Consider the following 72,089-nt stretch of genomic DNA (forward strand, 5'->3'; position numbering starts at 1 on the left):
CTGCTGAATTTCTCCAGAAACTACTAGTGGAACCTTAATATATCAAGCAGCATTTGTCGAGGCAAAGTGTAATTAACTGTTTGGGTCATGACACTGAAATAAACTAGTCTGTATCTAGAGGATAAGATTAGTCTTTGGTAATGGGGATGGGGATTAATGGGACATCAGGAGCTACTTTAGGCTGGGGGTAGGAGGTGGTCAGAAGGAAATTCACAGATATGAATGGAAAAGTGAGTAGTACAAGTTACAATTAAAATATTAAAGGAGACTTTTGTGAATGGGGATGAATCTCCATGTTGACAGAAGAGGTAAGTCAACTCATTTTCAATTTGTGATAAGGTACATGAATGTGTAAAATAATTTAAGCAAGTGAAATCCAAATATCTGTTGAACTTCAAGATATTTGATCATTGAGATTCTGAAGTCAGGATATTTACAAACACTGATGCAACTTTTAGCAACAACAATGATTTTAATGGTAGTACAGATTCAAAGGACCAAATGGGCTTCTCATAATCCAGATTTTGTTTTTCTGAATTATACTGAAGAGCAGCATGAAATTCAAATCTAAATTCCCAACTATGGACAGACAATTTTATGTAAATGGGTGGTTGATAACTCTAAAAGACATATTGGCTTTTGGAGACCACAGCATTGTTTGGTCAGTAGGTGTGGTATGTCTTTCTAATGCAATAGATAATTAATTGCATGCACTCACCTTGTGTCCTTGCAACTTACATCGGCTGTGATATTCAATTAAATTACACAGACTTTGAAAAGCCACATTCCAGGCTAGAAAATGTTGCTGATGTATTTTATAATAGTGTATTTTTTTTCTATTAATTTCAAGACTAGGTATGATATTTGCTTTCTGAATGGTTGTCATAAAATTGCTATGAGATGTCATGCAATGCAACATATGAGATGTGCACTGGGCTCTTCTTGTATGAAAAACTAAAAATCATTTGGAAGTGGAGCAAGTTTAGACAGGTTTCTCCCTTTAGCACAATATTCTCAATTGTTGCATTCCTTTAGTGCTATACAAAATGTCTTTGAGGGTGGCATAACAGCACACTGCACAAAAATGCAGTCTCACGGTTCCCGAAATCGGGATTCGATCCTGATCTATGTTGACGCACGTGTGGAATGGTATGCTCTCCCTATGGCTGCTTAAAGATCTTCAAAGTGAGATGTGAGTGCAAACAAATAAATCATAGTAATGGCTGAACATTAGATGTATAACATGTATTTGCTGGAACTGAAGGATGTCTACGTTAAAGTCCATTTTTTATTTCTGCTTTTTTACATAAGTGCGAATGGTCTTATTGATCTCTCTATTTGTTTTGGCTGGTTTCTGTAAACTCGTTGTAATGATCAGGACTGGTCACCTACTTGGAGTTTCATAACTGATGTTTAGTTTCAAAAATAATTGGCTATCATACATATAACTTAACACTGCATGCATTTGTTCAAAAGCATCCTGGTATCTTTTCTCAGAGCTGAAAAACTCACTGCAACTTCTTCAACAATACTTTGTTGGGGTCACGATATTTTTTTGCCATTGATGACTTTGAACTCTTAAGGATAATTTTAAACATTAAGTCACTGGGAAATATATATTATGAGCAGTCAGTCTGATACTATCCGGTACACTATTGCCAGAAAGTAAAATGTATCTACCCATTTTCCTTTTCAACCCTATTCCAATCTCTAGCTTTCAAATGTATTCCAATGGAACTAAAAGATATATTCATCAATGGAACTTTGACAAAACGTACAGCATTGTTGACATAATATTGATGATTTACTGATTCTGTATCTATTCTTCTTTGAGATATATTGAAGAGTGAAGAACACCACTGAAGAATACACATTTTCAAAAGTTCAAGGGTACCTTTTATTGTCCCATAATAATACATTAAAAATGTGTCCTTCAACCTTTGTCTGCCGTAAGGCAGAGTCTCCATCAGCATTGTCCAGTGCACTAATAATAGGAGAATGAGAAGCAAAAGTGACTCCATTCAGAAGTTCGAGAATTTACCGCAGCCTCTGCAGCCGCACAGGCTCCTGATAAAAGTACCAGCAACCCAATCTCCGAATCCAAACCTGATATGATCAGGAAGCCTTCAATGTCCAATTACTTTTCAGAGCCCCCTTGCCCTCAGCATCCTCTCGAATCTCCAGCAGCCCACAGCCTGTGTGTGAGTCCTTTAGCTGCTGAATCCCTCGCTGCTCTGCTTCCATGGTCATCGACCTGTAGGATCATCTCTTCTGCTTCTCTTTCTCAATGGGGGATGTTCTTCCCATTTGTGGTGCCCTGCACTGGTCTGCTGTTCCACCGGGGTTGCAACCCCTTGAAGTATGCTGTGCAACATATGGTGCAGCCATATTGGGCTCAGACCATGTGATTGTAGGATTAAAATAAAACACATTCAGCTCCTTCAACAGGCTAATGCTCTTGTTGCCTTGCATCTCACTGCAATAAGGTTAGCCTTTCACAATTAAATACCGTAAATGTGCTTTTTGCTGCCTTTGCAGAACTCGTCAACAAACTGAGGTAGATATTGGAAGTCAAGTTGTGCAATGTAATAGTGAATTTGGCTTATTGAACTGGATGGAAGCTCGGGGCGCCATTAGGCCTGGGTATTTGGACCCTGCGGAGCAGTGCTGGGTCCCTGCCTCCCTGCTCCGGCAGCAGCACCATTTTCTTGTTTCTTGCCAACTTCCAAAAGATCATCCAATTTGTGGATCACCCGTATCATACATATGCACCAACCATGAAAAGAAACAACTTTGGCACAATCAAGTTCCTGCTATACAAGTATCATCACCAATATCTTGGAATTCATTTTATATAAATAATTGAGAGTGATCTCAGAGTCTATATATCAGCCTTCACCATGGGCAGTGTTTACAGAAGATTTACATTGACTGCAATTTCTATAGAACCTTTGAAAATCACTTTAGTGCACAGTTCAATTACTTCTCACATTTCTGAGCTGCTAAATCTTCTAATCTTATTCTTTAGAAATACAACAACAAACACATCAATTCTGCATGCTCCATTGTAAATTGCCATTGGATTTCAGGTGACACCAGATTTCTCAGGATATGGATTGACAATGTTTTAATCAAAAATCAAAATGGCTAAGCAAAATGGTTGACTACATCCAGAATCAAATCTTTCTGGGAATGGTCACCAGTCCCATAAATTGAGTGAATAATCTTCATGTGCCATTAAAGAAGAGTTTGCAATTCATGGCCTACTAAATTTTGTCACTTACATAAAAAAATTTTCATTAGAAATTAGTTGGTTTCCTCATCAAGGTTAATGTTAGGTTTCCTTCTGACACCAGATTACAGCTTGTAACTTAAATGCTCTTCTCTTCTCATTCTGGGAGGAAATGAGTGTCCAAAAAGTAGCTAATTTTATATGAAATGAGAGAATCTGTATTTATCAAACATTTTTAGAAATAGACAACCAAGCACCATTAACACATAAATAACAATTTTAAGTGTTCTTCTTTCCATTCTCTTTTTTTTCTCCTAAATATATAACTCATTTACAATGATTACTGTAATCATTTCATGCCTCTCTTCTGGTATAGTTTCCACTTAGAAGAACACTCATTGATATTGACTTAAATGAATTGTGAAAATGAATGCAGCAAAAAAAATTGCTGATGTAGAACTCCAGCAAAGGAAACAGTTGTGGACAAAAGGTCAGGAAGTGCAATGACAACCACATAATAAAGGGAAGCAAGGGTTGGTCATTCAGCTAATCACACTTGCTCTGCCATGGTGAGTCCTTTTCCTCGGCATCATGTCTCTATATTAATCCAGGCCACCAAAAATATCTCTTCAGGATTAATAGAGATGAACATTAAACGATAATCAAGACAGAGATGTCCCTGTACCAAGAATGAAGAAAAAACATTTAACCTTTCAAATAAATGTGAAATGATCCCCATTATCTTTTGAGTACTAATATCACAACATCATCTCAAAGCAGATTTAATTTAGAAATACAACATGTAACATGCCCTTCTGGATGACGAACCTGTGCCACCCAACTATACCAATTAACCTACAAACCCTGAACAATTTTGGAGGATTGGAGGAAACCAGAGCACCCAGAGGAAATCCATATCTTGGGGAAAATGTGCAAACTCCTTATAAACAGTGCCAGATTTATTCCTGGGCCACTGGTGCTGCAATAGTGTTGCACTAACCACTACACTAATTGTGCCGTATATGCCTTCCCCCCCCCCCCCAACCCCCCCACCGCAGTTATAGGCACTAAATGTAGTAAGGGCTTTATGGACCAGTGCTGGCTTGCCTTACTCATATTTGATAGTCAATCTTATTATAGCTGCCTTTATTTAAGGCACATTCTTTTCCAGGTCTGGTTTTCATATAATCTGCCTTACCTCAACTAATAATCACTGTGTGGAGCATTATCATACTCATGCAAATTATTCCAACTAATTTCAATCATGAATTATCTTTGAGATTAGAATATCTTTAATTGATATCAAACCATCTTTTAGTTTCCCTAGTTCTCTGGCTGTTCTTTGAGTATCTGTAATGCACGTCGAAAGAACCAAAGACTTGTTGATCCAAACCAAGGTTTTTATTAACTAAAAGACTGGAGCATATCACAAGTAGGTCGACCAGTCCAGAATGACCTGGTCTGGCTAGGAGCAATCCTTTAAGACCTGCCAGTAGGTGTGGCTACACTCTCAGCCAATCACAGTCATCCTACACTACCACCTGTACATATGTACATATACACATTGGTGATAGAATCTGTACTATCACAGTATCCTAACATATTCGTTTTTAAAGTTGTTTTACCCATCTGATTTATGTCAATACTTGGCCAAGAGTACAACAAAATGTTCTTTATTTGCAGGTACCGCTGTAACCTTTACTCACAAGGGACAATCTCAGTAGAGGTGGTGACAGATAAAACATCTGAGCCACAGTACCAAGAGCTTTCAGCATCTCTCCAGTTTGACAGTAGATATAAAAGAAGACAGAAACACTTAGAGAAATGAGCTCTGAAAGTAGTTTACCTCTCAGATCCTTATTTTGCCATCATCTGCCATACATGTACATGTTCTCACAACTCTGCCTAATGGAGTTCTTGGCAACTGAATTAAACAACCATTTCTACAGAGACAGGATATTTTGTTCTCTCTCTTAAGGAAATGAGACAGACTTACATTCTTCAACACTGACACAGAATACATGCTCAATTGTAAACCAAGGTGGCGTCACTTCTGCTCTTAGAAGCTGACAATGTTAAAATAGTGGTACCGTTTAAAGATGCAGGATCATTACTGTGAATTAAATTCAATGAGGAATGTCTCCGCAAATAATTTTAGAGTCTCCAGCAAAAGTAAAATGATATGTATTATCATTCATGAAATTAATTCTAATTTTATCTCCAAAAGACTGCTCAAAATATCCAGAACAACAGCAATAAATAATTCACATTTTTCTTTGTTTTGCTTCTCAAGTGTCCTGGGTAATCCTGGGTAATTCAGCCCGTATTTACTGGAAGTTGGTTCACCAGTTATTAGAGTGCTGTGCTTTGGATATCCAGCAGTAATCAAAATTACTGTCATAGGCTGAATGAATGTGATTTAAGAGGCATTTATACAAACTGAAGTTGACCTTAATTCAAATCTCTCTATGATATTATAAAGGACATCTGCATATCAATCCATGCATAAAAGTCAAGAGCAAAGGGATGGGACAAAATGCACAGGAAAACAAACTGCATTGCTGATGGGTGCAAACATAAAAATAGACTAAAGGAGCTTTTTCAGTATGTAGGAAGGGAATGATGGTGGACACATGACATAAAAGATAAATTAACTTATAATGTAGAATACAGAAATAGCATAAGAGTACAATGCATTTGTTCTCATATAAGTAGATACAAAAAATATGCTTGTAATATTGGTGATCCAAGAGTTCCATTCAAAAGATGAATTTTTAAAAAAATGTTGATTCTTCTCACAGCACAGATGGACCTTTATCTTTAGCTTTTACTACAGTGATAGCCAGACTAGCTATTTTATTGAAATAGAAAGGAGATTCATCCACTACTCATGAATGGATGAATGATGTAATGTCCTATTTAAGTTTAGAGAAAATCAGATATAATGTTAAAGATAGAAAGTTTAAATATATGAAATTGTGTGGCCCATTCTTAGAATTTTTTTCTTGGAGTCAAAATAAGTACTATATGTTCTGGTAATTCTTTATCTGTTCCCCAGGGTCACCAGTGATTCCCCATCATTATTGATTATTTTTCTTTTCCAAAAAGGTAATCTTGATTAGAGGGAAGGGATTAGATTAGTTTAGTTTAATCTTTTAGTTTTTTTCTTTTATTTTTCTTTTATTATTTTAATATAACAATGTAGAGCTGGACACAGCCAAGAAAGACTCAGCCACCACACTGAAAGCTGTTAATGACTGTTTCTATTCAAATTCAGCACACGCCCTTTTAAAGGCAGCATGAGCTCAGTCACCTCGTGCATTGTGACATCATCATCGCTGCCCCAGGCGCGCACTGGGCAGGAGACTTGAGGCAGGGAGAAACCCTGACAGCGCCATCTTCCCATGGCTGCCCCACCACGTAGCATGACATGTGGGGCCGGTTCGCCATGAGAGAGTGCGCCGCCACACAAACCCCCCTACCAGAACCGGCTACGTGTCCCACCATTTGGGCCATCTGCACCAGCTGTGATAGGTCTAAGTGTGCTGCCTTCAAATGGTCCACAGTGAAAGGTCTTTACCCCCTAAGTCCAAAGTGAAAGTCCTTCTGAACCACTGGAGGACCTTTTATGGACCTTCTTACAGGTTTTCTAAAGGTGCCATATGTGGGCCGTGCCAAACAATACGAATTCTGTTGAGTTCATCTCTTTGGGACAATGTGTCGGCTGGACGCCATGTTGCGAGGGAGGCGGGGGGGGGGGCTTGCGAGGATAGTTTCTTACGGAGGTCTGTCAAAAGGTTCACCTGCTTAAACGTGACGTTGGGCTCCTGGCCAAAGAACTCACCAGGAAGCAAAAGTGGCGCGCCATAGACCAGTTCCACAGAAGACGCCTGTAGTTCCTCCTTTGATGCTGTTCTGATGCCGAGGAGGACCCAGGGCAGTTTGTCTGCCCAGTCTGGGCCAGTGAGGCGAGCCATGAGGGTGGATTTCATATGATGTTGAAACCTCTCCACCAAACCATTTGATTGCGGGTGGTAGGCTGTAGTGTGGTGGAAAGGTTTATCACCCAGGAGGTTCGACCCCAGGAGGTGAACTGGGCACCCCTTGTCACTGGTGATGTGCACCGGGACTCTGAACCTTCTGATCCAATGACTGACTAGGTTCCTGGCACATGTCTCTGCGGAAGCCTCTTTGATAAGAATGGCCTCCGGCCATCTCATGGTCCGATCGACTATTGTGAGAAGGTAGCGCACTTCTCTGGGCACTGGCAGGGGGCCTACGACTCCGTTCCACTGGGTCGAATTGCTGGATTGGGGCCTGCATATGCCGGTGGACCTTGGAGGCCTGGCACCTGGTGCAGTTCCTTGCCATCTCAGCCACCTTTTTGAGCCCGTGCCACACAAACCGCTCTGTCACAATTCACACCGAAGTCTTCACCAAGGGGTGGGCTAGGTCATGCACTAAGCAGAAAACCCTTGACCTCCACTGCGGTGGGACTACCGGGCATGGCGAGCCAGTGGAGGTGTCGCAGAGCAGCGTGTCCAGACTGTTGGACAACTGAATGTCCTGGAGCTTGAGGCCAGAGATCGCAGTCTGGCGAGCCTGCATCTCTGTGTTCAGCTTCTGGGCCTAGGCCAACTGTGTGTAGTCAAGGCCTGGGGCAAGAGCGTTGATCACCAGACAAGAGAGTGCATCCACCAACGTGGTCTTTGCCTGAACTGTAGCGGATATCGGTGGTGAACTCTGACACGTAGGACAGGTGGCTTTGCTGGCGAGCCAACCACAGATCTTTGACCATCGCGAGTGCCTGTGTGAGGGGCTTGTGGTCCATGAACACCGTTAAGAGCCTGCCCTCCAGAAAGTATCGAAAGTGCTGGTTGGCCAGGTAAAGAGCCAGGAGCATGTCGAAAGCACTGTACTTGAGCTCCGATGGGGGCAGCTGTTTGCTAAAGAAGGCCAGCAGGCACCACTTTCCGTTGAGCCACTGCTCAATATCCCCCCTACCGCTGTGGCTGAGATGCCCACCGAAAGCGCCGTGTGTGCCTCTGGGTGTGGGTGCACCAATAGAGTTGCCTGGTGAGGGCCTCCTATTTTGCTGCAAAAGTGGTCTCTGCCTCCTCCGACCAGGTCAGGACTTTCTCCTTAGTTGAGATCAACGCGAACAGTGGTCGCATGGTGTCGGCAGCGCCAGGGATGAACCAATGATAAAAATTCACCATCCTCATGAACACCTACAACCCTAGAGGGTGGTTGGCTTTGGGAATCGCTGGACGGCTGCGACCTTCTCTGGCGTCGGGCAGCACCTGCCGCCGAGATGGTGTGCCCCAGGAAATGCAGCGCCTGCTTGCCGAACTGGCACTTAGCTACGTTGACTGTGAGGCCAAACTCCGCCAGTCAGGCAAACAAGGTACAGAGGTGGGCCTTGTGCTCTTCGTGGTTCCGGCTGGTGATAAGCATATCGTCCAGGTAGATAAACACAAAGTCCAAGTCCCTACCCACTGTGTCCATGAGGCACTGAAATGTCTGGGGCGCATTCTTGAGGTTGAAAGGCATACGCAGGAATTCAAAGTGGCCATAGGGGGTGATGATCGCCATCTTGCCAATGTCCTCAGTGTGGATTGGGATCTGATGATACCCCTGCACCAGATCACCACTTGGAGAAGACTTGCGCATCGTGGAGATTGGCTGAGAAGTCTTGAATGTGTGAAAATGGGTACCTGTCCAGTGTAGTCGTGTCATTCAAATGCCAGTAATCACTACAGGGTCTCTAGCCCGCAGAAGATTTGGAGACCACATGGAGAGGGAATGCCCAGGCGCTGTCCGAGCGACAGACGATCCCCAACTCCTGTAGCCAGGAAAACTTCTCCTTTGCTAGCTACATCTTCTTGGGTGGATGTCATCTGGGCTTGGCATGCAGTGGGAGACCCTGCATAGAGACATGGTGGTATACCCCATGCTGGGGTAAGGTGGCGGTGAATCATGATTGAAGGATGGCAGGGAACTCATGGAGTATGTTTGAATACTCATCCCTGGAAGTGGCGATGGTAGAAATCTCAGGCTTGCAGGCATTCATGGTGTCCAGGCGCACCGAATGGAATGTGAGATCGTTGATCAGCATCTTGCCCTTCACGTCAACTAACAGTCCGTGTGCTTCAGGAAGTCGGCCCCTAACAACCCACTGAGGCTAACATGAACTTCCAGCAGAATTTCTCTTTTCCAATCTAGATCTGCGCCCTGCGGGTACAGAAGGTCTTGATGGCGGAACTGTTGGCTTCCCGCAGGGTGGGACCACGAGATCGGGTGCGTGTCTCAAGGGCGGTGGGGGGCAGGACACTCAGCTCTGCTCCTGTGTCCACCAGGAAACATTGGCCAGTGGACTTGTCGGTAACGTGAAGAAGGCTGTCCAAGTGGCAAGCTGTTGCAGCTATCAATGGTGGCTGGCCAGGTTGTTTCCCCTGGTAGTCACACAGTTGTCAGCACTTATAAACTTGTGTTCCCCAGCGCTGATGGTAGAAGCACCAGATGGAATGGTACTCCTCTGGCTTGTGCTTGGGGGAGTGTTGCGAGCGGCTGGCTCCTAGTCTCGCAACTTGACTGAGGGCTGTTTCATTCTCCTTCTTGGTGCACCAGAGGGTGTCCGCTTGGGCTGTGACTCGGCGTGAATCCATGAAGTCCTCATCCGCCAGGAGTAGTTGGATGTCCCTGGGCATCTGCTCGAGGAAGATCTAATGGAATAGGAAACAAGGTTTGTGATCCTCTGCCAGTGCCAGCATCTCATTCTTTAGGGCCGATGGTGTGCGGTCCCCAAGCCTGTCGAGGTGCAGGAGCCTGGAGGCATGCTGCTGAGGGGAGACCCTGAAAGTGCCAAGGAGCAGATTCTTGAGGGCAGGATATTTACCCTCAGCTGGTGGGTTGTGTATTAGATCATCCATCCTGGCTGCCGTTCCTTCATCCAGCACGCTCACGACATGGTAGAACATAATGGTGTCTGCTGAAATGTTCCTCAGATGAAACTGTGCTTCCGCCTGCCCAAACCACGTACATGGGCGATGGGTCCAGAGTGGGGCAGTTTGATGGCAATGGCATTGATCTCTGCCAGATCCATGTTCTTGAGACCAGAGAGGTGTCTGGACTCAACGGGGTCACCAATGCAGTGCTGGACACAGCCAAGAAAGACAGCCACCACAATCAATGCCATTAATTACTGTTTTTATTCAAATTCTGTGCTCGCCCTGAGCACGAGCTCAGTCACCTCGTGCATTGTGACATCATCATCGCTGCCCTAGGCATGCGCTGGGCAGGAGACTTTAGGCAGGGAGAAACCCTGACAGCGCCATCTTCCCATGGCTGCCCCACCACATGGCGTTACACGTGGGGCCAGTTCACCATGAGAGAGTGCGCCACCACAACAGTTTAATAAATGGGTCTGACATGGTTGCATATATTATCTTTAATACTAGATTGGGTTATTATAAGTAACTATTAATGTCATTATGCATATTTTATTATTGAACCATTATTTTTTCCCCTTTGGTATGTATTTACCTGTATACAATTGATTCATTATGTAACCAACATTTATTATATATACTTATTATGCTAAACTCAATAAAAATATATTAAAAGCTCAAAATCAATGAATGAATCTGAAATCCCAAAGACATCATGGTCTACATTCTAGAGTTTGAAAAGAGATTTCTATAAAGATGGTGGACTATTTGGTAATCAACAAAAAAAGTTCTGTGAATTCTGGAATGGTTCCGGTAGATTGGAGGATAGTGAGCCCTGTTATTTAATAAAGGAAGGAGAAACAGGGAACTACTGTTTTGTTAATCTGACATTGGGAGGTAGGAAAATGCTGAAATTTATAATAAAGAATGTGATCTTCCTCATTCCATGTCATAAGAAAAAAAGGAATTTTTAAGATTCATAAAGAATAAAAATTTGATTGCATAATATTAATATGGATTTATAAAATGTGACACCTCTATTGAGGTTGAACTAACCTATTGAGGTACCTTGAGGGAGTACCCAGTTGAGTAGATGAAAGCAACTAGAGGATGTAATATAATTGGATTTTCAGGAGGGTTTCAATAAGACTCAACAAAATGCTGGTAAAAATGTTTCATGTAATGTGGTCAATATAATGGTGTAGATTGAGAGTTGGTTAATAGTTCAGAGAAAAATTGTGCAAGTAAACAAGCCCTTCTGAGGCTCCAGTGGCTCAGTAGTTTGAGCACTGGTCTTGTCAATGAGAGGTTGTGAGTTCATTCCTTGGTGGTCCCTCATTTCTGTGAGGGGTGTTGGACAAAGTGGTGATTTTTTGTCCTCCCTATGGTAGACAACGTTAAAGAATTTCATGTATATTACAATCTAAATGTAGTAATATATGACAATAACGAAACCGTTACCTTTCCCTCAATTTGACAAGCTGTGATTTTTCAGTGTTTAAGAGATCATTGTTCAGGTCCTAACTAGTCACAATATGTGTCAAAGATTTTGCAGAAGAGACCGCATAATGAAACCTATGAAAACAGATAGTTATGTGAACAGTAATGATGATTACCAGGAAATATAGACAAGCAAAATGAGTTTACAACAATACAGCAGATGGAATAAAATCTAAAAGATATATGATTTTATCTAATTTTTTAAAAATCTATATTTTTAAAAATGTGGTAGATTGAGAAACAATGACATGGCTATCCTTTCATACCAATTAATGGAAATTAATATGCATGTTGTGGAGTCATACATAATAACTATGTTTGGACAAATGCTTATATACGCTTAATGCAGGCAAGTGGTTGACATGGATGTAATGAGCCAAAGGGCCCATTTCTGTGCAATGCAACTCTATGAATAGAGGTGCAGCATGAGGAAGGAAATTAAAATGTCCTTTTTGACAGTGGTTTTGAGTGCAAAATAAAGATGATTTGCATCAATTTTTATGGCTTTTGGAAAGTCACACCTGGAGTACTGCATACAATTTTCATCTCCTTGCCCATAATGGAATTTCTTGCTCAAGAAGAAATGTAAAGTTTCACAGGGCTGTATTTTGAGAGGGTGACCTTATCTGAGAAGAGATTGAGTAGGCTGTGACTTTATTCTTTTGGGTTTTTAAGAAGAAGATATAATATCAATTAAATACAAATATGGTATATAAAATTCTTAAAGAGCTCTACAAATAAATACAGAAAGAATAGTTTCCCTGGATAAAGTGTCTAGAACTGAGAGTTATGGACTCAAAATAAGAATACACTATTTATGACTGAAATTAGAAGAAACTTTTATACTTAAAAAATGATACAAACTGTATTTAGAATTCTATACCCTGCAAGGCTGTGAGGTTTAGTCATTAATGTATTTAAAACCAAGATTGACAGATTTTTGGAACTTAAAGGAAAAAGAAAAATGGGGTTAGTGCAGAAAAGTGAAATGGAGGTAGAAAGTCAACTATAAAACTATGATGTTAATGAATGGCAGGACAGGCTCTCGGGGTAGAATGAGTGAATGTTTCTCCCATTATTGCTTGTTCTTATCAAATAGAAGCAATTATTACAATTATTATTGACTCAAACAAGAACATTTTTCTGCAAAAATATGAAATGCTTTGGAACTGATTTTTGGGATTATTTTGCACTTGGTGATGGTCTTATGGGCATGTGTTCCCACCTCATTTTTATAATTGCAGTACAATTTCCAACAGAGCTGTCTATTTCATTAATGCACTTCCATGGAATGTAACTGTGATCCCACTTGAAGCTTGCCTGCATTGATTGAAGTCAATGGCACCAGTTTTTCAAGGACTGTTATCACTGTCTGCATTCACTGTTGGAAGTCATTCCAACAATTGGCAATGGAGGCCATTTTGGGTATGGAAAAAGGGAGGAAACCCAAGTTTAAATAGTTCTTCACAAATGGGCAAAAAGCAAATAGAGGAGTCACTCAAGATGGTGACACCAGGAAAAAAATAGCATTAAGGAGAGTTATTCTATCCCACAAGGAATTTAATGTCCTCAGTTGTGGGGATGAAGTCATTGAAAACACAAATCCCAAATGGATACAGATACGAGACCGGAGGACCCATAAACCCAGCAGCAATGGACATTCACCAAGACTAATGGTTAATTAAACAAAAGTTAATTTTAATTATCTTTAAACATGAAAACAGAATCACACTTTAACTTATCTCTATTGGCATAACTAACCTAACTTAATCCCCTTCTATTTCTAAGTGCACATGTATGTAATGTGTGTCTGAGTTCAGAAAAGTTCTTTGCTTCGCAGTCCAATCTTACTTCTCATTCCTCCAAGTTAACTGCTTGCAGGAAATTCTTACACTGCACACAGAATTTAACATGTATAAAGTTCACCAGGCTTTGGTGCACGAAAGGTAAATTGTTACCATTCAGGAAGGTTCTTGTTGGTTTTCAGAGAGAGATTTGTTGTTCCAGGACATCCACAAGTGATGTACTTCCATCAGTCACCTCAGTGTCTTGCTTTTTTTTAATATAACTTTATTTATTCATTCAACAAAGTTATTCTTTGTCTTTGGCTTGGCTTCGCGGATGAAGATTTATGGAGGGGTAATGTCCACGTCAGCTGCAGACTCGTTTATGGCTGACAAGTCCAATGCGGAACAGGCAGAGACGATTGCAGCGGTTGCAAGGGAAAATTGGTTGGTTGGGGCTGGGTGTTGGGTTTTTCCTCCTTTGTCTTTTGACAGTGAGGTGGGCTCTGTGGTCTTCTTCAAAGGATGTTGCTGCCCGCCGAAATGTGAGGCGCCAAGATGCATGGTTTGAGGTGATATCAGCCCACTGGTGGTGGTCAATGTGGCAGGCACCAAGAGCTTTCTTTAGGCAGTCCTTGTACCTCTTCTTTGGTGCACCTCTGTCTTGGTGGCCAGTGGAGAGCTCACCATATAACATGATCTTGGGAAGGCGATGGTCCTCCATTCTGGAGATGTGACCTACCCAGCGCAGTTTGATCTTCAGCAGCGTGGATTCGATGCTGTCGGCCTCTGCCATCTCGAGTACTTCGATGTTGGAGATGAAGTCGCTCCAATGAATGTTGAGGATGGAGCGGAGACAACGCTGGTGGAAGCATTCTAGGAGCCGTAGGTGATGCTGGTAGAGGACCCATGATTCGGAGCCGAACAAAGTTATTACATACAATAAAAAAGTACATATTATGAATGATAAAAAAAATTATATAAAAAAGAAGAAAGTAAAAAAAAAGAATCCCCCCTACCCAACCCCCTCTCAGCCAACTCTCTTTGGGAGAGCCAAAGAATGAAAGAAAAATATATATATTTACTAAAATCTAATCAAGGTAAATCTAAATGTAAATATTCTAAATATAAAGACAACTTATTAAAAAAAATATAATAATTATCATGTAAAACATACGTGATTTTTTCCATTACTAAACAAGATTTCATCTCATTATGCCATCTATTAATATCAATCACATTAGCATTTTTCCATGTACTTGCTATACAATTTTTGCAACAGATAATGCTAAACTTCTGATTTTCTGTCACATATCTCTGAAATTCCTTTTCTAATTCATCAATCTGTTTCTCTAATTCAAGACTCTCAGTCAAATAATTCTTTTTAACCTTAGAGTTATAATTAATTATTTGACCTCTCAAGTAAGCTTTCATAGCATCCCAAAATATAAATGTACTCTGAACATTTTCTTCCAAAAAGAGATTAAATTGTTTTTTTTTAAAATTCAATAAATTCCACTTTTTTTAACAACATCATATTGAATCTCCAACGATAAGGTGCACAAACTTTTTCAGAACTTTCATAAGTAAAATACAACAAAGAATGATCCAAAATGACCCTACTTTTATATTCTGCTTGCAGTATTTTCCCCTGTAAATGTGCCAATACTAAAAAAAATATATATTCTAGAAAAAGATTTATGTCTGAATGAATAAAAAGAAAAATCCTTCTCTGTTGGGTTGAGACGTCGCCAAATGTCCACTAAATTAAAATCTTTCATCAAAGCTCGAATTTGAATTGCCATTTTAGATTTTTTAACATTTTTGGAGATTTATCCAATAAATGTTCCAAACCACAATTAAAATATCTTCCAACCAGAACATTTTCATTAGCTTGTCCCAAAAGCAAAAATGCATCCAAAATAAATGCTTCATCATCCACTTTCAGTGCATAGATGTTAAGTAAAGTCCAAAATTCATTAAAAAATCTTACAATTCAACTTAAGAATATGTCCTGCATTCATATCCATTGATTTTAATTCAAAAGATAAATTTTATTTATCAAAATTGCTACTCCCTTTGCTTTGGAATTAAATGATGAAGAAAAAACATGTTCAACCCAATCCCTCATCAATTTCAAACTTTCTTTTTCATTCAAATCCGTCTCCTGTAAAAAAGCAATATCAATCTTCAACTTTTTAATGTAAGCTGAAACTCGCTTACGCTTGATCGGGTTGTTTAATCCCTGATCATTAAAGGTGGCAAATTTCAAATTCAACATATCTAATACAATTGCTAGATAGCAAAAGTAATCACAAAATTAATAATAACAAAGAAAAAAATATATATATAGAACACTCAAATTAAAATATATAGGCCCTCCAAATAAAAATAATATTCGTTAATAAGAGAGAAAAAAAACAACAAAAAGAACTACCTAAAAGTAGCAACTCCCTAAAAAAAATGGGTGGATTATCCACTAGTGACTGATGACTAACAAAGAAGTTAGTGCAATCCCCTCCTCCCTAGCCAGCCAGTCAAAAATATTAAGATATTACCAAAAAAAATCAGCCTTGAGATTCCAGTCCAGATGATTAACTGTTTTCAAGAGTAGGTGAACTCTTTCTATTCCTGTTCTTTCTATTTCTGCCATTTTGTCCATTTCCAAGTCCATCAGATTTTATTTTCGGAGATAATGGTGGACTCTTTCTTTGTCCTCTGATATCTGGTAACGAATTAGCAAAAACTATTGCCTCATGTTCACTCTCAAAGAATTGAGACTGATAGTTTCCATAAAACACTTTCAACACAGCAAGATAATGAAAAGCAAATTTGTAAGCTTTACACCATAAATCAGCTTTAACTGGATTAAATTCACGTCGGCGTCTGACGACATCTTGACTCAAATCAGGGTAGAAGAAAACTCTACTATTCTGAATTATCATTGGAGCTTGCCTTTGTCTTACATTTTGAACTGAAAGTCGAAGAATTGTCTCTCTATCCAAACAATTCTAACAGCGAACTATCACAGCTCTTGGCGGCTGACCAGATAAGGGTGGTCTTCTTAAAGCTCTATGTGCTCTTTCCAATACCAATCCGTCAGAAAAGGACTCTTCCCCCAACATTTTGGGGAATACAATTTTTTAAAAAATTGACGGGATCTTGACCGATACCTTCTGGCAAACCCACAATTTTCACATTATTTCTTCTGCTTTGATTTTCCAAATAGTCCTTTTTTTTTAATTAACTCTTTTTCCCGGGCTCCTAAATATTTAACTGATCTTTCTTTCTTTACTATTGTTTCTGTATTGGATTGTACCTGTTGTTTACATTCAGAAAAAGAAGCTTCAATTTTTTTTTTATTTTCCTGATTCTCTTTAACCTCTGCCTTAACAACAGTTAGGTCTGAAATTATATTAGTATTCATTTGAACCAACTGGTTCAATTGACCAGTGATAACATCCAAATAAGAAGCAATACCCTCAAACGTCATGCAAACAGGCTGAAGTGCAATTTGAAATGTAGGATCTGGTTCCATAATTTGTAACTCACTTTCTTCTAGCTCTTCTTCCATTTCCTGTGCAGTGGTAGAGTAAGGTAAGTCCTCTTCTTGTTGCTGTTCAAAAGGCAACATTCTAATCATTTTGCTGTGAGTTTGGACACCCAACAATGACCTACCGACTTCCTCAGGGGGTAGTTACTGCTGTCCCCCCACAGACCATTTTTTATAAAATTACGAAGTTCTCTGTAATTAACAGCGCCACCCAAGCCCATAATCACTGCAGACTGCGTGTCGGCTGTCAGAATCCTCTTCCTCCGCGCTCCCGTCTCTTCCAACGGGACTGTTTTTGTAGCAAGCCTCAAGGCTCATGCCCGACTTCACAGAATGGGTCGAACCAGCGCTATCTTGAGACTGGTGAGTAACTGTTACCTTAGGGTTTGTCCCCACCAGCGATCGTTGAAGCTTGGGGATCGCTGAAAACGGATCCGAGGCTGTTCTAGGTTGTTTAGGCCCCAATTCTTCTGCACTTCGAAACTGTATTTTCTTTTGGAACTGAGACTTAGTTTTTTTTTTAACATTAGCAGCCATAATGGCTCACCAAAATATCAAACTGAAAATTAAAGTATTAAAATTAAAAATAAAGGGTAAAAAAATGGGCATTTAAAGTCTGACCAAAGAGGGCAGGGATTACATGTCTGATGTCAACGCCATCTTGCCACGTCCCCTACCTCAGTGTCTTGCTGTCAAAACTTGCTCCTTCAGGGTTCTCCAGATGATAACCTCTTTCTTTTAGGTTACTACAGAGTTCCTTATTGTTTCTCATATTCCAAATGAAGCATTAAATAGCCAGTCCTCTCCTCTTGCATGAACCACAAGAGATTTGACCAGGCTGTCTTACAAATGGGTCTTTCTACAAGCTTGCCAGCTTGTCCTGATCTAGTCCCAACTACTGTTGCGAGGTGCAACACTGTACAAGTGATATCTCTCTCTCTCTCTCTCTCTCTCTTAGAGAGAAAGCCTGTTTGACTCTCTCACTCTCTCTGCTTGCAAAACCACCTGACCCTCTTAGAATAGCAAGCTCTCTTCCAAATAGCAAGCTCTCTTCCAAACAAAAGCAGCACCTACATGCTCTTTCATCTATTGCCTTTTGTAAACAACAATCTATTAGTGAAGTCTATTGAGCACTTTTCAATGCTCTTGCAAAATCTCTTATAAGCTGATATGTCTAGCATTAGCAGAGCACCAGTATTTCAAATAAGATCTGTTTTAAAGTGTTTGTATGTAACCTACTCTAATACTCACCAAACAAGAGCTTTTTCCAACTATGGGCTCTCCTTTCTATTTAATTACTCATCAGACCCTCACACATGTATCGATACTTCCAGATTAATTTCCACATCTCCCAGAATTTGCAAAATGCCATGGAGGGATTATTTTCTAGATCCATTCCAAGGGTGTCATTTAATCTCTGTCAGGATTGAACCTCAGTCTGGTAGAGCTCACAAAAGATTCTGACAGCAACATATCCCCAAGCCAAAACCCTTTAATCTCTTCACTTGCTATCTATTTTGGCATCTTCTCCAGTTTGCATGACTCTCTTGTTGTGTTCCCTATTCTGCTCAAAATCCAGAGGCATTGCCTCAACTGCCCTTATGTTTCACAAGAAAATAAATTTTAAATCCTAGCCAGCATCCTTCCATGAGCAGACAGAAGAGTTAATTGTCAACTTCTCTATTGACATCCTAACAGCCAAGAGGTATAAAGAGCAGGGAGCTGAGAGATTGAAGGAGGACTACAAGGAGTGTAGAAGGAATCTTAAGAAAGAAATTAGAAAGGCCAAAAAAAAGGCATGAAGAGGCTTTGGCTAACAGAGTAAAAATAAATCCAAAGGGTTTCTATAAGTACATTGAAAGTAAAAGATTAGTGAGAGATAAAATTGGACCCCTTGTAGATAGCGAAGGTAGGCTGAGTGAGAAGTCTGAGGAAATGGGGGAAATTTTGAATGATTTCTTTGCCTTGGTATTCACTAGGGAAAAAAATGTTGAACCAGTTGAAGTAAAGAAAAATAGTGGGGAGGTCATGAAGCATATAAGGATAACCGAGGAGTAGTGATGGCTGTGTTAAAAAAGATAAAGGTGGATAAATCTCCCAGACCGGACAAAATATTCCCTAGGACACTCAGGGAGGCTAGTGGACAGTTAGTGGGGCCATTAACAGAGATATTTAGGATGTCACTGGCCATGGGGGTGGTGCCAAAGGATGGGAGGGTGGCTCATGTGGTACCTCTGTTTAAGAAAGGGTTCAAATGCAAACCTGGGAATTATACGCCTGTAAGTCTGACGTCTGTGGTGGACAAGTTGATGGAAAGTGTTCTGAGGGATGCTATTTACAAATTTTTGGAGGTACAGGTATTGATAGGGAGTAATCAGCATGTTTTGTCAGGGGTAGATCATGCTTGACAAACCTGATTGAGTTCTTGGAGGGGGTTACAAAAAAGGTTGATGAAGGGAAAGCTGTGGATGTTGTCTATTTGGACTTTAGTAAAGCTTTTGACAAAGTTCCCCACAGGAGGTTAGGAAAAAAGGTGGAGGCATTAGGTATAAATAAAGAGGTAGTGAAATGGATTTAGCAGTGGTTGGATGGGAGGTGTCAGAGAGTAGTGGTAGAAAATAGTTTGTCCAATTGGAAGCCAGTGACTAGTGGAGTTCCTCAGGGTTCGGTCCTGGGTCCACTATTATTTGTTATATATATTAACGATCTGGATGTAGGGGTGGAGAATTGGATAAGCAAGTTTGCGGATGACACAAAGATTGGTGGTGTTGTGGACAGTGAGGTAGATTACCGTAGATTAAAAGGTGATTTAGCAAGGCTGGAGGTGTGGGCTGTGAAATGGCTGATGGAATTTAATACAGATAAATGTGAGGTGCTACATTTTGGAAAGGCAAATTTAAATAGGCCATATACATTGAATGGTAGACAATTGAGGAGTGCAGAGCAACAAAGGGATTTAGGAGTTATGGTAAATAGTACCCTCAAGGCTGATACTCAGGTAGATGGTGTGGTGAAGAAGGCATTTGGAATGTTGGCCTTCATAAATCGGAGTATTGAATTCAAGAGTAGGGAGGTTATGATGAAATTGTACAAGGCATTGGTGAGGCCAAATTTGGAGTACTGTGTACAGTTTTGGTCACCAAATTATAGGAAAGATATAAACAAAATAGAGAGAGTGCAGAGAAGGTTCACGAGAATGTTGACAGGATTTCAGGGTCTGAGTTACAGGGAAAGGTTGTGCAGACTGGGGCTTTTTCCTCTGGAGCGTAGAAGATTGAGAGGGGACTTGATAGAGGTGTTTAAGATTTTAAAAGGGACAGGCAGAGTAAATGTGGATAGGCTTTTTCAATTAAGAAAGGAGGAGACTCAAACTAGAGGACATGGTTTAAGATTGAAGGGGGAAAATTATAAGGGGAACATGAGGGGAAATTTCTTTACGCAGAGGGTGGTGGGGATGTGGAATGAGCTTCCGGCAGACGTGGTCGAGGCGGGATCATTGGTTACATTTAAGGAAAGACTGGATCGTTACATGGATAGGAGGGGACTAGAGGGGTATGGACCGGGTGGGACTAGGAGGGTGGGGATTTGCTACGGCATGGACTAGTAGGGCCGAACTGGCCTGTTCTGTGCAGTAAGTGGTTATATGGTTATATGGTTATATGGTTATATGGAGTTGTGTGCAGAGACAGATGGTGCTCCTTGGTTTTAAATATCTTACTCTATCCATCCCTGAAGAAATTGGTTGCATTGTGTTTTAGTCTAACTAATCCATTAAAAAATTCTAGGCTGATCTGAAATACAATTCAGTCATACACGTAGATTCAACAAACACATTTTTCAAGAGTATCTTCAATAGTGCAATACGAAAATGTCTAGTACATTCAAAAATATGAGACAAAAGCTCGGGTAAATAAGCAACCTAAATGAATATGTAACTACCAGTTTCTAGATAATGCTTTGATTAGATTTCATATGGTTTTGATCTTACATTCATACTGAATACAATTTGAGTCAGATTCCATTAAGAAATCATAAAAACCTATATGGACAGACTTCTTTATTCCAAATAATAGGTTGATTGTGATGCATTCAAATTTAATTATGCTGTTGATGCCAGCGCCCATGAAAATATACAGAATCTAATTATGAGTCAGCTGGAATCTGAAATCATGACGAATGATTTTGTTTTAAATTTCACTGAAAAATCCAATACTGTACATTTCCAATTACCTGAAAAGCTTTGGACCTGATGTGTATTGGTTAACTGCATTTTCTGGATATCTGAGAATGCCTATAAGCGGCCCAGTTTAAGCAGAAGACTTCTTTTATCGGCCATTACCCATCCGGACACCTCTTCACCAGCTTTGCTGAAACTGCTCAGGCTCCCAACATCTACCCACCACTGTTGAAGAGCCTGACTGGAAGCCTGAGGTCCCCACTCTGATCCCAACAACAACAAAGAACAAGGGAAGGTTTTTCAAGTATGAAGAGTACACAAAAGCGCTATTGGATTCAAAATGGCGCGAACAGTGTGTCAGAGTCCCACTTAAACACAATGGGTTAAAAAAAAATCAACTTTTTTCTAACTCGTGACATCATTTTGCAGCCAATAAATTTCATGGAAAACTAAGAATTTCAGTAAAATAGTTTTCAGATAATCAAAAAAATTCTGTATTATGTTACTAGTTTGTGAATGTGAACCATTACCATATTTACATGCATTCTGGAGTGATTTCACATTTTCAAATCTCTTTCAAGTAAAAAGGGTGAGGAAGGCTAGTTAAGCATTTCATTACAGCAAATAAAAAGGGAATTGCTCTTGAGTTATTTTAAGTGTAAATTCCATGATCCAGAATAAAAGATTGAGTAGAACAGCGAAGATAAAAGGCAGAACTCAATGAACTAATTGCTCTGTACAATCACAAGAATACATGATTGAACTTAACATTCTTCTCAGTTAGATTAAATAACGCACTCACATTCTCAGCTGCAAGAAGATTCACAAAGATGTAGAATATAAGGAAGGACGAAAATATTATTCAGAAAAGATAAAGCAAGTAATATTTATAAATAACTGTGACCAAGGAAAACTGCCTCAGGACCTTTGTGATGCCATTATCATCACCCTGCTCAAACTACAGGGGAATCACGCTGCTCTCTATTCCAGGCAAAATCTTCGCTAGGATTCTCCTAAATAGAATAATACCTAGTGTCGCCGAGAATGTTCTCCCAGAATCACAGTGCGGCTTTCGCGCAAACAGAGGAACTACTGACATGGTCTTTGCCCTCAGACAGCTCCAAGAAAAGTGCAGAGAACAAAACAAAGGACTCTACATCACCTTTGTTGACCTCGCCAAAGCCTTCGACACCGTGAGCAGGCAAGGGCTTTGGCAAATACTAGAGCGCCTCGGATGCCCCCCAAAGTTCCTCAACATGGTTATCCAACTGCACGAAAACCAACAAGGTCGGGTCAGATACAGCAATGAGCTCTCTGAACCCTTCTCCATTAACAATGGCGTGAAGCAAGGCTGCATTCTCACACCAACCCTCTTTTCAATCTTCTTCAGCATGATGCTGAACCAAGCAATGAAAGACCTCAACAATGAAGACGCTGTTTACATCCGGTACCGCACGGATGGCAGTCTCTTCAATCTGAGGCACCTGCAAGCTCACACCAAGACACAAGAGCAACTTGTCCGTGAACTACTCTTTGCAGATGATGCCGCTTTAGTTGCCCATTCAGAGCCAGCTCTTCAGCGCTTGACGTCTTGTTTTGCGGAAAATGCCAAAATGTTTGGCCTGGAAGTCAGCCTGAAGAAAACGGTGGTCCTCCATCAGCCAGCTCCCCACCATGACTATCAGCCCCCCACATCTCCATCGGGCACACATAAAACTCAAAACGGTCAACCAGTTTACCTATCTCGGCTGCTCCATTTCATCAGATGCAAGGATCGACAACGAGATAGACAACAGACTCACCAAGGCGAATAGCGCCTTTGGAAGACTACACAAAAGAGTCTGGAAAAACAACCAACTGAAAAACCTCACAAAGATAAGCGTATACAGAGCCGTTGTCATACCCACACTCCTGTTCGGCGCCGAATCATGGGTCCTCTACCGGCATCACCTACGGCTCCCAGAACGCTTCCACCAGCGTTGTCTCCGCTCCATCCTCAACATTCATTGGAGCGACTTCATCCCTAACATCGAAGTACTCGAGATGGCAGAGGCCGACAGCATCGAATCCACGCTGTTGAAGATCCAACTGCGCTGGGTAGGTCACATCTCCAGAATGGAGGACCATCGCCTTCCCAAGATCGTGTTATATGGCGAGCTCTCCACTGGCCATCGTGTCAGAGGTGCACCAAAGAAGAGGTACAAGGACTGCCTAAAGAAATCTCTTGGTGCCTGCCACATTGACCACTGCCAGTGGGCTGATATCGCCTCAAACCGTGCATCTTGGCGCCTCACAGTTCGGTGGGCAGCAACCTCCTTTGAAGAAGACCGCAGAGCCCACCTCACTGACAAAAGACAAAGGAGGAAAAACCCAACACCCAACCCCAACCAACAAATTTTCCCCTGCAACCGCTGCAACCGTGCCTGCCTGTCCCGCATCGGACTTGTCAGCCACAAACGAGCCTGCAGCTGACGTGGACATTTACCCCTCCATAAATCTTCGTCCGCGAATCCAAGCCAAAGACATTGCTTTCCATAATGTTTTGAACAAAGGCACTTTTTGTCCTTTTTGTTTGGCCCTGTGCTCCACAGTTTTAAATTTGTAAACAAACAATTCATGTGATTAAAGTGCACATTGCAGATTTTATTCAAGGGCATTTGTGTAAGTTTTGGTTTGACCATGTAGAAATTACAGCGGAGTCCATCATTTTACAGTACCATAATATTTGGGATATAGCAATGATATGTATATCTATAAAAGTAGTCATGGTTAGTACTTTGCTGGATATCCCTTCCATGTAGGTCAAAGGGGGGAGGGGTGGGTCACAGTGGGGTGGGATGGTGACTGCTTGAGATCTGAAATTCATAGACATCATCAGGTGCTGATTATCTTCTCTGTGTGTATAAAAAGAGCTGTAATTTCTCCATGATCAAACCAATATATATATAAATACCCTTAATAAAATATGTAATATGCATTTTAATCACAAGTGAATTGTTTGATTACAAATTTAAAACTGTGGAGCACAGGGACAAATAAAGGAAAAAAATAGTCTTTGCCCAAACATAATGGAGGGTACTGTATTTTAAGAATGTTGGATTTTGTCTGCTACTTTCAAGTCACCTTTATTTATTGTTCATACTATGCTCATACAGTAAAGATGAGATAGTGTTTCTCTAGGACCATGGAGCATATTTACATAAATATAAGTTAGAATGGAAGTTAAACACATTGAAATATTAAAATATTAAGATTATACAGTAAAAGTCCATGGTACTCTATCCGCATATGTTCTGGAAAATCAGAAGCCTGATGGCTTGGTGGAAAAAGTGTTGCCCAATCTGAGCGTAATATCCTGGGTACTACAGTACCTCATATCAGATGGCAGAAAAGAGAACAGTTTATGTGAGGGGTGTATGGAGTCCTTCACGATGTTTATTGCATTTCACCTGCATCGAGTGCCATAAATTTCCTTCATGATAGGAACGGAGCCCCCAATGATCTCTTCTGCTGACTTCACTATCATTTCACTAATACAATAATGATTATTTCATTATTCCTGCACATCTTTACAGTAATAAAATTAAATTTCATGTATATTATAATGTATTTATGGATAGTTTGCAATACTGAATGCTTATTTAGTTCAAATTAACCCAAGGTAGAGATTCAAAAATGTTTGAAGAGAATAACAGACGATCCAGAAACTCATGGAAGATTGAGCATGGTTCCAGCATGATCTATCGAAAAACAAACCACTCTGCACACATCTAAAGATCTAAGAGAATCAGAAACCTTGAGTGGTCTGTAAAAAGAATGCAGGAAGGTCTGCATCTCACTGACAACCATGATATGTATGGGTCATTTGACTATCTATGGCCTAGTGGAGGCCCATCCTAATGTGAGCCAAGAAAAAAAGGTGAATGTTGCTAATTTATCAAGATAAAAGAGGTATTTTCCAACAAAAACCCACTTCATGCCCTCTATGTGAGCGTGTTTGACTCCACCCCACAGCAATCTATTTACTCTAGATTTGCCATGTTCTAACAAAAAACAATGTGAGAGGAGAGTGCATCACCCTCTGAAGTTCTAAAACACCGTATTTAGAAAATTCATCATAAAATAATTGTCCACGTCTTGGTATCTGAGGATAGACCAGTAGATCTCATGTCCATCAGCCTGAAAGTCCAAAAATAATAACTACAGCAGGGATTATTTGGGAATGTCCATGCCCAGGTTATTTTTAATGCCTTCCTCCCAGTTGTCAAAGCAACAAGTCATCCCCTCTGAAATTCTAAAATATGGAAATGAGGAGCTTTATCATAAATTCACAAACCCATTGTCCACATCTGGGTATAGGAAGATGTTGTTAAAGAACTGTCCCCAAGTCACAAAGTGAACTCTGTCCTTCCAGTGGCACTGTTGACTTGACCTTAATTGCACTGTAATTCCAAGAGAAATACAAGAGTAGCACCACGCACCAAAATAGCCTTTTCCAACTTCACTAAATCCTTTGGTGCTGTCAACCAGAAAAGACTGTAGAGCATGTTCCTCAAAGAAGGCTGCCTGGAAGAATTCAATTCCATCTAATGTTTGTTTCTTGGCAGCATACAATTCAAGTTTACATCCAATGTGTTCATGTTAGAGCAAACATGTTGTGTCATTACCCCCAATATTTATTCAGCCTTCTTTGTTGTATTAATGCACCTCATTTCCCACAAGTATCTGGCAGGAGTGGAAATAATTTTCATGACTGACTGAAGACTATTCAACCAACATCAACTGCACTTCAGAACTAAATAGTCAAGTTTGTGGATGATGTTTACATTTGCATATGTTCAAACATTGCTCTGCATGTCATCATTTTACTCCTTCAATGAAACGTTTGAGAATGTAGACCTTAAACTCTACAACTACCAAAGGTCCTCTCCCAACCTGCAAGCTCTGTGAAAACCTACCACTTGATATGGAATTCATAAAGGTTTATATTGTGTTTAAGTTCATAATTTCCTCTTCTCTTCACTCCGAGGGGTATTCTGGCAGCCCAAGGTCAGTGGTGGATTTTACAAATCTCTTGTTCTCCCATCTAACCTGAGTCAGACATGTTGCTGTGATAGGCAAGAAAGTCCACCAATACTTATTTCTCAAGGAAGTTTGGCATGTTCCCTTTGTTCTTCAACAACTTTGGCAAGAGCATGATTGAAAGCTGCATGCATCAAGGCGTAATAAAGGATCTGTTCTGTTTTAGGTTGGAAGAAGCTACAGAAGGTAGTGAATGCAGCTCAGAACATAACACAAACTTCCCTCTTTTGCACAAACACCATCTACTGTACACCTCAAAGCAGAACCCAATAGAAAGATAAGCAAACTAAAATCAACCCAATCTGGTGATCACAATTCCCATTGGAACACAAATTACGCTTGATTCAGATGAGTAGCCAACATTGTTTGCATACCAGGCACAAAATTTGGTAAAAAAATATATTATTTTGAGCCTTTTCATGGGAAGAGTTGGACAGAAAAAAAGAGGATTCAAGAATGGTCTCAAAGTAACCTTGAAGAAATGCTGCATTCCCTGACCCATGACTGATCAATTTGGAAAAGCAACAATTATGCCAAGATTGAGAGTCACATGCCAATGTTTTTAGAGAACACACAAGCTCAGAAGAGAAGAAATGCACCACCTCACAAACTGTTAACTGATGAGTCACTTAATTCACTCTTTTTGGTAGACTGGTCACACATAACCCATAAAACTGGACTAGAAACAATTTTAATCCCAAGGCACAATGCAACAGAAAGGAAAGAAAGAGTAAAAACATTATTTGAATTTTTTTACAGTTTAGTCTTGGGAATAAGCACTGAGCTATTATACAGACTGATTTGAAAAATTATTGCAAAGCCATTAGGAAATCTGGCTGTGAAAATTAATGAATTAAATTAGTTTTGAATTGAATATGTGATAATGGCACAAAGTTGGCATAGAGCATCACCAATGTAATTCAATTGAGAGATGTTGATGAAGTCATAAACCTCAAGGGATGAACTTACGAGCTCTACAAATGTCAGTAAAACCCTATGATTAAATTATGGCGTGACCTCACTTATTGCTGTTTGTTGCTTGAGTTAACATCATCTAAATAGGTTTTCTTTCTATTTTACAGACCCTCTCAAATATTCCCTTCAGGAATGGAATGCATGTCCCTTCCTTGGGATCTCTCCTAATGGAACATGAGTTTAGCTCTCAAAAATTTCAAATATTCTAGCTACTTAGAAATTTGTCAGGATCCTTATCAAAGTTAATTAAGTGAAGACCTTGTGATTTCAGGAAGCCATGCCATTCTTAAATTAGCATATATTTTTTTAGCTCTGGAGAGTGCCATACTACCTAAAACAAATGATAGGTGCAATGGCTTCTAACTTGATCTTGGAGGGCATTTTGTAACCAGGACATGCCAATGTATTAAAAGAGACTTAATTTCATCATCTCCATCATTAACTGATCTGTTTCAATATTTCATCTCATCCAAAGAAATACCCTTGCCAAGAAATGGATCAAATATTTTGCAATATGATTGGATGATTACTTATCTTTTTTTCCCATCAAGATCAAATAATTGAAAAGTCCTCTATTTGATAAAGTCACTCTGATACATCTTCAAGTTTGCTTGCCACATCGCCAGGAAATTAATTAGTAATTTCTAGTGACACAAAGTGAAGCCTCAGAGGTGAGGAAACTTTTCTTTAAAGAAAATAGGCATCCATCAGACCCTTGAAAGGTCATGAGATGGATCTTGTGCTCCACAATTGTGTACCTAATTTCTCAACTGACAGATTTTGGAAGTTATCTCATGGGAAGAACCGACAATAACCTGTGAGATTGACCACATGGGAGCTGACCAAACCTAGCCCTTACAATACTTGGCCACTAAAATGCCAGTGATCCTGAGAGGATAGAAATTGTCAAAGATTCCTCAAGCTGGGACTTACTATAAATATGAAGATCAATAGGTTATTCACTAACTCTTGTTTAGTGGCTTTCCTTATGGATTTCTGCTTGTGTCACATGAAGACCCTGCTTCTTGAAGAACAGAGAACTAGTTTCACAAACAGAAACTCAATTGTGTGTAGCGTAACAGGCAACAGGTAGTACTAGCCCATCATATCACTGAGGTTGCTCTTCATTTCTGAGGCTGTCTGTAGGCTGGTTTGTTTCCCTGGGTTCTTATTATGACCATATGCGTTTACTTTGGATGCTCCAGTGTCATCCAACTTCCCATAGATAGTGTGTTAAATGGATACCATATATCACTTTGTATGGGTGGGTAAGAAGTTGATGGGCATTTGAGAGGGACAAGATTGTAGAGAAATCTAGAATAGTCATACAGGTATACCATAAAAACATGAGAATATAAACATTAAACCTACTTTGTGCATTCAATGTGCTGAACACTTTTTTAAATTTGTAGTGAAACACACCCTTCTGGAGGAATTCCACAGGTGAAGTCGCAGCAGTGGAAGAAAAAGAAAGGTAGACGCCAAAATTCTTTATTAAGGCTGAGGAAATGTTATACAGAGTCACAGTAAAGATGAAAAGGTGGACCAGGGCCCCATATAGGATAGATAGAACCAGGTAGAGGTGAAACATGGCAGCAGATGTAGAGGATTGGCAGATGCTAGACAAAGGCAGAGAGAGGCAAAGAGGCTGGGTGGAGGAAGTTAAGTCATACAACATAGAATGAGAAATTGGAAGAGAAAGACTGCCAGTTCTGAAGTCTGATGAGAAGATGAGAATAGGTTGTATAAAGGGAGACCAGCTAGAATTGAAGTAGGTAGGGGGGGGGGGGGTAAGAGAGCAGAATGATCCAGAGATGAGATTGGGCAGAGGGAGGATGAGAAGGAATGGGGGAGAGGGGGGCCTTTATTGGGCAGAGGGAGGATGAGAAGGAATGGGGGAGAGGGGGGCCTTGATTGGGCAGAGGGAGGATGAGAATGAATGGGGGAGAGGGGGGTCTTAATGGGAAAGGGTGGTAAAGGAAACTAAAAAGAGGAAGGGGTAAAACAGTAAGAGTAAAGAAGAAGAGAGATGGGACATTACAGATATATAGAAAATTTGATGGTCTGTGTGCGACTGTCCAAGTGGAATATGAGGTGTCATGCCTTAAGCTTATAGTGGGCTACATTCTGGCAGTGGAGGAGACCCAAGGCAGACAGGTCAGTATGGGAATGGGAAGGGGAGCAGAATGGCATACAACCAAGAGCTTCTGCTTTTTTTGTGTGTTGCTTAATTTTTTGCCATTATCAATAGATACAGTAGAACACCTTCAAAACATATGAAGTGTGCGACCAGTCTTTATTTTGGATCTAAATATTGCATTTGTAAAGACAGCTTATATGCTTACTATTATCTGGGCAAATTGCAAATCTTCTGCAATTTTTAAAATAATCATTTACAACTCCACTTCTTTGGCTTGGCTTCGCGGACGAAGATTTATGGAGGGGGTAAATGTCCACGCCAGCTGCAGGCTCGTTTGTGGCTGACAAGTCCGATGCGGGACAGGCAGACACGATTGCAGCGGTTGCAGGGGAAAATTGGTTGGTTGGGATTGGGTGTTGGGTTTTTCCTCCTTTGCCTTTTGTCAGTGAGGTAGGCTCTGCTGTCTTCTTCAAAGGAGGTTGCTGTCCGCCAAACTGTGAGGCACCAAGATGCACGGTTTGAGGCGATATCAGCCCACTGGCGGTGGTCAATGTGGCAGGCACCAAGAGATTTCTTTAAGCAGTCCTTGTACCTTTTCTTTGGTGCACCTCTGTCATGGTGGCCAGTGGAGAGCTCGCCATATAACACGATCTTGGAAAGGCGATGGTCCTCCATTCTGGAGACGTGACCCACCCAGCGCAGCTGAATCTTCAGCAGCGTGGACTCGATGGTGTCGACCTCTGCCATCTCGAGTACTTCGACGTTAGGGATGAAAGCGCTCCAATGAATGTTGAGGATGGAGCGGAGACAACGCTGGTGGAAGCGTTCTAGGAGCCGTAGGTGATGCCAGTAGAGGACCCATGATTCGGAGCCGAACAGGAGTGTGGGTATGACAACGGCTCTGTATACGCTTATCTTTGTGAGGTTTTTCAGTTGGTTGTTTTTCCAGACTCTTTTGTGTAGTCTTCCAAAGGCGCTATTTGCCTTGGCGAGTCTGTTGTCTATCTCGTTGTCGATCCTTGCATCTGATGAAATGAAGCAGCCGAGATAGTTAAACTGGTTGACTGTTTTGAGTTTTGTGTGCCCGATGGAGATGTGGGGGGGGCTGGTAGTCATGGGGGGGAGCTGGCTGATGGAGGACCTCAGTTTTCTTCAGGCTGACTTCCAAGCCAAACATTTTGGCAGTTTCCGCAAAACAGGACGTCAAGCGCTGAAGAGATGGCTCTGAATGGGCAACTAAAGCGGCATCGTCTGCAAAGAGTGGTTCACGGACAATTTGCTCTTGTGTCTTGGTGTGAGCTTGCAGGCGCCTCAGATTGAAGAGACTGCTATCCGTGCGGTACCGGATGTAAACAGCGTCTTTATCGTTGAGGTCTTTCATGGCTTGGTTCAGCATCATGCTGAAGAAGATTGAAAAGAGGGTTGGTGCGAGAACACAGCCTTGCTTCACACCATTGTTAATGGAGAAGGGTTCAGAGAGCTCATTGCTGTATCTGACCCGACCTTGTTGGTTTACTCCACTATATTCTATATATTTAACCATATCTCATGTGGAGTGTTAGCAGCGGATTTTAAAAATCTATTTCTAATAATTCAAATTTAGTTAAGATCTAAATTGGTATCTTCAAGAAAATCGAGGTCTGGTCAGATGGCATCTTCATCCAAGCCCATAATCATTGCTGTAATATTCATAATAGAGACTCTTAGTTAATGCATGATTATAGTCAAGTTAAGTTCATCTGGAACATCTTGTGCCCTTTTGTCACCCTTAATATGGATAGACCAAAACCTTTTGCTTTCTTTCTGAAGTCTTTTGCTTTCACCATTGCAATTAATGTCCGATGTATAAAACACCATACATGTATATTTCTGTAACTCCTCAATAACAAACTAATTTTAAAAATAGACTTTAATTTGCTGGCATAATTCATATTGAAAATGCAGCCACTGTGCATACCTTTTCATTACTTGATATAAATTGAAACTATCATTTAAATAATTAATATTGCCAATTATACTCGCAAATCAGTCTAATTAAAAAGCACTTCAATAGCACAGAAGAAGAAAGTATAAATTACATTGAACTGGTTTTTGTGTGTTTGCTTTGTAACTCCCCTCTAGTGACCTTTGATGGAATTGTAAGAGATTCATAATGGTGAAGCTGTAGAAGGTTAATATTGCACATTGTTATTACTGTAAAGTATTTTGATGAACTTTAATGGTGTAGCAAGAGTTGCAGTGAGATTGGCTTGTGAATGTGACTCATGCTAAGTATTTTTATGGTGGATTTCTTTTGGATAAAAATGCTTGATGTGGAAGAAAATAGGGGCTCAGAAGCAGAACCAAATTTTTACCATGAAAATTGAAAATGTAGAATTTCTATTCATAATTAAAAAATGCAACTTATGGGGAAAAGGTAAACAATATAAGTAAACAAATATAGAATTTTATTTGCATAACTAAACCACATTAAAAAAAATCATGCAATCTTATAGCCTTGAAGCTCAGCATATCAGAAATTTAGTTCTAACTAACCCCCACTTATTGTATTTTTCCAAGAAATTGTCCAGCTTTTATTGGCAGAAGTTATAGTTTCTTGTTTCTCTTCCCCTTTAAAAGGCTCGGATGAACGGCAACAAAAAAAAAACCCTCAAAGGAGATGAGCTGGAGAAAAGCAGAAAGTTACTGATAATCGGCTGAAGACCTCAGGATAATACAATTATAATGTAGTAAATGAGTTTAAAGAGCACCAAATTAACTTCTTTAAAATGCTGGAAATGTGATAAGTCCTGGATGACACACAAAACTCATTTTAACCAGGACCTCAATTGAGAACCAGATGGGAAATAGAAATAGAAAAGAAGGCAGGAAAGCCTCCTTGGAAGAGTGATAAAGTGAGTTTCAGACTGGAGTCTTCTGTACCTAAGCCCCTCAGGATCACAATTGATTGTTCTCTTTCCAGTTCTTCCATGCTTAATGGGTTTGAGGTGAGGTGAGGTGGGATGAAAGCCAGTGGAAGAAACTTTCGTGGGTGGCTTGGGTCATAAGAATACATGTCATGGAAAACTCAGATTGAAATTTTAATAAGAAACGCACGACTCCGATTCTCAATCCATGTACTTTATTTATTTGGTACCAAAGAGAGAGTCTCCATCAACACCTAATCTAATAGATCAAAAGTGAAGCAAGCATTTTTACCCCATTCCTCCAGTTACTGATACAATTGCTTTTTAAGCACCCACCTTTTTGCAGAAGTGTTTGTTTGCTCCTGTCTACAATAGTACTCTCAGTTCCCAAACCCTCATTATTTTGATAGACTTTGTCCTGTGTCACCTGCTGGGGTCATAGGTTTTTATCCAACTATCATGCACTTCAAGCAACCACCTTTATCGACATTTAAAATTTGTTCTCTTGTCCCACATAACTACCTAATTCTTCCACAATACACAAACAGGGGTAAACATTTTCCTGGAAACTTGTTTTTCTATGCTATCAGATTCATCTTTTTTTTAAAGAACAGATGTCCATCGATCTAATTTTTAAATCTTAAAAACATTATGAGGAATGGAGATTTTCAGATTACCTTTATGGCATTTATGGCTTACTGACATTATTGTTTTCAGTGCAATATTTATTTTTAGGCTACAGTCTCTTCGAAAAGAGAAAATATTTTGTCTTTATCAATCTTATCAACTTGCTCTCAAACTAAATTGTCTTTTCATTTTTGTTGTTGAATGGAATATAAATCTAATTCCTGCAGCCTCAAATCATAAATTAATTAGTCCATTCTGCTATTATTTGGTAAAGTCATGTTGTAGTCATACTGAGATTATTGCAGTTCACAGTCCAGAGCTGAACACTGTACTCAGGTGGAATCTAATCAGAGATCTAAAAATTTACTGCTAAATCATTTTCACTTTATTTTCCAAAGAGAAGACACACGCTGTTAGCATCATTGTTTCAGTATTCACCAAGGGAATTCACAAAATCTGTCCTTCAGCCTCCACATGCCCCAGCTCTTCATCATTTATGAAATATCTGATTTATTTTCCATCGCTGTAAATTGGAAGACCTCATACATCCCAGCACTGAATGCAAACTGCACAATTTTGGCTAGTCATTACTTCATTAATCTCATCTATCTGTTATGGGTCATCTGCCAAAACTTTTATCATTAAATTGAATTTCATGCTCGAAGTTTAACTCCAGGATAATACACAGAGTGCCAAAGATTGAGTTGCATCTAAAAGTGCTGCTTTTTGGATAGATTATAAAACAAAACACTCTCTAGTTACTCAGGTACTTCCACAAGATCCCATATATATTGGCAGCCTGCCACCGCAGAGATCGAGCTGGCACATCTCACGGTAGTAAACAGCAGCCTAACACACTGTAACAGGTCCTTTAACACAGCGGTTGAAAGCTGGAGCAGTACAAAACCAGCAGCCCTAAAATGGCGCTGGCCAAGCTGCCCAGCCAACAGATCAGTAATAGTCTGGGGAAGAAGGGTATTCACATGCAAGAATGTTCCTCCCGCTATTGTAATTCATGCCAATCAAACAAACGGTGGGAACTCCAACAGTATAAAAGGAGTCTTTCCAGCCTCAATAAATCTCAGAGGTTAACCTCCCACACTGTGGGTGTGTGTGTTTGAGGAACAACATATCATATTAAACAATTAATTTTCCAATTTCAGGGAAGGTAACCTCCACCTCTATTCAGTTCCACCTTTTCCTCTGTCACATACCTGCACCTGTACTCACCTACCTTTTAGACCTTTCTCTTCAAATGTCTCTTCTACTCCCTGTCTCTTCTCCCACCTTCATTTCACCTGATACCCTGACCTGTAGGTCCATCCCCAGCACCCTCTCCCCTTTAGATCTGCTATCTCATCTTCTCACCCTAGTGTTAAAGGATCCTGACTCAAAATGTTCACTGTTCATTTCTCTCGATGGATCAGAATCAGAATTTATAATCATAAACATTTCTCAAAATTTGTTGTTTAGCAGTATCATTACAGGTACAAATATTGCTTAAAATTACATTTAAAATAAATAGTACTGTGGCAGCACACATAGTTGCAGCGGCGAACCGCAGAGCAGCCGCGGCAAAGATGGCATCGTGTATGCACTTATGTCACTTATGTCAGAGTTCCAGTATGTAAGAGTTGGGCTCCCAAGGTCCTTAAAGGCTGCAGTGCAAAACTGGAAGTAAACTAGTGCTTAACAAGCTCACAGCCTGCTGTCTCAGTTCTTGCTGCGCTTGCGCACACACTACTGGTGACCCCGACGAGTCTCCACATTCTGAAGAATCGACACAATGGACCCCGCACCAGTAGGCGCTGTTGCATTAAAGCTGCTCACATTGTTGACGAGTAAGCCCCACACTTGGTTCGGCCAAGCGGAGGTCCAGTTCCACATCAAGCACATTACCTCAGATTCGACAAAGTTCTTCCACGTTGTCAGCTCGCTGGACCAGGAGGCCACCTCACGACTTGATGACCTCATCCAGTTGCCACCAGAGGAAGGGTAAATACATGGCTCTAAAGAACCTCCTCATAAACACTTATGGGCTTTCAAGATGTGAAAGGGCCACCAGATTCCTCCACCTAGACAGCCTAGGGGACAGAACACCATCCACCCTCATGGACGAGATGCTCACCCTGGCAAAGGGGCACAAGCCCTGCCTCATGTTCGAGAAGGCGTTCATCGAGCAAATTCCCAAAGACATTAAGCTGCTGCTGGCCAACGTGGATTTCAGTGACCCACATAAGGTCATGGCATGGGCAGACGTCCTTTATTGGTCCAAATGCAAGCATGCAAGGACAGTCAACCACATTACAGAGCCACTGCCCAATCCAGCACCCAAGACCAGCCTAACACATGAGCCAGAACTGCCCTGCCCACGAACAAAGAGGCCCAACCCAAAGTGGTGCTTCTACCACCAAAGAAGAGGCGCAGGAGCTCGCAGGTGCTGCTGACCATGATCGTTTCTGGGAAATGACAGGGCCAGCCGCTATTAGTGGCCACAGTGGCTGGCCAGCTGAACAGCCAACTCGATGTCTGTGACAGAATCTCAGGTCGCAGATTCCTCATGGACATAGTTGTGGAGATAAGCGTCATCCCCCCCCCCCCCCAATGTCGCTCAAGACACACACGAGACCACACAGCCCCACCCTGCATGCAGCAAACAACACCACTATTAAAACTTTTGGCAAGAGGTGAGACCACTTTCAATTGGTCATTCAGACTGGCATCCATTGACAAGCCACTTTTTGGACCAGGTTTCTTGTTGGCACACTAACTGCTGGTAGACCGCCAGGGCAGGTAATTGGTCCATGCAGAGACCTTCCAGATGGTACCCCTTGGCATGTCCAATGAGCCAGTCACCCAGCTCACCTCTGTGGACCATTTGCACAGCCATTACAGCTACCTTCTTGCCAGCTATCCCTCCATTTTGTGAGCTCAGTTCACTGCCGCCATGTTGAACCATGGTGTCCAGCATGACATCACAACCACAGGTTCATCCGTACATTCCTGAGCCTGGTGCCTGGCTCTCAACAAGCTCAACCTTGCCAAGGAAGTGGTTAAACACATGGAGGAACTCAGTATCACCCACCAGTCCAACAGTCAATGGGCCTCTCCCCTCCACTAAGTCCAACAGCAGTTGGCGACCCTGCAGAGACTACAGACACCTCAATGATGCAACAACGCCCAACGTTTACTCAATCCCTCACATATATGATTTTGCAGCAAACCTCTATGATGCATGCATCTTCTCCAAGGTCGACCTGATACTGGATCCCCGTTCACCCAGATGATGTCCAGAGGACCGCTATCATCACTCCCTTCAGCCTCTTTGATTTTCTCCGCATGCTATTCAGCCTAAAGAATGCAGCCCAGACCTTCCAGTGCCTCATGGACGCGGTCGACAGAAACTTACCTTTCCTCTTCATCTACCTAGACGATATCTTGGCAGTGAGCAAGACATGCGAGGAGCACATTTCCCACCTCTGCCAATTTTTCATCTGACTAGCCAAGTACAGCCTCACTATCAACCCGGCGAAGTACCAGTTCAGCCTCAATGAAATCGACTTCTTGGGCCACAGGATCACTAAGAATGGTGGCACTCCTTTACCCGGCAAGGTGAAGGCTCTCTGACAGTTCACCAGGCCAACGACCCTGAAAGGACTGCAAGAATTTGTGGGCAAGGTGAACTTTCACAACGCTTTAATCCCCGCAGCTGCCACCATCACGCGACCACTATTCATGTTAATGTCGGACTCTAAGAAAGACATCGACTGGACTGATGAGGTACCGGCTGCATTCCAGAAAACCAAAGAGGCCCTGGCTGACACAATGATGCTTGTCTACCCACACATGGACATGCCCACAGCCCTCACTGTTGACACATCCCATACAGTGGTGGGCGGTGTCCTGGAATGGTTCATGGACAACACTTGGAGGCCCCTCACCTTTTTCAGCCATCACTTATGAGCCCCAGCACATTCAACAGAAAGCTGCTGGCCCACTACCTCATCATCCACCATTTCTGCTACTTCTTGGAGAGACGGCTTTTCACAGTCTAAACGGACCACAAGCTGCTGACATTTACTTCCTCCAAGTCCTCCAACCCATGGTCCGCCTGCCAGCAGCAGCACGCATCCTACTTCTCAGAGTTCGTCACATCCATCCACCCCCTCTCCAGCAAAGAGAATGTAGTCACTGATGCACTCTCCATTGCATCATCTACCATAGACTGGCACAAGCCCAGCAAGATGACACCAAGACCCATTGCTTCAGGACAGCAATCACGAGTCTGCAACTCCAGGATGTCCTACTGGACACTAATAGTATGACCTTGCTCTGCGATGTCTCCACTGGCCAACACCGACCAATCGTCTCTGCCCAATGGAGAAGAATGCTTTTTGACATGTTGCATGGCCTTTCACATCCCTCCATCTGATGATATCCTCCTGGTTTGTCTGGCAATAGCTGCAAACGTAGGTTAGTGAATGGATTAAAACCTGCATGAACTGCCAAACTGCAAAGGTTCAGCGGCACACCAAGCCCTGCCTCCAACAGTTTGATGTACCGACTCACAGGTTCCAGCATGTCCCATTTTGATATAATAGGACCCTTGCCAGTTTCCTGAGGGTTGCACTGCCTGCTCATGGATTTACCAGGTGGGCAGAAGCCATCCCAATCCCAGGCACTGACACTTGCACACAAGCCTTCCTCTCCATCTTGGTCTCCCGATTTGGAGTGCCAGACCAGGGGCCCAATTTACTTCCACCCTTTGGAATGCACTCTCCAAACTCTGGGCAACCAGCTTCATTGCACCACTGCCTATCCTCCCCGTTCCAACAGATTAGTCGAGCGTTTTCACTGCCACCTTGAGTTGACATTGTTGGCAAGGCTGGGCAGACAAACTGGGTAGACAAACTGCTATGGGTCCTCCTCATAATCCACACAGCACCTCCTCAGCTGAGTTGATCTGAGGTGAACCCCTAGCAGTCTCAGGCCAATTCCTGCCTTCACCACCAGGACAGCAGCACTGCCATTGTACTGAGAGAAAAATTGGGATCACTCACACCACCACTGCCATCACTCCACTGCCACCTCCCCCTCTCTGGTTACCACAGTGGCCTGGACACTTGTGCGCAGGGGCAGACACAGGCCACCACTCCAGCATCCCTACAAGGGACCCTACAAACTATTTTGCAGGAATGCCTCCACTTTCACACTTGACATTGGGGGCAAAGAAGAACTTTTCACCCTGGATCACCTCAAACTGGCACACGTAAACTTGTCACACCCGGCAGCGGTCCCACTGCCAACATACAGGAGTCGGCCACCAAAGCAGAAGTCCTCACTCATGACGTGCAGTAAGACCACTTGTGCCTGTTCTGTGGGGAGGAGGTTGTGTGGCAGCACACATCCTTGTGACGGCAAATTGGTTTCACTTGATACGCACGGTTAGCGGAGCAGCCGCGGCAAAGATGGCGTTGTGGGTCCTTCTCTTCTGGTACCTACCAGAAATATGCGTACGCGCTTACATCAGAATGACAAGAGTTCTGGTATGTGAGAGGTGTGCTCCCAAGGGCCTTAAAGGCTGCAACGTGAAACTCAAATTAAACTAGTTGTGCTTAACAAGCTCACAGTCTGCTGTCTCAGTTCTTCCTGCTGTGCTCGTGCATACACTGCAACAGTACAAAGAAAAGAGAAAGTGAGGTCATGTCTGTAGTTCAGTGTTCAATCAGAAATCTGATGGCAGATGGGAAGAAGCAGTTTTTTGTACCGTTGTCTGTTCATCTTCAGACTCCTATACCTTTTCCCTGATGATAGCAGTATGAAGAGAGCAAGGCCTGGGAAGTGGGGGTTGTTGAGGATGGAGGCTATTTTCTTAAGACACCACCTCTGCTTTTTTAATTTTTGTTTTAATTTTTTACACTATGAACCATATTAATCAAAATACACACAAACATTTTCCTCTTGAATATACATAGTATCATTTTCTCCCCTTACCCTCCCTCCTCCCTTCCCTCCCTCCTTCACATATGATAGAATGAGAAGACTAAATGAACCGATCCAGTGTGTGAAAGTAGATGACACAATTTTCTTGTTTATTTTCATTGTGTGATGACATTGTTTAATGGGTTTATTGTATTGTATATGTTGAGCATTTAATGGGTTTGGAGGGGGGGGGCACCACCTCTTCTTGATGGTGCCTGGCATGCTGACTCCTGCAAGTTATTCATTGTTTGTTTAAGATTCTAGCATCTACAATTCTTGCGTTTCCCTTTCTGTAACTATAAGGTCTTGAAAATGACACAATGAATACAATATAAGCCGTAAAGTTTGTAAGGTATTTCTAAAATATATTTTTATGAATGAAATTTATTTTTGAGACAAAACAATAAGGATATAATCAGATAGCTTCCTCGAATCTGAGCAAAACAAACTAGAGACTTACATGAGACTGCAGATTCTGGAATCTTGACCAACCAACCATCTGCTGGGGAACAGAATCACAATAACTGTAGATTCTGGAATCTTGAACAGACAAAGATTTTGTTGAAGTTGCTGCTCTTTTTTTTCCCTCTGACGCTGCTCGATCCACAGCAAGGTCACCTTCATCACAATCCATAATCAACCTTTTCATGAACATCTGGGAACTGCTGACTGTATTGGAGAAGTTCCTTTCTACAGTAGTGCGGGATGTCTGAAATTCCTGTGAAATGACTAGAATGTGTGCAATTATTTGAAATAATGCAGAAACAATTAAGAGCAATGGAAAAGATACTGGACTGTGAGAAACCAGTGGGTCTCTCAGATGCAAGGAGATGAAAGACATAACCAGAGATGAGCAAAAGCAAAGCAATCATTAACATATCAATAGGTTGCCACAAAATTTACACAAGCAGCAGTGGCTGAGCTGAGTCATAATCACTGAAATTGACAACATCTAAGCCTTTCACATGGACACACCTGGGATGAGGCTAAGATTTGCTACAGGGTAGAGATATGAAATAGCGCTGTACTGCAGGATGCCAGGCTGAACAATTACATAGACTGTTTCCCTGACATTTCTGCACAGACCACCTGAGGGTTCTAGTACAAAATGCGTGTATCATTAAGGTTTTGACTGCTTGGAATTGCACAGGGTGTCGTTCAATAATTGAAGCAAAAATTGTGAATGTTTGACCTTTACCTGTTTCATAATTGAGCCTGAAGTTTCTGTATCAGTGTAGAATCTTTCCCTCACAGATTCACCCGCAATGTTGTCAATCAATAGCCACATGTGGCAAGATCATGTAGTAAGTTATGTCTCAACCAACTTCCAAGGGCCCCTTCATTGTAATCCTAAGGTTCATTCTGTCCCACCAGCACAACATGCTCGGTAAAGTAGAGGCTTTGGCTAAAGGGGATATAATCAAGAGGAGTTGCCCAGGAACTCCAATTCAATGACTCCAGACCCTTGAAATCCCATTCACTCTCAACGCAGCCTCAGCAAACATCAAACCATCAACTGTCTTCTATCATCTGTCATGACTTCCTGAGCCCTTTTCCAGGCACATCAAGCAAACTTAGCCTTTAATTCTGGAGATCGTATTTGGTGGATCTGCATTCTTTGAATTGCACATCTCTGCATCACAACTGCAGAGATGCATGAGCCAAAATCAAGGCTCATGGGATTGGGGGCAAAGTATTGATATGGATTGAGAACTGGCTGGCAGGTAGAAGACAGAGAGTTGGGATAAATGGCTCGTTTTCTGAGTGGCAGGCGGTGACCAGTGGGGTACCACAGGGATTGTACTCCCTGGAGTTTAGAAGAGTTTAGAAGATTGAGAGGGGATCTCATAGAGACATATAAAATTCTGGCAGGACTGGACAGAATGGATGCAGATGGGATGATTCCAATGATGGGAATATCCAGAACCCAGGGCCATGGTTTGAGGATAATAGGCAAACCATTTAGGACCGAGATGAGGAAGAATTTATTTACCCACAGGGTGGTGAATCTGTGGAATTTATTGCCACAGAGGGCAGTAGAGGCAGGTTCATTAAATATATTTAAGAGGGAATTAGATATATTTCTTCAGTATAAGGGTATTAAAGGTTACGGAGAGAAGGCGGGGACGGGGTACTGAACTTTAAGATCAGCCATGATCTCGTTGAATGGCAGAGCAGGCTCGAAGGGTCGAATGACCTACTCCTGCTCCTATCTCATCTTCTTCTTCTATGCTATTGATTTTCCCCTAGAACTACCTGTCCAAAAAATCTTAACAAAGGCAGACATTGATCACAAAATTCATTATTGCCTCCAATGAGGCATCACAGTCTTTCTCCATTTGAATAAATGACTATTTGAAGATCAAAACCTTAAACAAAGCAGAAAGCTCAATGTTTTCTAGGTAGTGATGATCCCTGCGGTTTTGTTTGTTTCAAAGATATAGGCCACCTGTGACACACATATCAAAGAACTAGAGACATGGAGAGATATCAAAGTTATCACAGTAAAATCCACCAAACACAATGGAGCAAACCAATGTCAGTATATTCTCTTGGGCCAATACTGAGCCTGTAATTGGACTCAGTCAGAGTCAGGGCCACATTATTAATAAACTGATACCTGACCCACAAAATAGGTGAACTGTCAGAGGTCCATCATAGAAGGAAAGAACCAAGAGGACAAAGGAAACAATTGATGAAAGTTCTCAAAGCCTTTCCTTTCTAAGCAGCCTGAGGAGATTTGCCATGTTGCTGGATACTCTCTCAAACCCCTACAGATTCACTGTGGAAGTTGTACTGACTGGTTGCATCACATCACTGGTTTGGCAATACAAGTGTCCAGGAATAAAAAAAGGTGTAGAAGGTAGTTGGATGAAAAGCATCCTCTGTATAAGCAACATTCCCAATAAATGCTGTCAATAGAGGAAAGGGAGACCCTAGTAATCTTCTCTGCCATTTTGATAATCCTCTGTATTGACTTCCTATCTGATGCTTTACCACAGCTGCATCACACAATGATGCATCTAGACCCGGCATTCTCAATTGTACTCCTGTAACATGTTTTAATTATCAAGGCCAGTAGTCTTGCCCTCCTCAATCTCCTTAGGAAATTTAGGTACTGCTGGGCCTTCCTGAAATGATGAGGAGTTATGGGTCCAGGATATATCATCCTTTATATGCACTTTGTGCTTTTCCCTCTCTTCACAATGAAACCATTGTTGTGCAGTGGAAAGTGGTTGACCTTCCTCCTTCTCAAGCCAATAATCATCTCCTTTGTTTTGTCCATGTTGAACCAGGTTGCTACTCTTGTATCCTTTTATGAGCCATCCAACCTCATGACTCATCATTGTTGCCGATGAGACTAACTACTGTATCATTTGCAAATTTGAGCATTCTGTTTGAACTGGATCTGGTGCAGTTGTGGGTTAGTAGCAGTCTGAGCACGCAGCCCTGAGGCGAGTCAGTGCTCAATGTGATGGTACCTGAGATTTTGCCACCTATCCACAGTGTTAAGAATCCAATTGCAGAGACAGGTGTTGTGTCACAGCAAGGACAGCTTATTCACTAGCCTCTGAATTATCAGAATCTTGAACCTCCCCTCAGTAGGGTAATCATGGATTATCTTCACTATTGCAAGTATTTATTATCAATCTCATATTTATTATTATTGTGTTTGGAAAGTATCATGTTTGGTGGGTTCACAGAGAGATGAGTCTGGACATCAAAGGTAACTTTGGAAACAAACAGGGTAAAAGTCAAATTATATTCAATTCTATTATATTCTATTTCACATTCACTTTGGACCCAGGTTGAACTGCCTTTCTACATTGTTCGAGGCCAAACCTATTACATTTCAAGCAGGCATATTGGCCATGAGAGACTCTGATATCGGTGGCTGCTTACCCTACCACACTCTCCCGCACCGGAACACACTTCACAGACAGAAACTTTCAAACACATTTCCTGTACCAACAGGGGTGCAGCTCTCTGCGATCACTGATCTATAGCAGTACTTTGGATCAACTCAGTAGAGTACACACCTTACCTGTGACACTTCCAGTGCTGTCCACAGTAGTGACCTGGAATGGAGTGATGTCTACGACTTGGACCAAGAGGCTGAGAGAGAGAGAAATGTGCTATGCATTGATGTTTATATGGTTTTGAGATGGGCGTCTGACAAATGATGACACTGAATCATTTAAATAAGCCACCAGTAAGGTGTGCACTAATGGACGGCTGGAGTCCAATCTTGATTAGCAGATGATATGACTTCTGAATAAGTTTCGGACAGGGAGATCTCGTGACCATCTGCAATCTACAATGTTCCAGACAGGGGAGCATTATGTTCTCCACAATCCACCTATAACAATGATCTCTTTTACTTTAATTCAATTAGTTTAATAGTATTGTTTATTTTTTTAAATTTAATTTTAATTCAGACATTCAGCATGGTAACAGACCATTTTGGCCCACGAGTCTGTCCCGCCCAATTTACACCCAATTAACCTACACCCCTGGTACATTTTGAATGGTAGGAGGAAACAGGAGCACCCAGGGAAAACCCATGTAGACATGGGAAGAATGTTCAAACTCCTTACAGACAGCATGGGATTCAAATCCCAGTCCTGAACACTGGTGCTGTAAAGGCATTGTGCTAACCACTACGCCAACCATGCCATTCATCTTCAGAAAATAAGAATTTTGAGGAGTCATGTGATGAAATATTGGCTGGTCAGGTTGAATCAGCTCTCTCCAGAAAATAAAGAAAAAAAGTTTGTAAAAGACAAGGCTCAACGGATACAAAACTCAAGAAATAGAAGATAAAGTTAGAGACAAGAACAAGAAGATGGCATCCAAGAAAGAGAAAGTAAGAGCAACAGGAAAAAAAAGAAGAAAAATCACCGGAGAAGAAAGAAGAAGCCTTACCTGCACGAAGGAGCAGGGAGCTGCAGTGGTGAAGAGCAGCCAATCTCCAAGGTTGGTGACTGCCCTACAAAGCAATGAAGCAATGAACCACCATTTTCATTGCTTTAAGAATGAAGCAATGAACAACATTTTCATTCCTTTAACAAGCAATGAACAACCATCAAGCAAGCAATAAAGAATGGGAAAGTAGGTTATGAGAAAAGATTAGCACAAAATATAAAAACAGTCAATGAAAGTTATGATAATTCTGTAAAGTGCAAAAGGGTGGCTAAACTTGGAAGATGAGAAGGAGGAATTAATATTGGATAATGAGGAAATAGCTGAGGCTTTGAATAATAATATTTTGTTGTTATTCACGGTGGAGGACACGTCGAACATGCCAAAGATAGTTATTATGGATGTGAGGGGCTGGATATAATAGTTATCGCTAAAGAGATAGTATTCAGAAAACTTGAGGGTCTAAAGATACATACCATAAATCCTTTGATCCTGATGGAATATATTCCACTGTACTGAAAGAAATTGTAAAAGTTATAATCAAGGGCAGGTCCTGGTGGATTGCAATGTCACACCACTATTCTAAAAAAGATGTAGTCAAAAGGCAGGGAACTATAGGCCAGTTAGTTTAATATCTGTAATTGGGAAAATGCTTGAAACTATCATTAAAGAAGAAATAATGAGGCATCTGAAGCAAAATAGATCCATCAGGCAGACACAAGATGGATTCAGCAAACGAAAGTCCTGTTTGACAAATTTACTGGAGTTATTTGAGAACATAATCAGCCTGGAAGAAAGTGGGGACTGTCACATTTGTGGCCCGAAATGTGAAGTTAATAAAACATTAAACACAAGTTTTATCAGGTAAACTTCTTAGTGTCTTTTTATTCTCCCGTTTCCTTTGTTCTCCTGCTTGTGGTCTTATCTCTCTCTCATACCATGTGACTTCCGGTACATCTCATACATATTCATTATCATGACATCCCTCCTTTAATCAGAAATAAACTTTACCTTCACTTACCAATATCCCTCGGAAACATACAAACATCGTAACTAATGGTAATACTATAACTCAACTACATAAAATTGACTTCCTACAGCATTCATACATGCACTTTATGATATAAGATTAAATACTGTCCCAAAGTTCTTATTAAAACTATGGCACAAAGTCTTCGTATCGTTTGGGCACTTTCCGGTTTCGTTTCGGCCTGCCTGCGATATTGTCGTCGCTTCTCGGTTGTTCACTCTCAGCGTCAGAAATACTGCTTGGCACGGGTTCGGGTGTTTCTGGCGCTCTAGTCACTTCATCAGGAGTGCTGGTAACTGCCTCTGGAACATCATCAGGTCTCTCAGTTTCAGCATCTCGTATTGGCCTTTAAACCTCTTCGCTCGATGTATCTCTGGACTGGTACCTTTTTACACCTGAGACATTTCTCTTATACAGGACTCCATTCGGAGACTTGACTCTCACCATACTGCCTCTTCTGGATACGACAGTATAGGGTTGATGGTAATAAGGTGTGTCTAGCTTACCACCAGTTTCATGCCTCACTAGAACATTATCTCCTGGCATGATGTCTGAGTACTTGGCTCCTCGTTTCGAATCTGTGTACAGCTTTGCTGCACCTTTATTTTCAACATCGTGGTCCCTCATCTCCCGGTGGTCTGGGATTTCCTTTATTTCTGGCATTTTTGTGCGGATTTTTCTCCGAAAAAATGCTTCTGCAGGACTTTTTCCAGTGGTTGCATGAGGCGTTGCTCGATAGACAGCCACATAAGATAGCAATGCTTCTCACCAATTTTGTCCTTCTGCGTGTGCAATCCTCAATCTTTTTTCAATGGACTGATTTTGTCTCTCTACTTCTCCATTGGCTTGCGGCCATTTCGGACTTACTTTATGATGATGGATACCTGTGGTCCTCATGTATTCCGCAAATGTCACTGAAATGAATTGTGGACCATTGTCAGAGCATAATGTAACAGGTAATCCATATCTTGCGAATATCTCTGCTAACGCTTGTATTGTTTTTTCAGTGGTTGTGGACTTCAACACCACGTACTCATAGTATCTGCTGTAGTAATCTATCACTACCATAATTGATTCACCCGTCGGTAAAGGTCCAAGAAAATCAACAGCTACGTCGATCCATGGTCCTGTCGGAAGTTGCGTACTCCGGATCGGTTCTGGCGGATTACTCCTACTTGTGATTTGAGCATCCGTGACAAGTTTTAACAAATTTATCTGCGTCTTTATCACAACTTGGCCACCATACCTTGGTCCTGAGGTTTTGCTTGGTACCAACAATGCCTAGGTGTCCTTCATGCGCTAAGGATACGATCTTCGGTCTCAATCTTTGCGGTATCACCAATCTGCAACCTCTTAATACACACTGTCCGATGCAACAAAGTTCGTCTCTGATGGGAATGTAAGCCTTGTGAGTACACTTGTCCCATTGTCCACTCTGTATGCATTCTCTTACTTCCATGAGTTCTGGATCACGTTCGGATTCTCTCTCGACTTCCTTCGTAGTCACAGCTTTCGGTGTCGACTGAATAGCTACAAAGCGTACAAAGCTCTCTGTTTCTGTTCCCAATTCTGACTTGGATTGTGGACCACCAACTTTCACCAATCTGGACAGCGGATCAGCAATGTTTGCTTTCCCTGCTATGTGGATTACTTTATATTTGTAGGGTTGTAGTCTGAGTACCCATCTCTCTATTCTGGCACATGGTTAGGATCTAGGTGCATAGATCACCTCTAATGGCTTATGATCTGTGATGAGTTCAAATTCAATACCGTATAAATATGCATGGAACCTCTCACAGGCCCATACAAGTCCGAGAGCTTCTTTCTCTGTCTGAGAGTATCTTCTTTCCACATTTGATAACGATCTGCTGGCATAGGCAATGATTCTTGGTCCTCCATCATGCATCTGGACCAACACGGCTCCTAAACCAACTGGGCTGGCATCTGCTATGACTTTGGTTGATGCCGCCGGATCGTAATATCCAAGAGTTTTTGCATCTGTCAGGCTTTGCTTCAGCGCTGTGAACACTTTCTTCTGCTCAGATCCAAAATGAAATGGTACACCTTTCCTGGTTAGTTTCCTTAGTGGTTCTGCCACTGTAGCGAAATTAGGAATGAACTTTGCACAAAAATTGACCAATCCCAGGAAACTCCTCACCTCTGTTGCATTCTGAGGTGCACGTGCCTCTGCAATAGCTTTCACCTTGGCCTCTGCAGGGTTTAGTCCTTTCCTTGTAAGTCTGTATCCCATGAAGTCCATTTCTGACACACCGAATTGGCACTTGTTTCCATTCACAGTAAGGCCTGCCTCCTGTAGTCTAGATAGTACACGCCTCAACCGTTTGTCATGCTCTTCCTTCGTTGGTGCATGGACTATGATGTCATCAGAAATGTTGGCAACTCCAGGAATGCCTTGAATCACTCGATGGATTTCATACTGGTAGATCTCCGAAGCTGCATTAATTCCAAATGATAGTCTCTTGTAACGATACAATCCACAGTGAGTCACAAATGTAGTGACATCTCGGGAACCTGGATCCAGCTCTAATTGATGATAGCCCCATTTCAGATCAATTTTTGAGAATACCTTGCTGGTAGTTAGTTCTTGAAATATTTCCTCCACTGTTGGTATAGGGTGTCGTTCTCTAATTATAGCTTCATTGGCCATTCTCATGTCAACACATAGTCTTATGTCACCCTTTGGTTTGGGCACAATCACTACTGGGCTGACCCATTGTGTCGAATGTTCCACTGGTTCAATAATGTCTTGTTCGATCAATTCTTTAATTTTGGCTTCGACTTTCCCACGGTCCAAACGGAGTTCGGCGCATTGGTTGTGCCTTGGGTTTGACCGTTTCATCTACCGCTAGCTTCAATTGTCGACCTTTCAGCTTTCCTATTCCTTGGAAGACTGCGGGGAATTCTTGCTTCATATCCTCGTATGACTGAATTGAATTGACACAAGCTCCAATATGAAGTATTGCCAGGTCTTGCGCTGTGCTTCTACTCAGCAATGGTTCTCCCCTCTCTTCTATGACCATAAACTCTGCTTCGGTGTACTTATCTCCAGCTTCAACAGTTGCAGTAAAACATCCAATGGTCTGCAATTGCTTGGTTGCTGTGTATGGATACAGTTTCTTGGAACACTTCTTTGAGGTACAGATGATCTTTTTCCTTTTCAACTTCTCCCATAAATGTCGATCAATCACATTACTGTCACTGCCTGAGTCTACAATGACCTGCACTGTCACTCCACCAATGATCACTGGGACCTTCTCATGACGTACTTCATTCAACGTAAATTGGTAACAACTCTGTTCCTCCTGGGTATCATCATCGTCACCGTCTATCTGGCGAATGGTATCTTTCTTTCCAGGATACTTTCCTTTCCCCCAGGCTTTGCCTTTGGAAGTTGTACTCTTCCTCTTCTGGTCTGCATTGGACTTGTTTTTGCACTTCTTTGCAAAGTGGTCCTTACCTCCACACTTTCTGCAAACTTTGCCTTTGGCCGGGCAATATGGGTCTTTTCCAAAGTGACCTCGGTTTCCACATCGATAACACTCCACGTCATGTGTCGGCGTATATCTTGACTGATTATGGCGATGTGAGAGCCTCTTAATTTGCTGGCTTGAGTTGTCTTTCAGGGTCATGGTATGAAATTGCCCTTCAACAGCCTCTAATGCAGCAGCAATGGTTAAAGCATCGGTGAGTTCCAACTCACTCCCTCTTTCCAGTAGACATCTTCTGAGTTTATCTGATCTGCAGTGCTGTACGACTTGATCCAATAATTGGTTGTCCAAATCAGCTGGCATGTAATTGCATCCAACAGCTAGCTGGCGTAGTCTCGTCACGTACTGAGCAATTGTCTGGCCATCTTCTTGTCTCATTCTCCGAAACAAATGGCGTTGAAATGTAGCATTCGGTGTCACTACATAGTGTGCATTTAAAGCATCTACCGCTTTCCGGTACTCATCCTTTCTTCCAGTATTCAAAAGTGTCTTAAATGTTTCCCGAACTGCAGCTCCAGCAGTGAAAAGAAGTAACGCCCTCCTCTGCGCTTTTGGTTCAACTGTACCGGTATCTAGAAATAGGCCACGACTGTCGTCGTAGGATTCAAATTCTTCCAGCCATGCCTTCCACTTCACACTTTCAGTGCTTGCATCACCAGTCGGGTCAAAATGAGCAATTCCACTATGTGTTAGAAAGTCACCGTTTGCACCAGCCATGAGGAAATATTCCAGCCCCAAAAGTACTGAGACAAAGAGAAAATTCTTATCACCTTGAAGTTGTCTGAAAACTTCTGTAATCTTGTTTAGTCTTTAATTTTCTTCAAGCTTCTTTCATCCTCGTCGCCAATGTCACATTTGTGGCCCGAAATGTGAAGTTAATAAAACATTAAACACAAGTTTTATCAGGTAAACTTCTTAGTGTCTTTTAATTCTCCCGTTTCCTTTGTTCTCCTGCTTGTGTTCTTATCTCTCTCATACCACGTGACTTCCGGTACATCTCATACATATTCATTATCATGACAGGGACCAGGTGGATATTGTTTACCTGGATTTGCAGAATGTGTGCAAAAAGGTGCCACATAAAATATTTATACAGAAGATGAGGGTGCATGGAACTGGGGGTGATGTTTTAGCATGGATAGAAGATTGTTTAATCAATAAGAAACAGAGTGTTAGTATACAGGAGCATTTTTCTGGTTGGCTATCGATGGTGAGCGGGGTGTCAGAGTGGTTGTGAGTGGGTCTGCAACTATTCACGATATTCATAAACGATCTCGAAGAGGGGACAGTGTTTAGTGTGTCTAAGTTTGCTGATGACAATAAATTGAGTAAAAAAAGCAAATTGTGCCGATGATACAGAGAGTCTGCAGAGAGATATGAATAGGTTAAGTGAGTGGACAGATGGAGTAAAATATTAGCAAATGTGAGGTCATCCACTTCAGAAGGAAAAAAAAGATCAGAATATTATTTAAAATGCATGCGTTTGCAGAATGCTGATGTGTGGAAGGACTGGAGTGTTTGTACATGAATTACTAAAGGTTGATTTTCAGGCTATCAAGAAAGAATGTTGGCTTTCATTGCTAGAAGGATTGAATTTAAGAGCCGGGAGGTTATGCTGTAACTGTACAAAATACTGGTGAGACCGAATCTGGAGTACAGTGAGCAGTTCTGATCTCCTTACTTGAGAAAGGATGTTCTTCTGGCTTTGGAGATGGGCCAGAGGAGGTTCACCAAGTTGATTCCAGTTTTGAAAGGTTTTGCCTATGAGAGATTGTGTCAACTGGGATTTTACTCACTGGAATTTTGAAGAATAAGAGGAGATCTTTTTAGAAACATAAAATTATGAAAGGCATAGATAAGACCGAGGTAGGTAAGTTGTTTACATTTGGTAGGGGAGACCAGAACTGAGGAAAATAGCCTTAAGATTCAGGGTAATAAATTTAGGACAGATGAGGAGAAACTGCTTTTCTCAGAGGGTGGTGAATCTATGGAAGCAGTTGAAACAACCTCAGTAAAGACCAGTTTGGATAGATTTCTACATAGTAAGAGAAATGAGGGGGTTCTGGTGAAAAGGCAGGTAGGTAGAAATGGGCCTATCATCAAATCAGCCATGATCACATTGAATGGTGGAGCAGGCTGAATGGCCTACTACTGCTCTTATTTCTTATCTTCTTTTTGGTGATTTGAAGAAGAGATGGTGGAAGTTTGGAACATATTGCCTGCAGGGTTTGTTAACACAGGCACGCTGACAACATTTAAGAAATATTTAGATCACTGGAAATGCCACAGCAGAGGCCTTGGACTAAATGTTGGATAAAAAAAAGTTCTTCATTCAAGGACAACAACAAAATAGACGATGCGCTTTATATTTATCATTGCTGTGGTGTGATATCTGAAGAAACCTCGATCAGCACATCAGAGATGTAAATCTGTTTGTAAATTCATTGAAACATCATATCATTAAATAATGTATCACCTCTCTCAGGATTTTAAAACTCTGACATTTATCTAAAAGATCAATGACACTTCGGTAAATATATGGATAGAGAATATATTAATGTGAAATAAAGATATATATGTAACCATACTTTTTTTTCTCCCACTGATTGAAATGTTTGGAATTTATGAAGAAATTATGATTTATCAGCTGGAGGTTTTGCATATTTTTGACTCTACAATATTACTATCCCTATGTCATGGAAGACCCACACGAAGGAACTGTAGGTATGATCTTGATGACCCTGTCCACCATTTTGTGCTGGTAGTTCTCACTTTCCTGCACCTTTCTTGGCTGCCCCTCTAGACTCCAGAATAAGATCTCTGGTGACTTAATACCAATCATCCATATCTAGAAATGACCTGACAAGTTATTCCAGAAGACAAAGAAAGGTAGAGGAGTTGACACAAACACGAGTTCCCTTTGCACTCTTTTGATATTGCTGATATTCAAACAAAATGTGTTCTATGCTGATGTCTTCAGAGAATCACTGCAGGGTGCCCTTTTTAAGGTTGGTTTTGAATGCAATGTCTGTTCTTTTACAGAATAATGATGGCAAACACACAATGATTCTGAAGGGAGTCTGGTGATAACTGAAATCTATTCCTCTACAGTGGAAGTTTTGAAACCAAGAAATAATGATCCATAATTACATTATAATTGTTGCATGTTTCTATATAATATAGCAAATAAACTTCTGATAAATGTGTGAATTCAGCAGGCCTGACTTGTGGTTTATGAGTCTCCATGATCACGTTGAAAATGAACAGACAATAGAAGGAGTGAACAGAAAATCTAAATGGACAAAGTTGTTTTTAAAATCTCTGTGCCTTGTGCAAAAGATTAAAAACATACCTCAGAACATTTATTATAAGGAGTTGTTTTGCTAGTTGAAAACTTTAGGCAAGTATAATTCACAAAAACTGCATTGATTATCCAGAATTGAAATCCTGTGAAATTTTCATGAAAAGTCATTGACTCTCTTTTTCTCTGTTTATTTGCTGCCTGATCTGCTGAGTTTTTCCAACGTTTTGAGTTTTTATTTAAGCTATCTCAAATCTGCAGTACTTTGCTTCTGTGTTGAACAGTAATGTAAAAAAAAATATGGAAAATGGGAACAGGAATCTTGAGCCTACTTGTCTTTTGAATTAGATCATGGCTAATCCAGTTTTGGCTTTAACTCCACTTTCCCACATTTTCTCTCTCAATACCCTTTAATTTCAATGTTTAACATTACCTTTCATTTTCTGTAACTGCATGTTAACATTTCTGTATTCTAGCATAACGGAGCAATGTTCTTTGTTCATCAATTTCATCACCCCAGGAATCAACCTTTGCATTGACTCTAATATGCATACATCTTTCCATTTTTTTGAATATTTTATTTTTGATTTTCCAAAGATTCATGCAAATCAAATCAACAAAATATTGCATTCTCTTTCCACGTAATATGATTTAGAGTCATTATTTCCCACTCCTTACACCCTCCCCTCCCTCTCTCTTCAATTATACAAATACCAAATTATAAAAACACAAACATACAAAAACCACCTAAATATTGACAAAAGACAATGACCCTTCTGGAAGCTAGAGGACCAAGAGACCAAAACAACATGCATTGCTCCAGATGGACTATCACCATCTCCCTGTTAAACTGCATCAAATCTTGTTAGCTTTAAACCATATATTATTTATATAAGAGACCATATTCCATTAATTTTCCTAATTACTTTGTGGGCTCATAAACTGATGTTTTGTGTTTCATCCACCAGGAACCACAAATTAATTTGTTCTGTTGCATTTTGTAGTTTCATTACATCAAAATATTTTTCTTCCTTTCTAAATATGGACAATCTCACATCTTCCAGCATTTTACTCCACTATCAATTTATTTCCATCTCACTCAATCTACCTACATCCACTTTCAAGCAATGGTGTCCTCCTCACAACTTATCTAATCACCTATCCCTGTGTCATCAACAAATTTGACTAAAAATCATTTAATACGATCATCCAATCATTAATACAGTTTATAACCAGTTGAGTGGCAAGCTCTGTTGAGTACCAATATAAAAATGACCCATTTATCCTAATTCTCTGTTTCCTACGAATTAGCCACACTATCAAGGGCATTGATAGCTCCTTCCAGCCCCATGTGGTTATACCTTATGCTGTAATATTTAATGTGTACTTTATTGAAAGCTTATTGGAAATTCATATATTTATTATTTCCTACTTTCTATTGCCTTGCTATGGATCTCCCTCTTTCGGATTTAAAACTGAAGATGCTGATATAATTAAGGCCTAGATTCTTTAATGACTGCAATTGTAGAGCTTTTAACAGTCTAATTAAGTTGTGTTATCACAGTCCTGGTGAACATGATCAGAGAAAATAGACCAGACAGTGTGGTTGCTTGCTAATTATATTCAGTAAATTTGCAGTAATGTTGTCACAGAGATTTGTGACACATCTCAGGAGAGAACTGTTTCAAAATGGTAGATTTACAGCAGGAATTAATCCAGCATCCAATGGAGTCAATCGTCACAGCCAAAAGGCAACACTGAGAGTTTAAAATTAAAATAATAACTAGAAACGTGAAATAAAATCAGAATGTGTTGGGAATACTCAAAAGGTGAGGCAGCATATATGGTGAGAGCAATAGAGATACATTTTAAAAATTACATTTTAATGATACACATGGTAGAAGCTGATTCCAGTAATTGAAATCTGTGCCTCTCAATTACATCCAAAACATACCAACCCCATAATTTTTGGAAGGTTAGAGGAAACTGGAGCACCCAGATGAAACTTATGCAAGACACAGGGAGAATATCAAACCTCCTTACAGACATTGTTAAGTTCTAACCTGGGTGTCTGGCGCTCCAATAGCATTCCACACTAACCACTACGTTAACCCTGCTGCTCAGGGTCATTCTCAGGTCAGACAATAGTTGTCCCACAAGTCAGACACTTGTCTGGCCTAACATCCTCAGATGTTCCATCATTGAACTTCTTTCCATTATAATGTCAGAAAAGAGGACTTTAAAAAAATTAGACATACAGCATGGTAACAGCCTCTTCTGGCCAATGAGTCCGCGTCACCGAATTACACCCAATTAACCTATATCCCTCATACTTTTGAACATTGGGAGGAAACCAGAGCACCCAGAGGAAAATCATGTGGATATGGGGAGAACATTCAAAATCCTTACAGACAGTGCAGGATTTAAACCCACGACACTGGCTCTATTACAGCGTTGTGCTAACTGCTATGCTAACCGTTGCACCCAATGTTAAATTCATAAACATAATTTCAATCCTACTACCTCCAATTGAAGCAAGAAACTTCGACTCAATTATTATAATCTCTTTTTAATAGAGGCCAACCTACTAATTGCCTTCTTAATGGCTTGATGAAGCTGCATGTTATCTCTTACTGATTTATGTGCAAAGGTCCTCTCCTCTATTCCTGTCCAATTCTCCTAACACCCACCAAGATAGATATCCCCTCTCAGTCTCACCAAATAAACATCCCTCTTTCACTTGACCACTGCCTTGAATAAAAGGAGTCCTCTCCATATTATGCTCCAGGTTCTGTCATAAATATTTGTGAAAGAATTCTTGTGGTCAAAAATTGTATTTATCTTGTTCCCCATTCTCAAACTAATCCATTGTGAATGTCTCTCCAGTCAAAGGTCCAGAGCACAACACTTTTGTAAGGTGAGCAATAGAGAAATTTCTAATTTTAACAAAGTTTCCACAAAGTGTCTGATAAAAGCTAGATCCATTCTAAAGTTCAGAGAAGAATTGGTCTTGGAGAAGCAATGCCTAAATGACCATAATGTGTAATTTTATCTTTTGAAGACTTGACAGTTTTATACAGTCTAATACCCAAAAATTGGGGGAATAAATTAACTTTGTTTTGTTTGGGACAATGCAATTTTAAGTGAAGAATATTCATAACCCACTCTTCAAGAATCAATGAGGCAATATTATCTTAACAAAAAAGGTTTACACTTTCCTTAAGCATTCTTTTCAATGCTCATTCCTAGGAATGTTCAAGCTTGAATTTCTGAAAATGGCTTCCATTAGTATTCATCCTTGTAATATTCCTAAATCTTTAACTAGCAGGATGCAAAGTCAAAAAAAATTGATGCTATAAGATCTCATGTGCTCGTCATCTATTTCCACATGGTACATATGAATCTCTTGAAGTGTAGATGGCATCTGGAATAATTGGAAAGAGGCAACTGGAAAGTCTCTTGCATGAAGTGCAAATGGATATAATGGCTAGCAAAGATGCAGTGGGCTGGAGGGTGTTTCTATGCTGTACATCTGTAGGGCCTCAAGACCCCCATTCAGTCTCCAGTTGTGAATCCCAGATTCCAATCATCTGTCACTATAATTAGCCACACCACTCTTGCTCTGATTTTTGTCCATGAACCCCTGCACAGTTCCAGCAAAGCTCAATTTATGATCAGTAAGCACGTCCTCCTTTTATGACCAATCACAATGCAGGCATCTTGATTCAAAACAAGATTTAACAATTTCAGGTAAATAATAGTTCTATCAGCTTCACTTTCAGATCTCCAAGAGTTACAGTTTTTTTTTCTACTGAACTTAGATGGTGTCTTTCCTACGTCTCTCATTTGCACTTACTGTCATGTTTAGTTTTCACTTACTTTTCAGATGACCCTTTTTTACTTTGCAATTCTTTTCCCCATTGAATTCTTTCTATCTTCTATCCTATCACAAATCATTTCTTTGGTTCTGTCCTCCCCCACTTCCTCTGCATTTTACATTCCCTTTTATGTCATTTTTGATGTTAAAAACAAACCCCAAATGACCTGACACACTGATGTTCGCTCCACAGATCCTACATGGACTGCTGAGCATTTCCAGAAGGCTCTTGTACTCTATGAATTCTCCTGTCATTTGTCTGGCCTCTATGTTCCACTTCATTTCCTTGGTGTATTTCATATATATGAAGCTCAGATACACATAAAAACTCTCCTCTCTGTACGAGGTATAATGTGACAAATAAAGTGATCATTACCCCTGATTCCCAACATTCCCAATGTCCATCACTTCGAAACTCATCTTCTCCTGCCATTGCCTTTCTCACTTCTGAGTGGCTTCTTTCATGGATCTCTGATTCTGATTTCCATCTCCACTGCTATAAATTCTCTTTCCCATGATACCTTCCTGTACACCATTTTACTTCCACCCCAAGGCCAAATATTTTTCCCACATGAAACTGCAATTTATTTTGTACTCCTAAATTGAGAAGCTTATTGTGTTATTTCAAAGACAGTTATGAATCAATTGCCTAGCTGTGGATACACAGACTTGATTATGAATTTATAAATAAAACTACTATAGTAAATATATAGTATCCTCCATAATGTTTGGGGAAAAGACACTTTGTTTCCTTTATTTGCCCCTGTTCTCAATGGTTTTCAATTTGTCATAAAACAATTCATATTGAATTAAAGTGCACATACAGATTTTATTCAAAGTTATTTGCACATGTAGTAAAAGCAAAAAATGCGGAAAAAGCTCTCCAGCATTTTGTGTTTTTAATTTAGCCACGGCGTCTACAGATTTTCATGATTTAGTTTATTTGTGTACTCTTTGCTTTGACAATGTAGAAATTACACTTTTTATAACAGTGGTTCTCAACCATTTTTCTTTCCATTCACATACCACTTTAAGTATTCCCTATGCCATAGGTGCTCTGGACTTAGTAAGGGATTGCTTAAGGTGGTATGTGGTGGAAAGCAAAAGTTTGAAAACCACTGTTTTAATTGTACCTAATTGACTTGTTATGTGCACTGTTTCATAACTCCAAAGGAAATGGGCCAATGATCATTTTTGTCAAGCAAAATATTTCAGTAACAATTGTGCCTATAGCAGTGATTCTCAACCTTCCCTTCCCACTCACATACCACCTTAAGCAATCCCTTACTAATCACAGAACACCAATGGCCTATGGATTACTTAAAGTGGAATGTGAATGGAAACAAAAAGGATGAGACCCACTGTATTATACATAGTCCCCTTATTTCAGGGAACCATCATGTTTGGGACATTTCACTTCATAGGTTTCTGAGTAATCAAGGATGTTTAATTGCTTCATTGGCACATGTATAAAAGAGCTAGGCTTGCTTCTAAGCTTTTGATCACCTTTAAAGCCTGTAGTTGCAATTTTTATACATGAGGACCAGAGTTGTGACAATGAAAGCTAAATAAGCCTTTATGAGGTTGAAAATGAAGAATAAAACAGTAAGAAACATTACCCAAACCTTAAGATTACCAAAATCAACTGTTTGGAACATCATTAAGAAGAAAGAGGATACTGGTGAGCTCAGTAAATGCAAAGGGACTGGTATTCCAAGGAAGATCTTCACTGCTGGTGACAGAAGAATTCTCATCATAATAAAGAAAAATACCCAAACATATATCTGACAGATCAGAAACATGCTTTAGGAGGCAGGTGTGGATTTGTCAAGGACCCACTGTCTGCAGAAGACTTCATGAACAGAAATACAGAGGCTACATGGTAAGATGCAAACCATGGCAAAGGTGGTATTCTTTGGATCTTGGGCAGTTCTTTCCACATCCACAATTTGGTCTTGCCATCACTGTGACGGAGGTCTTCCTTAGAAATCTCTCTTTGTTATGGTGTATCTGAATTATTTGGACTTGCCAGCTATTCAACTTTGCCATGGATGGGATTGGTCAGTTAAAACAGCCACATCAATCGTTAATGATATTTAGCTTGTTACATTTGATTATATCATTTTTTTTGCAATTATAGATGGTTCCTGAAAGTTGAAGCAAATTAATTAAAACAAACAGTAAATTCTACTTTATATATGATCGCACGGTTAGTGTAGCAGTTAACACAATGCTATTACAGTGCCAGCGACAAGGGTTCGAATCTAATGCTGTCCAATAGGAGTTTGTACCTGAAAGTTGAAGCAAATGAATTAAAACAAACAGTAAATTCTACTTTATGTATGTCCACACGGTTAGTGTAGCATTTATCACAATGCTATTACAGTGTCAGCAACAAGGGTTCGAATCCAACATTGTCCATAAGGAGGTTGTACATTCTCCCCGTGTCTGCATGTGCTTCCTCCAGGTGGTCCCATTTCCTCCCACCCTTCAAAATGTACTATGATTGTTGGTCAATTGTGCGTAATTGGACAGCACAAGTTTGTGGGCTCAAAGGACCTGTTACCGTGCTGTATGCCTATATTTAAAAACATAGTTTAGTAGATTTTGACCTTCAGCAAGGGACATTCTTCATTTGACTCCTCAAGCAAAATAATACTGATGCAGAAAATTATTAAAAATAAATACCAGAAGTGCTCAGCAGGTCCAGCAGCTTCTGCAGACAGAATCAATATTTAAGCAATGTAATATTATTAAAGCTGAAACAATTTTATCTCTCCACAGAGGTGGTCTGAATTTACAAGAATTTAAAACATTTGTTTGATTTTAATTCTTTTTATTTGTTCCTATTTAAACACTTAATTGTCCATTACTCGTTCAAATTGGCCAAGTGATATGTTATCAGGCAGACACCAGGCATCACTAGAGCTTGAAGGATCAGGTGATAGCAGGTTTTGGGTAGAACACAGAGCAGATGGATTAACTTTGAATTGCTCTCATCAGTAGCTGATAGGGCATCATGGAAAGAGTGATCTGTTTCTGCATTGTAACACTTTATGTTCTTAGGTCACTCTAAGTCAAGATGATTCCCTTTAGTTCTATGTGTGGTGTATGTCATATCGATATTTAATTAAATTCTTCAATTTGAACTAACTTTTAATCTAAAGACAGGTTCCATCAGAAATTAGAAAAAAAATCCTCAATATTCCACAATGTTGTTATGAATTGCAATAAAATCACAGGAATGATAAGAGGAGAGAGAGTACGAGATCTGCCATTCTTAGGAACAGATGTTTATACGTACATTGGACTTTTCAGGTATCCATGAGACTGGCCTTTGCATTTTATATCTTATATGCCCAAATGGACCATGAATCCACAGCTGAGCCTAAATCAATCACCATCAGTTCCACCAATCATCTGATAGGTTATCAGATATGTAATAAATGTGTCGTCAGCTCACGTTATTGATGTGGATGCATTCATCCTTAAGCCAATCTAGATAAGGGTGGAACATTTCATTCTCATAAGGACATTAGTGAATAAGGTTTTTTTTTAATAGCAACCTGGTTTGTCTCGTTTTTTTTTGGTCGAAGATATGATGAATTAAATTTGATGTCTAAGATGTTGTGATGGGATTAAAGTGATGTCCTCTGATCTTCAGTTTTGACCTCTTGACTACTAGCAATCGTTATATTGCCATACAAGATCAACAGCAATTATTAAGCTTTGAATGAGCTCTTTTAAAGTAAGTTACAATGACAGATGAGGTGTTCTTGAAAAAAATCAGAATCTGAGGAGTAAAACTCCAGTTTTAATAATTCTTCTTCAAAGATAAATATATCCCTACCTATAAAAATGGTGGATATTCAGAGAAAATATTCTCTCCAAGATTCTCTGTGCTTGACTGAATTGATAATTTCAAAATTTTCTAATTGATGATAATATTTATTGTCATATACATTGGACATTATATAAATGCACTAGAATGCTTACTGCAGCCAAAACTGATATGTAAAGTAAAACTATAACACTGGACAATGAAGATTTTGCTTCTGAACACTTTAGGGTATATTTTATGGATTTGGGGATGCTGATCAGGAAAATCACCCTAAAAATTTCCCATCACATACTATTTTTTTTTAAGATATAACTTATTTCCATGATTTCCTGTCACATTTTAAGTCTACTTGTTTATTGCCCACAAAACAAGCTGTTTTGGTCAGTCCAAGCATGCTTAGGCATGGAGTCAGTGCAGGTGCTATGCAAATGTCATCTTAGGCCAGGGCATGCTTAGTCAGTATAGATGCAGACAGGCACATTCACAAATGTTGTGCATTACATTCATTATGGATTCAATGCATGTTGATGCACATGTTCTTCAGGTAATAGCATAGTGAATGTACTTAACGATAGCATTTATTGTCTTCAGAAAGATCCAATACAGCAGAAAAGTTTTATCAATGTTGCAATAGCTGTGATATATTCTGTAACATTTGTGGAGTGTAAACGCTTAAGGCTTAAAGACGCAGCATGACTGCACTTTAAGAGCTCTACTTCGGTTGTTAAATTAGAGACCAAGACAAACCCGAGGCTCCTCACATTGGTTGTGCTACATATGCAGTCAACCTGAGAACTTGGCTCAGAGGTACTCAAAAATCAATGCCATTTGCAGTCCCAATGATATGGCAAGAACGGAAAGATCACGTGACAGAATGTTACTTCTGCCTGAACGATGCATCTGGCTTCTTGGCTAAAAATAAGAGATCTATTAAATACACTGATCTGCTTTCAGCCATGAGACCAGAGCTGCATGACAACAGTTCTCCAGCATTGTGTTTTTATTTTTGTGCGTTGCAAAGCCACCAGAGTCATGGACTCGAGATGAAGCAGCTAAAGATGCCACAATGCATGAACCAGATGCTGAAAATGGCACTGAGCCAGTGTTTTGAGCCTGGTTATCCTCATCTGATAACATTTTCTACAGCCTTTGGTGTTCTGGAGCACATGAATTTCCAAACCAGGCTGTGATGCAACCAGTGAATGTACTTTCCACAGGTGCACCTGTGGATGTTTAATAGAGTACATGACAGCATGCCAAATTTCCTGAGACTCCTCAGGAAGTTGAGACATTAGTGTGCCTTCTTCACACTTGTGTCAATGTGCTTGCTCCAGGAGAGCTATTCTGAAATATGGACTCTCTCGAACTTAATGATTCTGACCTTCTTCTCTCTGTCCCATCAATGCTTACAGGTGTGTGGTCTCTTGGTCTCCTTCCTGAAATTATTAGACTTAGTGATGTTGAGACTAAGGCCGTTGTACTCGCACTTCCTAACCAGGTTCTTGATTTCCATCCTGTATTCGGACTCATCATTTCTAGTTGTTGAGCCAATTGCCATCATCGGTGAATTTGTAGATGGAGTTAGAGCTGAACTTGGCTACACAAATATGGGTGTACAGGGAATAGAGGAGGGGACTTGGAGTCTCCTGTGTTGATTGAATGTGTGGAGGATGAATCTGCACTGATTAGGGTCTGCCAATGAGGAAGTCAGGGATGCAGTTGCAGAGGGATGGGTCGAGTCCTAGATCTTTGAAAGTGGTCATTTTTTTTAAGATATGATGGTGCTGAATGCTGAGTTGTCATCAATGTAGCCTGATGTACGTGCTTCTGTCTTTTATTTGCAGTGAAGGGCCAACAAGATGCATCTGCTGTTGAGCTATTGTGCCGATTGACGAACTGAAGTAGGTTCAGGTCCTTTCTGAGATAGGAGTTTATTCACTCCATAACCAACATTTCAAAGCACTTCATCACTTTAGATGTCAATGTCACCAGCCAATAGTCATTGAGGTATATCACCTTGCCCTTCTTTGTCACCAGAACAATGGAAATCTTTCTGAAGAAGGTGGGGACCTCTGACTGTTATAGCATGAGATTGAAAATGGCCATAAATATTCTAGCCAATGGCCACATTCATATTAGTTCTTGAGATCTCAAATGCATATTTCTAGAACATTTTGATCATGAATATATAATGTTTGCCTGGGCAAGAATAGTAAATACCAAAGGACATCTGTACAAAGGGAGAAAAGTTTAGGGGAGATATCAGAAGTAAGTTTATTTTTACAGAGAGTTGCTGGTGCCAGGAATGGTGTGCCAGGGTGGTGATGGAGACTAAAACATTAGAAGCATTTAAGAGACTATTAGATAAGCACACAGATGAAATAAAATTAGAGGGTTACGGGATTTGAAGGTTTAGAATTTTTTCTGAGGAATATAAAGGTCAGCACAACATTGAGGGCCAATGGGCCTGTACTGTAATATTTATGTTAATAACATTTGTCCAAAATTAGAAGTAACTTGAGAGTCTTATTAACAAAATAGGGAAGAAGGACATTTTTCTCTGAAAACATTAACCAATTATGAAAGTTAAATGAACTCCATGATCTGAAGCCTAAATGAGTGCAATAACATAAGGAAACAAAAAAATAACAACAGAACATTGGGAGAACTCAGCAGGTCAAGTAGCATGTGTAAAGGTAAAGGGTATATGAACATGCTTGGGGTTGATACCCTACATCAGGACTGAGAATGAAGAAGCAGGATTGGCAGAATATCATATAAGAGAGAAGTGGGACAATAAAAACCTCCTTTGTTTTATAACTTGCTGAAATTGATCAATGACCAATCATCTCACTGACAAATTATTGTTTCTTTATTTCAGCCAACCGATTATCCTGACCAGTTAGCAGAATTCAAAAGTTCAGCTATCTTTTCACAAAAAAAAATTAGGTTGAACCTTCATGCTGCTTGCAAGATGTTTTGCATTATCAAATATGTTGCCTTCTGGATGAAACATTAAGCTGCATACAATTCACAACGTCAAGGAATCAACTCTATCCTTTGAATTGTTCATTTTGTGGGCTTGACGGTTTGATTGGCAGTAGTTTATAATTGTCATTTTGGTGAAAGAATACTAAGCTATTAATTACAATCTTAACTTTTTGTGCTAAATTAATGGGCAAGTAACAAGCAAGTGCAACAACTTCATGAAAAACACAATAAGGTTATAGGTGAGGTGCTATTTTTGCAAAGCCAACAATGTAATAGCGCTAATCGCATAGCAGCTTGCAACAACTCTACAAGATGCTCGAGGGTCACATACATCCTCCACAAGCCACTTTTTCACTAAGCATTTCAATCCGTGATTAGTATTGAAAAATAAAACCAAATAAAATGAGAAAATGGTGAAAGATACATTAGGATGCACCCAAATTAAATATGTAAACCACTAATAGGGCACCATTGGGAAGACAAAATGAACAATACCCTGATGCTTCTTAAAAGCAAATTATATTCCTTGGATACTTAGATCTTGTCATCTAACAATATTAAATTAAATCCAGTAAGTAATCATGCATTAATAAATCACATTTCCTTTCCCTGTTGGTTGTGAATATACAATGACATAAAAGAATTTAAAAAAACTGGGGTGTTGGCATTAAATATTCAAGACCCACCTCATTCCATTCTTGTTAGTTTGCATCTGACATCTCTGCACTGTTCACTGAATATACTTCACTGTTGTAATTTCACTTTTCTGCCTTTGTACACTGAGGGTTGCTCAATACTCACAATTTAAACAGCTTTATTTTTTGTATATCTGGGTTACTTTGGCCACAGTGAAATTGATGTGATTTGCATAAAGGATTTTGTCAGAAATCTCAATTGAAATAGCACTCAGGTTGACATAACTTGGTGACATAGAAGCATAGGTGAAAGAGCAGAATCTGACAAAGATCAATTTCACATTCTCAACCTTTTCCATAAACAGAAACAATATGACCCCTCCTCAACCAACTATCTCACAATATCAAGCTTTTCTCTGCACAACTCTAGCAGTGAGAAGAGGGTATAGTGAACAGGGTGAAAATAAATCCAAAGGCTTTTTTACAAATATGTGAATAGCAAAAGGAGAGTGAAGGATAAAACTGGTCCCTTAGAGAATCAGAGCAGACAAATCTGTGCAGAACCGAATGAGATGGGGGAGATATTGAGTGAGGTCTTCTCTTTGGTATTCACTGGGAAAAAAGGATATGGAATCCTGTAGGATAAGCTAAAGGGGTGATTATAGAAAATGAAACAGACTTTTGAGCCATATAAAGGTGGATAAGTCTCCAGGCCTTGATAAGATTTTCCACAAGACCTTGAAGGATGTTTGGGAGGAAATAGTGGAGGCTCCGACAGTGATTTTTCAACAGTCACTAGAAGGGGCATGGTGTCGCGGGATTGGTGTGTCACAAATGTGGTTCATCTGTTTAAAAAGGGCTCCAGGTGTTGGCCCAGCAATTGTAGGCCAGTAAGTTTAACATCAGTGGTTTGTAAACTAATGGAAAGTATTCTTATAGATAATATATATAAGTATCTGGAGAGGCAGGGACTGATCAGGGACACCCAACATGGTTTGTATGGGAAAAGTCATGTTTAACAAACCTTGTTGAATTTTTTGAGGAGGTGACTAGGAAAGCTGAGGAGAGTAGAGCAGTAGATGTAGTCTATATGGATTTCAGTAAGGCCTTCGATAAGGTTCCAAATGGAAGGTTGGCAAGGAAGGTTCAGACACCAGGTATTAATGTTGAGATAGTCAGATGGGTTTAACGATGGCCAGAAGGTAGATGCCAGAGAGTTATGGTGGATAACTATCTGTCAGGATGGAGCCAGTGATGAGCAGTGTGCCTCAGGGATCAGTGTTGAGCCCCTTGTTGTTTGTCATTTACATTAATGATTCGGATGATGGAGTGGTCAATTGGGTTAGTAAATATTCAGACAATACAAAAATAGGGGGAGTTGTGGATAGTGAAGATAGTTGTCAGGGACTCCAGAATGATTTGGAATGCTTGAAAGAGTGGGCTGAAAGATGGCAGATGGAGTTTAATGTAGATAAGTGTGAAGTGCTTAATTTTGGGAAGAATAATCTACACAGGACATATGTGGTGAAGGGGAGGGCATTGAGGAATGCAGAGGAACAGAGAGATCTTTTAATAATGGTTCATCATTCTTTGAAAGTGGATTCTCATGTAAGTAGAGTGGAAAAGAAGGCTTTTGGTATGCTGCCCTTTATAAATCAAAGCATAAAATATTGGAGCTGGGAGATAATGTTGAGACAGTTCAAGGCCTTGGTGAGGCCAAATTTGGAAGACTGTGTGCAGTTCTTGTCCCCAAATTATAGGAAGGATATCAATAAGGTAGCGAGGGTGCAGAGAAGATTTACAAAAATGTTGCCTGGATTGCAGATTCTAGAACACAAAGAAAGATTGAGTAGACTGGGTCTTTATTCATTGGCGCATAGAAGGTTTGATAGAGTTACATAAAATTATGAGGGAGATAGATAGAGTAGATGTGAATAGGCTCTTCCCCTTGAGGGTAGGAGAGATTGGAACGAAGGATTATAAGTTAAGTGTTAGGGGGAAAAAGTTTAGAAGTAACATAAGAGGGAGCTTCTTCACTCAGTGAGTGGTGGCTGAGTGGAATGACCTTCCAGAAGAGGTGGTTGCAGCAGGATTAATTTTGTCATTTAAGAGAAGGTTGGATGAGTGCATGCATGGATGTGAGGGGATTGGACGGTTATGGATAGGGAACAGGAAGGTGGGATTAGAGGAGATCACTTAAATCAGTGCGGACTAGAGAGGCCGAGGTGGCCTGTTTCTGTACTGTAATTGTTATATGGTTATATATGGATATTGGGCCTGGAAATCTGCTGTACTGTGAAACTCTCTCTTGTTTTGTGTATGTATTCTAGTTGCCCCCTCCCCTCCCCAAGTCTAAGCAATTAATGTGATTTTAATGGCACATAATTCTCAGTAAAATTGAAGATATAGCATCCTTCCATAAAACTGTTCCTGGGAGACTCATCTAATTTTGTAGTGGGCTGCAAAATGAGAGTCTTTGCAGAGATACGATGTGATGAGGAAATTGTAAGACTGATTTTTGTCTCCAGAGAAAATGAAATTCAGGGGTAAGAGCATTATGTATGTTAAAATTTCATAGCACACTCTCCATTTTAGAAGTTCAGGAACAATGTCAGTGGGAGCTGGCTCTTTGCTGAAGACCATGACTCAGTCTCGTACACCAGTCCCAGGTCCAGATTTCAGATTTATTGTCAAAATACATACATGACATTACATACAACCCTGAGATCCTTTTTACTGTGGGCAACACAGAATTACCACTTATTGGTAGTGCCTAAAGTCTGTACACACTGTATACATGTAGACAAATAAAAACTGTAAACAGATAACTAATGTAAACAAACTAACTGTGCAATACAGAGAGTATTAAAAAAACAATAATGTGCACAAGTAAGAATCCTTAATTGAATCCCTGAGGAGTCTGATGTTGGAGGGATATCAGCTGTTCCTGAACCTGGTGGTGTGAATCTTGTTGTACCTATACCACTTTCCTGATGGCAGCAGTGAGAACAGGGCATGTTGTGGGTGGTGTGGATCCTTGATGATTGCTGCTGCTCACCAATGGCAGTGTTCCCTGTAGATGTTCTCGATGGTAGAGAGGGTTTTGCCTGAGATGTCCTGTGCTGTATCTACTATCTTTTGGAGGGCTTTATGCTCAGGGGTATTGGTGTCCCCAGACCAGACCATGATGCAACCAGTCAGCACACTTTCCACCAAACATCTGTAGAAATTTGCCAGCGTTTCTTGTGTCATACCAAACCTCCGCAAACTCCTGAGAAAGTAGAGGTGCTGACATGCCTTCTTTACAATGCCATTGGTGTTTATGTCCAAGAAAGTTCCTCCGAGATAGTGACTCCACAAGAACTTTAAAAGCTTGCAATTGCCAATGATCTCCACAATATTTCCAACAATGGGGTGTTGAGGTAAGTGATAGTAGGTCATGTTTAACCAATCTTATAGAGATTTTTGAGGAAGTTACCAAGAAAGTTGTTGAAGGCTGTGGACGTTGCCTACGTGGACTTTTGTAAGACTTTTGACAAGGTCCCACGTGGGGCGTTAGTCAGGAAATTTCTGATGCTAGGTTTTCATGGTGAAGAAGTGAACTGGATTTGACGATGGCTGGATGGGAGAAGCCAGAGTAGTGGTTGAAAAGGTTAAAACATTGTGCTTTTGATTCATAGTTAGTTTTGCTTGATTCTTTGAGAAAGACTATTGTTTTTAGTGTTACCATAGTGACTATGATGTAATATGTCTTAATATCCATGCAGACTAAGAGTTTGCATCCATCTCATTCTTCGGCAAACCATGAAGGAGATCACGAGATAATTTTCTTTGAATTGGTCTTATTTCTTCTTGTTAATCTCCTTGATGTTAAATATTATATTTTAAAATACAGTATATGCTTTGTTTATTCATCATCCGGTACCGCACGGATGGCAGTCTCTTCAATCTGAGGCACCTGCAAGCTCACACCAAGACACAAGAGAAACTTGTCCATGAACTACTCTTTGCAGACGATGCTGCTTTAGTTGCCCATTCAGAGCCAGCTCTTCAGCACTTGACGTCCTGTTTTCGGAAACTGCCAAAATGTTTGGCCTGGAAGTCAGCCTGAAGAAAACTGAGGTCCTCCATCAGCCAGCTCCCCATCATGACTACCAGCCCCCCCACATCTCCATCGGGCACACAAAACTCAAAACGGTCAACCAGTTTACCTATCTCGGCTGCACCATTTCATCAGATGCAAGGATCGACAATGAGATAGACAACAGACTCGCCAAGGCAAATAGCGCCTTTGGAAGACTACACAAAAGAGTCTGGAAAAACAACCAACTGAAAAACCTCACAAAGATAAGCGTATACAGAGCCGTTGTCATACCCACACTCCTGTTCGGCTCCGAATCATGGGTCCTCTACCGGCATCACCTACAGCTCCTAGAACGCTTCCACCAGCGTTGTCTCCGCTCCATCCTCAACATCCATTGGAGCGCTTTCATCCCTAACGTCGAAGTACTCAAGATGGCAGAGGTCGACAGCATCGAGTCCACGCTGCTGAAGATCCAGCTGCGCTGGGTGGGTCACGTCTCCAGAATGGAGGACCATCGCCTTCCCAAGATCGTGTTATATGGCGAGCTCTCCACTGGCCACCGTGACAGAGGTGCACCAAATAAAAGGTACAAGGACTGCCTAAAGAAATCTCTTGGTGCCTGCCACATTGACCACCGCCAGTGGGCTGATATCGCCTCAAACCGTGCATCTTGGCGCCTCACAGTTTGGCGGGCAGCAACCTCCTTTGAAGAAGACCGCAGAGCCCACCTCACTGACAAAAGGCAAAGGGGGAAAAACCCAACACCCAACCCCAACCAACCAATTTTCCCCTGCAGCCGCTGCAACCGTGTCTGCCTGTCCTGCATCGGACTTGTCAGCCACAAACGAGCCTGCAGCTGACGTGGACTTTTACCCCCTCCATAAATGTTCGTCCGCGAAGCCAAGCCAAAGAAAAGAATTATGAAAATCTTGTTGTGAAGTTATTCAAAATGTTTTTCTGTTTTATCAACTAATTAATGCTACATAAAGCTGCATCTACAAAGTTTGGATTATTGTATTAAAAATATAGTAATTCAGAATATCATAGCCCATGTTGCCTTGAAGATGAACCTGGAGAGTGTTCTTTATATTTTGATTCAAAGAAAAAATTTAATTGTGAGCTTTGTTTGGAAGAAAAGCTTGCAAAATTTGTCTGAAAGAACTCAACTTGTTAAAAGCAAAGAGACATCCTCACTTTAACAATAGAATATTCCAATTCTGTAAGAATCTGTCTAGGTTGTTTGTGAATTGCACAGTTTAAACCAAGCCAAGGTCTCCAAGACTCCTGTGACCTTGGAAAGAAAAGATACAGGTCTGGTTTGAAGAATCTGACAGGAAGTCCAGAATTTGTTATTATAAACACCTGATAAACCAGCTTGTGTGAAATACCACAGATTCAACCAAGCAGTAATCCTCTTAAAGGGACCAAGTAAGACACCAATTTGTTTACTGTTTCCAGGAACCCATAGTAAGCCAGGAGAGGGCAGGTTGCAGTGTGAAGAACCTAAGATGGATAAGTAGTCTAATCAAGCTAAATATCTTGAGCAAATAGCCCCTCTCGAAGAACTGTTTGGTTGAGTTGAGCCAGCAAGGTGGACAAACAACACTTGGCAGGAGGGTGGAGCAGCCACCAAAGAAAAGAGGCTTCAATTACCAAGCAAGAAGAAGATTCCAATAAAGTACTATAGACCTTTTTAGCTGACCTAAAGGTTAGTGGAACTGAAATAGATGAATGTATGTTGCAAAGCTCCATTGGTGCTATACCAAGAAAATTGCAAAAGATAGAGACTCAATCAGCAGTATCTGAAAGTTGAGATACGAATCCTGATGATAGTATTTCCAAGGTTATGAGCACTGGAAGATCTTCAAAGTTTTCAAAGGCATCTAAAGCAAGTACAGCTTTGCATGCTTCAAGCATATCAGCTCTGCATGCTATGGCACAAGCAGACTTGGCTACTGTCTGTGCACAATGTGAGTGGTTGGAGAAAAGATATGCTTTTGAGGGTGAAGAAGCTGAAATCAGGAATCAACAATGAAGTTACAAGTGACTAGTGAAGAACAAAATAGGTTATTGAATAGAGAAAAGAAAAGACGATCTTGAGGAACAATATGCTATGAATATCATCAAAGTCAAAGCATTAGATCAGGCTTCAGCAAGATTTGTCATTCAAAGTGAAATACCGAAAGGGCTAGCACCTAACCTTCCAGCAGAGCCAGGGTAACACAGCCACAAGAAACAAATATACTCGAGCAAGGAGCCATGGATGTCACTGCGAGTGCTCAAATGACAATGACCAGTCCGATGGAAAGAGCTAGTGACAATCTCTACATAGAGCACAATATAAGAATCTTCTCAAAAGGAGAGTATTTCAAAAAAGTTCAACCATGCGAGTTGATCATACTCAAACATTGGTTCTTCAGCAACACGAAGATGCGTCAACAACAAGTCAATGATCCCCAATAATGCCATCATGTACAACGCAAGGTCCTACACCTATGGCACCAGTTCAAGATCCATTTTCTCCATTCACTTTAAGGCAACTAATTGCAAGCCATGGTGGAGAGGACAATATATTATCACTCATAGCAAAACAAAATGAAATTTCTGCTATGTTAGCGCAGCAACAAGGTTCATATGGTTTACCTAAGAAGGAAATTCCAGTTTTTAATCGGCATCCATTACAATATCTGACATTCATGAAACCTTTTGAACATCACATTGAAAGTAATACTAAAAATGCTAAAGATCATCTGTATTCTCTGGAACAGTATACTGGAGGACAGGTGAAGGAGTTAGTCAAAAATTTTCAATATATGAATCCAGAACAAGGTTTTAAAAGGGCAAAAGAATTATTGCATCATCGTTATGGAGATGAACATAAAATCGCAAGGCCCCACATGGACGAGATTCTTTTTTGGTCAGTAATAAAATCAGAGGATGCAAAGGCTTTACAAGCATATGTACTCATTTTTTTAGAGGGTGTTGTAACAATAGGAAGTAGTGTACAATTGCAAGAGCTGAATTTTCTCACTAGTTTGTCAATTATTATAAGCAAATTGCCTTATAAGCTGAAGGATTTATGGAAAACCAAAGCTGCAGAGGTTAGGATGATTTCTGGAAGGGACTTCAGTTTTTTGGATGTTGTACAATTCTTGGAATGGCATGTATATGTTTACACCATACTAGCATATGGAAATATTAAGGATTAATTTAATATTTCCTAAAGATGTAAAAATGTCTAAATTATCGTCTTGACAGAAACCAAAGGGAAGTACCTTTGTTACGGCTATGTCAGATACAAGCACAGGAAAGAAGAAGGGACCAAGTAACAAGGTCAGATTGTTCAGGAAAGCTGTCTGTATTGCTAAAATAAGTATGCTTTAGAAAAATATTCACGATTGGAGTAAAAGTTGTCGGATGAGAAATTAATCTTTTTAAAGAAGAATGGAATATATTTTGGTTGCTTGTGTAAAGGATACATCAGCAGAACTTGTAATAAGCGATTCAGTTGTGATATATGCAGATTAAAACATCCCAAGTTACTATATACTCAACAAATTAAAGTGTCAAACAATCTGAATTCAAGACTAATGTGACAGTCAAAGAGAATGCTTCAGCTTCAGTTCAGATAAACAGACTTACTGGGGCCGGTGACAAAGCTCTCTGAATAGTTCCTGTACAGCTTAAACTTAAAAAGGAGAGCTTCATACTGAAGACCTACACATTTCTTGATCCAGGAACTATTGCATCATTTTGTACTGTTGAATTAACGAATAAACATAATCTTCATGGTAAAAGATCACAGATCTTGTTGAAGACAATGAATGATGAAAATAAATAAAATTGAAACTAATATAATTTCAGGTTTACAGATTTATGGATTGAATAGCAATGAATTTCGTGATCTTCCAGAACACTATGTCTATAAATAAGGAGAATGTTCCCTATCAGGATGATATCAAACAGTAGGATCATCTTGCTTACCCAAGATTGATGCTGAAATCGCGATGTTGATTGGATTAGATGTACTAAAGACTCTTGAACCTGTAGAAGTAATAAACAGTCAAAATGACAGACCTTACACTGTCAGATGGACAATTAATGGACCATATGGAGGAAAAATGAATAATGATCAGGAATCATCAAATTTCAGTTGTCAAACTTAACGAACTGTGGAAACAACAGTTTAAAATTGATTTCCATGAATATCCCACAGATATTCAAGAACCATCAAAGGAGGACAAGCACTTTCTGGATTTAGTTTAAAATTCTGCTAAATATGTTGATGGTGGGGGAGTCATGTGATATGGAGTACATTGGAAGTGGGATCCTAAACTCCCAGGTAAATAGAAGAAAATTATTATTTAGCTAAAGTAAACAAAGATTAAAATACGAAGGAAATGCCTTTGAAGAAAGGAATTGTTGCTGGAGCTGATGAATATGTTGTTCCTGGATATGAAAAGAGGCCTCTGACACAGAGAAATCCCAGATCTGGAGTGACAACTAAGGCCCATCAGAGAGTTGAGCTGCAAGGACCCACAGCGAGTGTGACCATCCTTTAGGCTGGCGAAGATTGTGTCGGGCCAAAGAAAACAGATTTTTTTTTAAGCAAGCTCAGAGTGTTGAGTTCGTGTGAGGTGATTGATTTCAGTGGCGAATTAGCAAGTGTTGTAGAACAAGGACAGACAAGATTTGGAGAGGTTGCTTCTGTCTATGAAGATGTTAAACAAGTTAAATATAAAACTAAGTCTATGCAAAAGGATAAAGAGAACTCTGAAGGTGAATTGCAACAGATGGAAGTATGGAAAATGTGGGATTATATCAAAATGATATGGAAAGAAATAGATTACTTAAGATCTGAGGTTAAAGATATGAATGAAAAATACGAGCAGTTATCAACAAATATGATGGAAGTACAAGAACAACAGAATGTGGAAAATCAGTATGTTATGATGGTTTATGTAAAGGGTAAATATATAAAGGAGAAGCT

The sequence above is a fragment of the Narcine bancroftii genome, chromosome 3 (genome assembly GCF_036971445.1).
Source record: "Narcine bancroftii isolate sNarBan1 chromosome 3, sNarBan1.hap1, whole genome shotgun sequence".
NCBI classification, from domain to species: domain Eukaryota; kingdom Metazoa; phylum Chordata; class Chondrichthyes; order Torpediniformes; family Narcinidae; genus Narcine; species Narcine bancroftii.